Source organism: Mustela lutreola, chromosome 11 (genome assembly GCF_030435805.1).
Source record: "Mustela lutreola isolate mMusLut2 chromosome 11, mMusLut2.pri, whole genome shotgun sequence".
Classification (NCBI taxonomy): domain Eukaryota; kingdom Metazoa; phylum Chordata; class Mammalia; order Carnivora; family Mustelidae; genus Mustela; species Mustela lutreola.
Genome location: NC_081300.1, coordinates 64,293,742 through 64,363,580, shown reverse-complemented (window position 1 = coordinate 64,363,580; position 69,839 = coordinate 64,293,742). Strand labels below are relative to the sequence as shown.

The following is a 69,839-nucleotide window of genomic DNA, read 5'->3' as shown; positions in this document are numbered from 1 at the left end:
TTACAATATCCTTATTTGAATTTATACCAGCTTAATTTCTATGATGTACAGAAACTCTCCTCCTAGTAAGTTCTTTCCCAACCCTCTTTCAAAGTCTTGATTTTGCAAAATTACATCTTTATACACCATCAAAAAATAGACCACTCCTTTTTTTAATGCATTAGTCTCTCTTAAATCACTTAGAAAGCAAAATGTAGAGTTACAAACCAAAGTTGCAATAAACTAGTTTTTATAAAAACTACCCAATTTTTTACTTTTACTGAGACCTTTATTTCTTTATACAGCTTTGACTTAGGGCAGGTCTAGTGGTAACAAAGTCCCTATCCTTTTGTTTATCTGGGATGTCTTAATATCTCTCTCTTTTGAAGGACAGTTTTGCTGGATATAGGATCCTTGGTTGACATTTATTTTTATTCATCACTTTGAATAAATTAACCCACTGCCTCCTGGCCCAGTAAGTAGTCAGCATTTGCCACCCTAAAGGCGTATAATATAGGGCCGAGGAGGATAACTTCTTGCATTAGAAGCCCTTTGTCACCCTAAGGGCATCTTAGGTGGTCTGAAAACTCTAGGAGGGAAGCCTCTACAGTAACAGAGTCCCTGAAGTCCCCAGCAGGATTGCCTGCTGATTCCAGTTTGGACAGATTCCACAGCCTTTAAATTGGAGGGATTGCCATTCCATGTAGGTAGATTTGCAAGTAAGAGCACCAGTAAAATTAAGTAAAATTTGTAAATAGGGAATATGTTGCCTTTCAAGAACCCAAAAGGACTAAAAGATTTTCAACTTCTGTTAACATTATGGATGCTGAGAAGGTTAGTAACTGTTTCCTAATCATGCCAGGGATGGTTTACCAAATAATTGACTTACCAAATAATTTTCAGGATTTATTTTTAAAGATTATTCTTGTGAGGAAGTGGGGAGGGCAGAGGGGGAAGCAGATTCTGCACTGAGCAGAGAGCCCCATGTGGGACTTGATCGCAGGACCCTGGAAACGTGAGCTGAAGGCAAATGCTTAACCAGCTGAGGCACCCAGGAGCCAAATTTTCAGGATTTTTAACTGAAGTGGTGGGACATTGTATTATATGAGGGACATTTGTGACACATCCTCCTTTTGTGAGCTCTAGTATTTGTCTCATTAATGAGTGTGTCAAATGAATCTTTTTGGAGGAGGGATATCATCAATATAATGTCATATTTGTGCTTCTTGAGAAAGTTGGATACAAGTAAGTGCTTGCCCTCAAAGATACCCCATGGGTAACCTGTGAAGGTGTATTATAGTCCTTGGGAGATGAAGACAGACTGTGGCAAAGAGGCATTGAAATAGGCAATGAACAGAACATACTACCCAAATCTATAATAGTAGACTTTTTATTGGTTAATGATTGGATGGAATTAGTAATTTCAATAATATTGGGTATTGGGGACTTGTGGGATGGGTCCACAGAATTGAGGTACCTGCCTTCTTTCCAAGTTTAAGTACAAGCAAAATTGGGCAATAGTGGGTATAGTCACTTTTTCACTCATTAGATCCTCTCTAAGTTTCAATTTTTGAAGTACATCTATTTTTTTTTCCAAATGGGGCTTGAACCCACAACCCTGAGACCAAGACCTGAGCTAAAATCAAGAGTCAGACACTCAACTGACTGAGCCACCCTGGTGCCCGAAAGAAGGCCTATTTTAATTTACATTGGGCTATATTAACTATTTTAGTGGAGGAGGGGTACCTATGGGGGTTCAGTTTTGTCAAGACAATTTGTTATTGTTAAAGTCTTTTCTTTATTGTTCTTTTTCTTTAAGTAAGCTCCATGCTCAGCATGGGGCTCAAACTCAAGACCCTGAGATCCAGAGTCGCTGTACCAAGTGAGCTATCCAGGCATCCATGTAATTGACAAAGTCTTAATTTTAACATATTACTCACTTGGGCAGAGCTTTCTTACCCAGCAGGGGATATTTTGGGGCAACAGGTGCTATGACTGTGAAGATTTTAGGTAAGACAGTAATAGTTCCAGTGGTCAAGATAAGGCCTACCTATTTGTCCTCCACTTTATATTCAGTTACTTCCTTAAAGGATTATAAGGAGTAGGGTGGTTAAATTTATTGGGGTCTCAATACAACTATAATTTGAGACTCAATATTAAGGCCATTTACCACCTAACACATTTAAGCAGAAATTAAAGTTAATTCAGAACCTATGTTACAGAGGCACAAGGCCGATCTGTACCTTTTTGTTACTGTATAAAATTTTTTGATTTTGAATTTCCAGTTGGGTCAAGTTTTGGGCCCTTATTTTAGCCTTTGTTACAGTTGTCACTGCATCCAGGTTTCTTTCTCCTTCCAGTCACTCAGCATATACTTCAGCGGGTTCTCCTATATTTCTCCTCATCTGTATGAATTTCTTCCTCCAAAGGTCCTCCAGTTGGCACCCTCAAGGTTAGGGGCCTCCCTCATGGTATGGTTGCTTTATAGTGCTTAAAGATCCTGGATTTAAGTTTAGTTTTTTTTTTTTAATATTTTATTTATTTATTTGACAGAGATCACAAGTAGGTAGAGAATCAGGCAGAGAGAGAAGAGGAAGCAGGCTCCTTGATGAGCAGAGAGCCTGATGCGGGACTTGATCCCAGGACCCTGGGATCACAACCTGAGTGGAAGGCAGAGGCTTTAACCCACTAAGCCACCCAGGCACCTCTAAGTTATTTTGAATTAACCCCTTCACTGTGCTACAGGGGTGCCACGAGTGTTTTGCCCTGTCACCTTGACAATAGGGATCTTTGTTACAGCAGAGGCACAGGTGACAAAAGGGGGCCGGACTCAAAGGTCAGTGGATCAAAACCATCCTGTGTTACAGTCCTACCTTTTCTGGCATGCCACTCTTTCTTCTCCTTTCTCTTTGTACAAAGAATATATTGAGTCTAGCCACATAAAGTCACAGCTTTAAGTTTCTGTCTCTGTCCAGTCATTCCTACTGCATATCTTCTGGGAAGTTATGGGCAAGTTCAGGAACCCAACGGCCAGGCTCGTGAGTGGCTGTTTCTTCCTCCAGGGAGCGCCAGTCATTCTCCCCCATATGGTGATTCACATCCAGTGTAGTAAGGTCATTTTGTCTATGGCATATTTACAAAGCACTTAATGCTGTTACTTTATTTCTAAGCACTGATCTAGCTGCATCCCATGAATGGCAAAATATGGCACAGCAGACTCTTGAACAACACATTTGAACTGCAAGGGTCCACTTATACCTGGAATTTTAAAACTTTTTTACAAATACAGTACAATACTAATATGTGTTTTTTCTTGTGGTTTTATTTTCTCTAGCTTTATTGTAACAATACATTATGTAATACATATAACCTACAAAATGTGTGTTACTTGAACTGTTTATGTTATCCTAAGACTTCCAATCAATAGTAGGCTATTAATAGTTAAGTTTTGGGGCCGTAGGGGGTGCTCGGGGCACCTGGATGGCTCAGTCATTAAGTGTCTGCCTTTCAGCTCAGGTCATGATCCCGGAGTCCTGGGATCAAGCCCTTCATCAGGCTCCCCGCTCAGCAGGAAGCCTGCTTCTCCCTCTCCCACTCCCCCTGCTTTTGTTCTCTCTCTCACTGTGTCTCTGTCAAATAATTAAATAAAATCTTCAAAAAAGTTTTGGGGGAGTCAAATTTATATGCAGATTTTTGCCTCTGTGAAGGTTTGTTGCCCCTAATCCCTGCACTGTTCAAGGGTTAGCTGTATTTTTACTTTCTCTCTATTCATAATATTTTAAAATTTCTCCTGACTTCCTGTTGACTTTCCTTAATCTTTAATTTGGAGATTTTATAGGTACCTTTGTTTGATTTCTAATTTAATTTTATTTTGTTCAAAAACCTGTGTTGTATGATTTTTAACTTTCTTCAGTTTGTTTTGTAGCCTAGGATATAGTCTCTTGATGCTTAGAAAATGTGAATTCTGCTGTTGGGTAGAGAGTTCTATAGATGTCAAGTTTGTTGATATTATATCACTGTATTTAAAGTAGGTTTCTTGTAGATAGCATATGGCTGGATCTTTTTTAAAATAAAATCTGAGAGTCTCTGCCTCTTAATGTGTTTAAGCCATATGTATTTAATGTAATTACCAGTATGTTGGGATTTATGTCTGTGTGATACAAGAAATAAACATTATCTGGGTCCTTGGCACAGAATTTCTAAAACTCTTGAAGTTTACTGTCTTTTTTATGTTAATGAGATAACTCCGGGGGTGGGGGGTGCCTAGATAGTTTCAGGATGTGGGCTGGTGGCCAGAAAAACCAACCATGCCAAGTGTTATATTCCACTAATGAAGTACTGAACTACATCAAAAACTAATGATGTACTGTATGTTGGCCATTGAATTTAAATTTAAAAAGAAACAAAAGAAAACCAACCACACAATTAGAGGATTAAAATTTTCAGCTTCCTCAACCTTCTGGGAGGGGAGAGGTGTCAGAACTTGAGCCCAGTCACCATGCCCAGTGATTCTATCAGTCATGCCTATGTAATGAAACTTCCATAAAAACTCAAAACAACAAGTTCTAGAGAGCTTCTGGGTTGGTGAACATACGGATGTGTTAGTAGGAGAAGGCATGGAAGTTCTCCTCTACCCTGTGTCCTGTACATCTCTTCCATGTGGCTGTTACTGAGGGGTACTGAACCTTTATACCAGTACTTGTAAGTAAAGTGCATTCCTGAGTTCTGAGTCTAATCAAATCTGAGGGGGTAGAGGGAACCCCCAAATTTGTAGTCACCCAGGCAGAAGTGTGGGTCGCTTGGGCACCCCATTTGGGGCTGGCATCTGAACTGGAGATGGTCTTATGGGACTGAGCCATTTAACTTGTGGAATCTGATACTTGCTAACTCCAGGTAGAATGTGTCATTATTGAATTGAATTTTTAGACACCTGGTTAATGTCAGAATTGGTTGATAGGGAAAACAACACATATTTGGTATCAGAGGAAAAACCCCACACATTCTTCTCCTCTTACTGTTTTTCTTCTGTTTTCCCTTTCCTGCCATCTTTTCCTTTCCTGGGCTCACTGTTATAGGCACCACCTGCCCAGGATGGGGAAGGGGCAGAAGGGGTGAGTTGGCTGAGGTCTTGGGCATCAGAGAAGCTGATTTCCCTGTTCCGGTTCCTCAGATTCTCCCTCTCTCCCCCGCAATCCCGGAACCCTTCTCCCCACAGTGCCGCATCGTAGGCTCTTCTGTGGACTTCCCCAGACCTTCTGACTCCATGAACCTCCTCATTCTGAACAATCCCTGGAGGGTTTTCTTCCCGCCTAACTGATGCTATTAAGTTCAATTCCTAGAAATTACTTCTACCTCTGCCTGGATTAATTTCACATTTTTTGAGGACCTGACCTATAAGTGACCATCTCCCTGTGACACGCTGGGAGTGTTAAGTCTGCAGAGACCTGCTCCCTGCACCACTGAGAACAGACAGCAACACTGCAAGCCCCATTGGTCTTTTTTTTTTTTTTTAAAGCTTTATTTGAGAGAGCATGAGCTGGGGGAGGGACAGAGGGAGAGGGAGAAACAGACTCCCCACTGAGCAGGGAGCTTGACAAGGGGCTCCATCCCAGGACCCTGGATCATAACTGAGCCAGAGGCAGATGCTTAACCGACTGAGACACCCAGGTCCCACGCCCATTGGTCATCGGTAGTGCCACTGGTTCCTCCACCTACTGCGCGTTTATGTATGAGATCTCTATCTTAGGAGGGTCAATAGAAAAACAGAGGAATGCCTGGGAGGGTCAGTTAAGTGTCTGATTCTTTTTTTTTTTTTTTAAGATTTTATTTATTTATTTGACAGAGATCACAAGTTGGGGGGTGGGAAGCAGGCTCCCCACTGAGCAGAGAGCCCGACGCGGGGCTCGATCCCAGGACCCTGAGATCATGACCTGAGCCGAAGGCAGAGGCTTAACCCACTGAGCCACCCAGGCACCCCTAAGTGTCTGATTCTTGATTGCAGCTGAGGTCATGAGACTGAGCCCCATGTGGAGCTCCGAGCTGGGTGTGAAGCCTGTTTAGAATTCTTGGTCTCCCTCTGCCCCTTGCCCATGCTTGCTTACTTGCTCGCTCTCAAAAACAAAAACTGAGGGCAGGGCCATCCTATTTGGATAGATGGAGTTATTTTTAAGTTTTCATTCCAATCTGGTAATGACCCACCTCTGCATTTTTTGGAACATAAGCTGTTTCTGGGGGTCATAAAGTAGGTCACTGTGTAGACAAGCCTCCGCTCCTGTGGCTTCGTGGGATAGCATGGAACTTTGAACCAGGTTTTAGATGCCATTACCACCCTGATGTCAGGAGCATCCTGACGTCAGCACACTCCCCTAAAAGGACTGCAGACAATCAGAGCAGCTGGGAACAACACAGAACAGGATGCAGAAGAAACACGAAGTAGAACTATGAGAGAACGGGATGATCGTGTGAAAACAAGTGTTGGTGAGCTTCATTTCCATACCTCATGTGTTGAAATAAGACTGGAAATAAGACTTCAGGGGAGCCTGGGTGGCTTAGTCCATTAAGCACCTGACTTCAGCTCAGGTTATGATCCCAGTCCTGGGAGGGAGCAACTGTGGGGCTCAGTGCTCAGTGGGGAGTCTGCTTCTCCTTAAAACAAAAACAAAAACTGGAGCACTCTATTTCAGGGTGGTCTTGAGCTAAATTAGCCTTTTGAGTTCTCAAACATATTTAATGGGAAGATAGGAGGGGGAGAGACTAAATGACCATAAGCACAAATTCACTTCCGATTGCTGTTCCCATAAATTAGGATCGTAACAAAGGCTATTCTAACAGCCAAGAAGGATCACAGTACTGAGAATCTGTGAATCCCAGCCTCTCGTTGTTGCAGTGAGGAGACAATTGGGTCAGAACTGGTTAGAGTCAGAAGCAGAGGTCAGGCACCAGCATCTTTAGGTCCAGAACAGCCGCTGGGGACCCAAAGCCTGAGGCTTCCTTGAGTCTGAAGACAGGGCTAAGAGAAATGGAGAGGGCTCCCTGGTTTCTGCTTATACCAGGACATCCTGTAGCCACCAACCCAGAAGCCGTGGCTCAGGGTGCAGGTGGGTGTGGCCGGTTCATGGGGAGATGGAGAGATGATAGCGGACTTAGCACAGGCTGGGAGAGCAGACACACGGATTTCTGGAGTGGGCCAGGGTGCACCTGCTCTGGGCTCTGAGCCAGGGGGGGCTGACTCCTTCTGGAGAGCAGCCCCCAGGTATCTGAGGACCATCCCCACCCACACAAGGAGAGGAGTGCAGGAGGAGACTAGGTAGGCTGTAGGAGATGCAGTGGGGCTGGACTACCCTAGGTCTTCACTGACCTACAGGTTCCTCACATAAGCTGGTCCCACCCAGTGCCTTCTCCAGTCTGTCCCTGAGCACTGCTTCAGGCCTGGGCTGAGATCTATAAAAAGAGGGGGGCTGAGAGGACTGTGTATGCCAGTAGTTACTTCAGAAATTCTACAAGTGCATAAGTAAATGACCACTTATGCCCAAAGAAGGGTGTCGGTGCTTTGGTGGATTATCTGCCATTCTTTTGACTGAGACCATTCTGCAACTGAGAGTAAATTACTTCCCAAACACGACAATAACATACTACAGGGCAAAGGAATGGATGAAGGCCAGACTGGGATCCCATCAGCTCCAAATAGCTAAGGGGGGGCGGGCAGTGAATGAACCATAGGGTTGGAGAGCGCCAGAAGGAAAAACCCAAAACAATTAACGTCTAATCTGCACCTTTTGCTTCTCAGGAGAAGCAGAATCCGGGGGAGACTCTCAGACTGTAACTGCCCGGCTCTGTGGGTTTGGCGGTAGAAGGAAGGGAAGGCGACTTCCCTGAGATCAGACAGCCTCCACTTGCTCAAAGCTCAGCACCAGCCAAGCCTTGGGCGACGGCCCTAGTTCTGGACCAGACTGCGTGTGGTTCAAAGTGTGGGTTTGTGGGTAGTGTCTCTCCGGGCAATGAAACTACAGCAGTTCCCTACCTATCCTGGCCTCTGACCGGCAAGCTGTTGACAATATCAAACTTCACCTGAGCCCTGTGCACCCAGAAAATTGCCATGATGAAGAAATTGTCCCCAATCCTCTGTTTCCTGAAAAGCTGTGTTCTAGGAATCAGCTTACCTTAAAGAATTACCTTTCCCCAAATGACCTCGATAAGATTCACTCCCCACTCTTTCTCAGGACTCCCTTGTTTACCTGAGGCAAGGCCAGACACAGACCCTGAAGCTGGTGAGATTAGAAATGTTTGTCCCCTGCAATGAACCACAAAGAAAAGCTTTTGCTGCTCAGACCTCTGAGGCTTCCCCTACTTGCCGACAATCTCTGCAGCTCGTTTCCCTCTCTCTATATAAGTAGGAAGCTGAGCCTTTGCTGAGACTCTCAGATCTTTGGATCTGGAGTGTTCTCCCTGTTGCAACAGCCTACATAAAACCTCCTTACCTGTCCAGTGGATTTTGTCTTTGACCCTGGGCTACCTCCCTCCAGCTCCAGACCAAAGCCACCATGCCACACATTGCCATTCCAAACCACCTGCTCTTTACCCCATCACCATACTTTTCTCCACTTTCCCTCTCTGACCCTACCAAGTTGATCTTGGAAGTTCACAACTTGATTAGTCTCAGCTCAAACAGAATAAAGAAAAAAAATTAACATCCAGTCATCAGACCAGCTCTTGCTAAGCTGATCACCCTGAATAAATCAGTTTAGAAGAGAATACTCTTTAAAAATAAATGCCATACCTCTCTCTCAGCCTCCTCGTCTCAAAGAGAAAGGTTCTGGAAAATCACTATCGGAAGGGGCCATGGGTCGAGCATGTTTCAGTTTTTGCTCCCAGAAAAGTTTTCCATGCCCTCATGAAGTTTCATTCTAATGATGGGCAGGTGAAGAGACTGTACACCACATACGTAATATGTAACATGACAGATATTAAATATCATGAAGGAAAATGGGAAGGGGGAGGCCACAGTGCTTGTAGGCAGGCTAAGACTAAGTCTCTTCCTTACACTTTTTAAAAGATTAAATCTATAGGGGTGCCTGGGTGCCTCAGTGGGTTGAGCCTCTGCCTTCGGCTCAGGTTGTGATCTCAGGGTCCTGGGATTGAGCCCCACGTCGGGGCTTCCCCCTTCTCTCTGCCTGCCTCTCTGCCTACTTGTGATCTCTCTCTCTGTCAAATAAATAAATAAAATCGTAAAAAAAGATTAAATCTATAGGGGAAAAAAGACTATGGATTTAAAAAGCATGAAACGATGCATCATCCAGTCATCATGTGGACTTTTCTCTGGATCCTGATTTAAGTCAACCACTTATGGGATGATTAGAAATTTGAGTACCGACTAGATACTGAATATCACAAAATTAATTTCTTTCCATGTGCTAAAATGATGTTCTATTTTATACTTTGGAAGTAAATGCTGAACTAGTCACAGAAGGAGTGATGTGATGTTGGGGATTTGCTTCCAGGAAATGCAGAAGGAAAGAGGAGGCTGTCGGTGTGAATGCAGAAGGATTGGCAAAGAGTTGATGATCATTGAAGCTGAGTGATGAGTACATGGGATCCATTGTACCATTTCTTTTTCTACTTTTGTGTTTCCATTGAAAAAGGCTTTAAAAAAAAATACTGTAGTGGGCTAAGTTGTGCCCCCACCTGCTTCCAAAATTCATATGTTGAAGTCCTCATCCCCAGTTCCTCAAAGAGTGACTGTATTTGGAGATGGGGCCTTGAAAGAGGTAATAAAAGTAAAATGAGGTCATAGGGGTGGGCCCTAATCCACTATGACTGATGTGTTTATAAGAAGAGGAGATTATGATGCAGACAGTGGCTCCATCAGTTGAGTGTCTGCCTTTGGCTCTGGTCATGATCCTGGGGTCCTGGGATCGAGTCCCATATCAGCCTCCCTGGTCCATGGAGAGCCTGCTTCTCCCTCTTCCTCTATGTGCTGCTCCCCCGGATTGTGCTCGCTCTCTCTCTCTCTCTCTCTGTCAAATAAAATCTTAATAAATAAATGAATAAACTAGAAAATTTAAAATAATGCCAGGCAAATTTGCGGAGTATAGCTTTCTGACTCTACAGTATTCACTTTAGCAAAGTTGTGAGATTCAAATGATCACATGCTGACAGAAATGTGGAAAATGGCATAAGGGTGCCTGCATGGCTCAGTTGGTTATGTGACTGACTTCAGCTCAGGTCATGATCCTGGAGTTCCAGGATCGAGTCCTGCATTGGGCTCCCTGCTTAGCAGGGAGTCTGCTTCTCCCTCTGACCCTCCCCCTTCTCATGCTCTCTCTCATTCTCTCTCTCAGATAAAAGATTTTTTTAAAAGTTTAAAAAAATATGGAAGATGAAAACTACTCATAATGAACTAGGATCTCTTGAGGTCTCACTACATGCCAGGCACGAGGGTAGAGCTCTCCGTGAGATATTTTATTTGCCACTGCCAATAGTTTCATGATCAAGTTACTACAGCACCCATTTTATAAATGAGGTAATTAAAGATCAGAGAGATTAGGTAGTCAGATAACTTAGTTGGAGAGTGAGGTCTCACCCCAGATCAGCTGACTCCACACAGAACAACCCCCCCAACCTGGGCACTGTTTCTTTGGAAGCGGTGGAGTTTCTTTTTCATCTTTGAGAAATCTCGTTTAGATCTTGCTGCCAATACCAGAGGTAGGACAATTGGAAGATTATCTCAGGAAGTAAGAGCCCTTTGTTCTTCTCTTCCAGGGGCGCCTGGGTGACTCAGTGGATTAAGCCGCTGCCTTCGGCTCGGGTCATGATCTCAGGGTCCTGGGATCGAGTCCCGCATCGGGCTCTCTGCTCAGCAGGGAGCCCGCTTCCCTCTCTCTTTCTCTCTGCCTGCCTCTCCATCTACTTGTGATTTCTGTCAAATAAATAAATAAAATCTTTAAAATGTTCTCCTCTTCCGGCAATGCACCATTGGGAATTTTCATCCTCAAAATCATTGCTGAATGTGGCTGAATTGGCAGAAACCAACTTGAGGCTGACCTTTTATCCAGACACCTCCAGGATCCTCTCTAAGGGAAGCCCTAAAAATCAGTCACTTGAGCATTCCTTCATGCCACATCACGTATGGAACTGAGATGGCACTTCACCTGTATTCTATGGAAAGCTGTCCTCTGTTACCCTACGGGGTAGCTGTAATTTGCCAATTCCACACTGTCTAAAGATTCTTAGTCTAATGCACACATTATAAATACATGAGCAAGAAGGATAATTTGAATGACCACTGTTTAACAGGATTTACAAGGCCATACAAGACAAGGCACTGCTTTCCTCTTAATATATACTTCTCTCCATCCCCTCATTAATATCTCCATTCAAACGAGGCTAACTCCAGTTCCCTAACTCTACCATGCTCCAGCTCATTTCAGGACCTTCTCATGTGCTATTCCACTTGTCTGGAATGTTTATTCATTCGTCTTTTCCTTCCATGGTCTCTTCCTCTGAGAATCCTTTCATGAACCTAAAAACTGTAAACTATGGGTAACAATCAGTGTTCTTTTGCCCTTTTTTTTTTTAAAGATTTTATTTATTTATTTGACAGAACACAAGTAGGCAGAGAGGCAGGCAGAGGGAGAGAGAGAAACAGGCTCTCTGTTGAGTTGGGAGCCCTAAGTGGGGCTTGATTCCAGGACCCTGAGATCATGACCTGAGCCGAAGTCAGACGCTTAACCGACTGAGCACCCGGGTGCCCCACTTTTACCTTTTTTAAAGCAATGTGAACCCACCTCATACTTCCCTTAATTAAACAGTTTTCAACATGTGATCAATCTTTATTTGGGCCTCACTGGTTTTCCCAGAGAGTGCCATAGGCCACTAGGACAAGATGAAGCAAGATAGGCAAACGTTTTCATAATTCACATAGTGTTGAAATAGCAAGTGTAAATTGATATTCACTATGTATAAGGCTGAGTGCTGCGTGATCTATGTAATTTCTCACAGTAACTGTAAAACAAGTATAATTACTTCCCTCTTTTTAGAGATAAAAGTACGAGCTTTAGAGAACCTAAGTTACTTACCAAAATTACACAGGAAGCGAGACATAGCCAGGATTTAAGCACTGATCTGTGTGTCTTTAGATCACAGCCTGTGTTGCTATAACTCTCCTAAGTGGTAAGAAAACCTTATGAGGAAAAGTTGAGACCAATGCCATAGAGATGCTTGGCCCCACAGCCCCCTTCAAGCTTTCTTTAATCATCTTCTTTTGCTTTAACCAAGATTCCAGTTAGTAAGGGGGTTTATGCAAATTTTTTACCTCCAGGGTAGTAAGAGGCTTTTCTCACCCAGCTGCACCACACTGAGATATTCCTTGGCACCCGGGCCTTCTAGACCTTTCAGGACCAACGCAGCCCTACCTACAGAGATCATTCATAGACAACTGGCACAGGGCACAGTGTGGGCCTTAAGAGCCTCAGCTTCAGTTAGTCCCTAGGAACTAAGGAACAATACTCTGCTAGTAGCCCACGGAGTGGAAACAGGAATGGACCTCTGGCTTTACCTCCCATGCCCGGGGCCACTACATGCAAGAGCCACCCGCCATTTTGGGACTCCTCTCACTGAGTTCCTGGAGGGCTCTTCTGTGACCCTCCGTGCTCAGACGTCCCTGGAAGTGGATCCAACCAGTCCCTAAGTGAGGCTCTTCATGGAGGCTCTGAGAAGCCCTTTACTGGTGTGATATTCCTTGAGTTGTTTCAGAGGTTCATCCTTTTCTGGAACCCTAGGTCTGTTGGGATAAGTCCCTACAGCATCACTTCCTTCCCACTTACTCTTAGAAAATGATTTCTCCCTTTCCATGGTGCTTTATATTCTTAATGATGGCCCACTGCCTTCCTAAAACGTCCCTGCAGTAAGCATCTTGAATCCAGAGATGTTAATTGGGTTACTGAAAGTCATCTCTGAATTAGAGATCTAGGAGTTCTCATCCGGAGATACTGAATGATAGACACAACTTTCTCCTCAATGCTGTCTCACCCGTTCTATTTGTATACTCATTTTATGAATGAGGAAACTGAAGCTCAGCTTAAGTAAAATGGCCAGTGTCTATTTTGCAGTAGAGGCAAAATTCCAATGCCAAACTATTCCAAAAGCCTCATCCATTCAATCATATCTGTACTGTAGAACGTAAAACATCAGAGATGATCTGATCCACTTCTTAAGGCATGGCTGTCTATGTTTTGTTCTGAATTTTAAAAATATGGATATATTGGGGCTCCTGGGTGGCTCAGTGGATTAAAGCCTCTGCCTTTGGCTCAGGTCATGATCTCAGGGCCCTGGGATCAAGCCCTGCATCGCTCTCTGCTCAGCGGGGAGCCTACTTTCCTTCCTCTCTCTCTACCCGCCTCTCTGCCTACTTGTGATCTCTGTCAAATAAACAAATAAAATCTTTTTAAAAATATGAATATAATAAGCTTTGTTTGCTTCAAGTAAAAAATAAGGAATATTAAAAATAGAGGAAATTAAAAATAATGTTGTTGTCTGCTTGCTCTGCAGAGCATTCCTGAACTTCCCATACCTGCGTTAGCAGTCTCTGGGCAGAAATCCCCCACCTTATAGGAGTAACTGCTTTGTACCCAAGGTAATCACAACTTTGTGAGCTTTGTGGAATCACAAAGTTGAAGGTATTCTCACTTGTGTAACTCTTGATACAGCAGCTGTATGGAGCAGTTTTCATTGAAGGGCATTTTCCTTTGGCTAGAAAGACGATTAAAATTTTGCTTTTTGATTTTTTGTTACTGAGTAATGAGACAACAGGACCCCCCCCCAACACTCCCTTATCCAACATCTAACAAGATGCTGACAGTGATAGGAGTTTAAGAAATTTATGTGTTGGGCGCCTGGGTGGCTCAGTGGGTTAAGCCGCTGCCTTCAGCTCAGGTCATGATCTCAGGGTCCTGGGATCGAGTCCCGCATCAGGCTCTCTGCTCAGCAGGGAGCCTGCTTCCTCCTCTCTCTCTCTCTCTCTGCCTCTCTTCCTACTTGTGATCTCTCTCTGTCAAATAAATAATTAAAAAAAAAAAAAGAAAAAAAAAAAGAAATTTATGTGTTGGCATGCCAGGGTGGCTCAGCGGGTTAAGCCTCTGCCTTTGGCTCAGGTCATGATCTCAGGGTCCTGGGATCTAAGCCCTGCATCAGGCTTTCTGCTCGGCAGGGAGCCTGGTTCTTCCCTCTCTCTCTGCCTGCCTCTTTGCCTCCTTGTGATCTCTCTCTCTCTCTCTCTCTGTCAAAAAAATAAAAATCTTTTAAAAAAATTATGCATTAAAAGGATAAGGAAATATTAATGCATATTAATTAATGAAATATCAATGCATATTAATTAATGCATTAAATATGCAGAAATCAAGTTATTCTGTTACTCCAATGAAACCTAATAAATTGTATTTTAAGGACTCCTGAGAGCAGAACTGACTCAGCTGAGTTACAAGGGAGTTACTCTTTAAGGGAAAGAAGTTTGAGTTGACTTTCATGTAACTTGAATTTACAACCTCCAGATTACATTCATTCATTCAAATATATATTGAGTTCCTAGTGTGTGTCAAGCTCTGTTCTACAAGTCAGGGATTTGGTGATGAACAAACATCCAAGAACCTGCCATTCTAGCAGAGGAAGGCAGCCAATCTCGGAGATAAGATAATTTAGGTAGTGATAAATGCTACAGAAAAATAAAACACCTACTAGGCTTTGGTAGGATTTGGAGAGAAAGAGCTCTGGTTATGGAAGAGATTTCCCATGGACAACCTGGGAGCAAGAATTTGTTCTCATTTCCAGAGCAATAAGGTGTTAGAATGGCCCATTCTAGGAAAGGTATATCTCTAATTATACACACATAATTGACAATGTGATTTAAAGATTCGTTATTTGGTTAGTTTGGTTCATTTTAATAATTTCCAAGAGCTTGAATAATTCTCCGGATACCTTCTAAATCTAATTTCCGGACTGCAAGTGCTGAGAGCCACGCTCTAGAATGTGGTGCCCAACCCACAGTCCTGCCATCGTGAGTCCAGCAACTAGGATGGCCCCATTAGCCCATTACTCTCTTACCACATCATCCTGACCCACCATTTCACTAACTGGGGAGTTAAAATTTTTCAGCTGTGAGTGCTTCTCTATTTTCCTAGTCTGTTAAGACTAGGGTTTAGTGGAATCACAAAGCTGAAGGTATTCTCACTTGTGTGCCATGTGATACTGAAGTACATGGATTGAACACAATGGTTGGAAAGCCATTCCCTCCATGGAACCCCCGATATGCACAAGTAAACACTATTATTAATAATTTAATAATAATAGCTATAATTTAATTACTACTTAATACATGGCAGGCACGGGGCTAAGGAAACAAATGTGACTTAGCCCACCAAATCCTCAGAACTGCCCTCTGAGTTAAGGCCCTTGCAAGGGAGAGAAGAGTGTGCAATGTTAGGAACACCTAGCTCCAGTTACTAGCTGCGTGACCTCAAGTAAAGCATTCCTCAGCTGTAAAATGGAATAAGGTGCTACCTACCTCATAGAGTGTGTGTACGTGTGTGTGAAGATTAAATGAGTTAATAGTTACAAACTGATACTAAATGTGCTTCCTGTGAGCTTTTAGAGCTACTGTTGTAAGTCTCAAATGTGCTATACTGGGTAGAAATTTGATGTCATTCGGTTCCATTTTCTTTTTGCTCTCCATTTAAAAAAAAATTTATTTATTCATTTATTTATTTGACAGAGAGGAGCACAGCAAGAGAGGGAACACAAGCAGGGGAAGTGGGAGAGGAGGAAGCAGGCTCCCCTTTGAGCAGGGAGCCCGATGCAGGGCTTCATCCCAGGACCCCGGGATCATGACCTGAGCCAAAGGCAGATGCTTAATGCCTGAGCCACCCAGGCACTCCTCTTTTCATGTCTTTATATCACTTTCTCACCAGTCTGGCAGGCTTCTGGCTGGATGTATGCCTGCTTACAGTTTATCACAAAAAGAGCTTCATGTACACTTCCTTCCAACCATTGCCCCAATCCCTGAGCCAAAGGGAAGTACGGACAAGCCATTTGAAAGGAATGTTTGCAGCACTATGTGAAGAGAGTGAAAACCAGCCACCATAACATGTTGTTGTTATGCCTTTAAGGCTTGTTTAGAGCATATGTATCTTAATAGAATCAAACAGACTACATAATAAAAAAAAAATTATTACATGTAACTTTATTTTTCTTTTGGAGTAAGAGGCTTTATACACATTTGACTTCATGAACAAAACAAACCACACATCAATAATTACCAGAAAGCTTTATGGATCCAAAAGTATTCGCCATCAAAAATAAGCCACTGTAGGGGCGCCTGGGTGGCTCAGTGGGTTGAGCCTTTTCTTAAAGAACCCTCCAAATAAGCGTTTTGCCAAAGGATCATAGTTGTCAGCAGCAGTCAGGAAATAAGTGACTCCAAGTCCAACACAGCTGATCCTTCCTTACTCAACTGCTGGCCTATTCCATAGTGAAGGATTTGGTGAGCTTATAAACACCTGCTCTGGCAGCCCCACTATGCACAAATCCTGGAAATTCATTTTTAGTAAGGATAATAATCATGACAATGGATCCTCCATGCTCTTTTACCCAGGAGCTGTAAACTGCTTTGCACCTGTAGGAGGTGCCCGTCAAGTCGGTTTCAATGCCAGCATGCTGTCCCTTTGCACTAAGGTGTTTTGCAGGAGTCATGAACCTCCACTGTTAACCAAAAAATTGGGTCTCACCATAAATATCCAATGGATTTGATCAAATTGTTTGCCTCCGCTTCTTTACAGATGTTGTGTTTTATGGGATTGACCTGAGCCTGGTTGGCGGGGGACAGGCTAGCCTTCAGTTCATCTGCAATAGATTTTAATTCATCAAGAGAAAGTGATATAAAGTGAGATGAAGTGACCACATTACACCCCAGCTGCAGGAGCTCAGTCACGATGGCCTTTCTTGTACCCGTGTCCCCATTGATGATGGGGTGATGATGGCCAGTAGGTCTTGCAGCAAGCTAGCCACCTGGCAGCTCTTGTCCTTGCCCCAAGTGCCCATCTCCTCCAAACAGCAGAGTCTCGGGAGCATCAAGGTCACTCACATAGTAACATTCTTTGTATTTGAAAAAAAAAATTGGCTGTCTAAATTATCTTATTTTATTTTTAAAAGATTCATTATCATCTTAAATACTGATATTCCATCATAACTCTCTTATTGACGGTTATTTTCAATTTCAAACTATAAATAACCCAGAAATAAATGTTAACACACCTTTATCCAAATGTCAGATTATTGAGTGTATGAGTCCTTTACATTTTTTCTCCTTTATGGAGATGATTATGGATTATGGGATGATTATGGGATTTTTCCCCCTCTTTTGTGTCATTAATATGGTAGATTTTGTTAAAAGATGTCTTATTGGACTGTCTTTGCATTTCTAGTATTTCTCACGTAATCAAATGCTATCCTTTTTTTTTTTTTTTAAGATTTTATTTGTTTATTTGACAGAGAGAGAGCAAGATCACAAGTAAGCAGAGAGGTAGGCAGACAGAAGAGGGGAGCAGGCTCCCCACCGAGCAGAGAGCTCGACACAGGGTTCAATCACAGGACCCCGAGATCATGACCTGAGCCGAAGGCAGAGGCTTAACCCACTGAGCCAACCCAAGTGCCCTAGTCAAACAAACACTATTCTTATTTTCATGTGCTGCACAGTGCCATTGCATTGATATTTATCAGTGAGATTTGTCTCTAATTTTCTTTTTAGAGGCCATCTTGTCAACTTGTGTTTGGGGATTTTTTTTAGTGAAATAGCTCTGTCAGTTTGGATCTGTGCTGGACTCCAAACTTGAATCTAGTGTGGCTTGGGATGAATGAGCTAGCTGAAGGACAGACCCCATCCTGTAATTGATGGAAAAAATGTACTTCAGTGAAAAACTGCATTGCTCAGATCTTACCTGTCCAGTCTTCATTGTTTTCTAGTCTTTCATTGTTGTTGTTTTTGTTTAAGATTTTATTTATTTATTTGACAGAGAGAGTCACAGTGAAAGAGGGAACACAAGCAGGGGTAGTGGGAGAGGAAGAAGCAGGCTTCTGCGGAGCAGGACCCTGGGATCATGACCTGAGCCGAAGGCAGACACTTAAGGACTGAGCCACCCAGGCACCCCTCTTTCGTTGTTCTCGAGCTACTTTGAAAGACAACTAATAGCAACGCAAAATCGTTCTTGTCTCTAGACCCGTACATTCTGTCCTACTCCAGTGACTTCCCTCCCCCCAGGGTCCAGTTTTACCTTCCTTTGCACATTTGTTTCTCCTTAGAACTGACTGTAACACCTCCCCATCTGCTCACTAACCAGTTAAATAAAATCTTTAACACTTGTTCATTTTTATATCTGCATGAGTCGTGATTTTCTCGTCTTTTTGAAAATCATCTCTTCTTAATTGTAAAATATACATAAAATTTGCCATCTTAACAGGTTTTGTTTTGTTTTTTTTACTTAAAACTCCCAGGAACCTGTGAATGTTAACCTTATATGGGAAAAGGGTCATGGCAGATTAATTAGGTTGAGAAACTTGAAATGAGGATATCATCTTGAATTATCCAGATGGGCCTGAAATTAACAGGTTGTTTTTTTGTTTTGTTTTGTTTTGTTTTGTTTTGTTTTTTTAAGCTATTCAGGTCAGTGGCATTACTCACATTCACTTTATTCTGCAACCATCATCACCATCCACCTTCCAGAACTTTTTCGCCTTACTAAACCGAAACTGTTCCCATTAAGTAATAAGCCTGCCTTCGTCTATCACCTAAGCTCCTGGCAACCACCATTTTATTTTCTGTCTCTATGAATTAGACTACTCTAGACATCTTATGTAAGTGTGCTGGGAGGAAGAACTTCCTACCAATTCAGATAGCCTGCCAATTAACTGACAGATTCACAGGAGAAAAGACGAGATCCACTGGCACATTCAGGCAGGGCATTCAGATGGGGGAGGCTGCCTGAAGAGCTGGAGCTAGAGATTTATATACCAATCTAACAAGGGAAAGAGATGGAGAAGAAAGAGATTCTCTGGGCAGGACTAGTGGGCTTATAGGAAAACAAATGCAAGGTAGGATACTGTGATCATGTTTGTTTATGCAGTTTCTCAGATGCAAGTGGTCTAAGCCGGGAGTGAACCTCCCCCAAAGGAATTTATGGCAGCTTCACTCTCTGAAGGATCTGCCTTTAATCAGGTAAAGGAAAACTCCAGAAAGGCTTCTGCGTCTGCCTCTGCTATATGTCAAATGTCTTCAGTTTAAAATAATTGTCACTCCAACTCAGGGGGTACAAGTGGGTCCCTACAAGTGGAATCTTACAGTATTTGTCCTTTTGTGACTGGCTTATTTCATTTAATCTAGTGTCCTCAAGATTCACCCATGCTTTAGCATGCATTAGAATTACCTCCCCTGCTTTTTTTTAGAATTCCCTTTCTTTTTAAGACTGAAATAAGTGTTTACCATTCATCCACTGATGGACACTTGAGCTTCTTCTGCCTTTTGACTATTGTTAATAAATGTTCTTATGGCTATGGCTGTACAAATATTCTTCAAGATCCTCCTTTCAAATCTTTGGGGTATATACCCAGAAATAAAATTCTAATTTTAATTTTTGAGGAATCACCATACTGTTGTCCATAATAGCTATACCATTTTACATTCCCACTAATTTCCACTGATTTCACATTCCCATGAGTAGTACACAAGTGTTCCAATTTATCCGTATCCTCTCCAACACTTGTTAGTTGCTGGCTTTTTTGATATTAGCCATCCTAATGCATGTGATGTAGTATCTCATTATCATTTCGATTAGCATGTCCCCATAATGATTAGTGATGCTCAGCATCTTTTTCATGTGCTTATTGGCCAGAAAATTATCTTTTAACACTATACTCACCTTTTAACACTGTACATCCAGCCTCCAAGGAGTCCTGCTCACTATACATCAAAGCATAATACATCAGAGATTGAAAGCTCAGAATCATTATGAGCCTTACCTTCACTGGGTGTCAGTTTTATTGGTGGTGGTCTTTTTCTTTCCTGTGTGATGTATCTTACAAATTCATCTTTCTCAAAGCCATTTGACATTTGGAAAAGAGACTTTTCAAGGCTTCAGCACCAAAAAGTAATGGTCAGTGGTGCCTCGCTGAGAGGCTTGGTGGGAAAACTCATTAAGAGGATCCATGGAAACCCTTTGGAAGAGTGGTGGCCAGGTAGGTCCTTTTCAGTAAGTGCCAGTGTTTCCTTTCCTGTCTTGGTTCAGAGTGGCAAGTGCATCCCTGGAGGATCCCTAGGAGGAAGAAGCAGGTGCACAGAGCACATAAGCCTCATGTCAGGCTTCAGTCACAAGAGAAAAAGGAGGAGAGAGAGAGTAGAAAAAGAAGGTGGGGAAGGAGAAATCCAAAGGTTTCAGTTGGCAAGGAGGGGAAGAATGGATGCCCACTGCTGCCCTAGAGAAGGGACATTGCTGTGGTGGTGAGCTCACCCAAGGCCAGATGGTCATCTCACCAAGATATTCCTTGCTTCCAAATGGCCATCGAGACTCTCTAAGTATCCTCACTGCTGCAGCCAGCACCTGCCCACAGCCACTGCCAAACATGAATGGTCCCCAGAGATGCCAGCTCCATAGAAACTCCTAATTGTGGAAGCAGGGGCTCCCAGCACTTCGTGCACCCCAGAACACCACACATACCACAGCTGTAGAGACACCCGGTGCCCTGCATCATTAGCAGTTGGGAAGAAAAAATTCTTGTGTTTCTCCTCTCCTCCTCACACAGAACCTTCTGCGAGCAGATGTGTGGGTCTTCTCCCAGAGTAACCAATGCTCCAACACCAGCTGGGTGTGCTACAATTCAACTCAGTTCTGGCTCACTACCCACATTTAATGGTACGTCCCACAGATGAAGAGCTCAGTCCCATAATCTGCTCTCACTTCAGATCCCAATTGCAAGTTCCAGGTGGTTGCCAGTATGTCTGACCTGTTGGCTATAAATCGAGATTCCTACAGTGCCTTCTTCAGTTCATCGATTTTCTAGAATGGCTCACAGAAATCAGGGAAACACATTTCCCTGGGCATTCCATAATTGAGGATATGAAAAAGGATACAGTGGAAGAACTAGATGAAGAAATACAGAGGGTGAGGTCTGGATGGATCCTGGACCAACCTGGGTTCACCAACCTGGAAGCTCTCTGACCCCATACTTTTTTTTTTTTTTTTAAGATTTTATTTATTTATTTGACAGAGAGAGACCACAAGTAGGCAGAGAGGCAGGCAGAGAGAGAGGAGGAAGCAGGCTCCCTGCAGAGCAGAGAGCCCGATGTGGGGCTCGATCCCAGGACCTTGAGATCATGACCTGAGCTGAAGGCAGAGGCTTTAACCCACTGAGCCACCCAGGCGCCCCTCTGACCCCATACTTTACGTTTTTTTCTGGAGGCTTTGTCATATCAACATGATCATTAGCTTGATCTCCAGCCCCTGTCTTCTCCTCCGAAGATGGGGGTAGAAGTGAAAGTTCCAAACATCTAGTCACATGAGGTCGTTCTTTTTTCTTTTTTTTTCCCAAGAGATTTCAAGAGATTTAGTTCTGTATGAAGAACCAGGGTCAAAAAATAAATAACAGCAGGAACCGGGGGGGGGGGCAGAGACCAGTATTATTTCACAGGGGTGTTGCCCACATTCTTTGGGCATGTGATTAGCATTTGGCAAAGTCAGCCTGGGACATATAGGGAACTATTGAGTAATGAACTAGTGGATGGGTCTTTCATTCAAGCCCTGATTCTTGATTGTTGGAGACCTAAAACCAACAGGATGATAGAAATTGTGGTGGCCCTGGATTGTTCACTGTGCTATGTATTCTCTGTATTTTTCTCCAAGGTAAATACCACAGATCACTAGAATATAAGCCACAAGAGTGTAGATGGGTTTGTCTGTTCTATTCACTGCTGTATCTACAATGCCTGGCAATTAATAGGTCATCACATAAATACTGGATGAATGTGAGAACAAGAGAAGATGTGAATGGATAGACGTTGGCAGATGTAATTAATACGGTGAGCTCTTAGAGGTCAGTCTTCCTACTGTCATTTCCAGTGATCTATGTACTGCTGCCTTAGCCTTTTGTAGCTTCATATTAGACAGTAACATTTTCTCTCTCTTTTTTTTAAAGATTTTGTTTATTTATTTGACAGACAGAGATCACAAGTAGGCAGTGTGGCAGGCAGAGAGAGAGGAGGAAGCAGGCTCCCCGCTGAGCAGAGAGCCTGATGCGGGGCTCGATCCCAAGACCCTGGGATCATGACCTGAGCCAAAGGCAGAGGCTTAATCCACTGTGCCACCCAGGTGCCCCAACATTTTCTCTTTTTTAAAATAAGTTTCTCTTTTCTCTTTATTTATTTGAGAGAGAGCACAAGCAGGGGGAGCAGCAGGCAGAGGGAGAGGGAGAAGCATGCTCCCTGCTGAGCCAGGAGCCCGATGTGGGGCCAGATCCCAGGACCCTGAGGTCATGACCTAAGCCAAAGGCAGAGCTTAACCCACTGAGCTACCCAAGCACCCCTAGACAGTAACATTTCATCTCCCCATTCTCTTCTCATTTTCCCAGGCATCATTTTTGTTTGTTATTCTTAGGCATGAAAGCACAAGTATTTAGCCATGCTCCAAAATTAATACTACAAGTATTATGGGGCACCTAGATGGCACTGTCAGTTAAACCTCCAACTCTGGGTTTCAGCTCAGGTCATGATCTCGGGGTTGCGAGATTGAGCTCTGAGTCAGGCTCTGCACTCAGTGTGGAGTCTGCTTGAGATTCTCACCCTCTGCCCCTTTCCCCAATTGTGCATACTCTCTCTCTCGCTCTAAAATAAATGAAATATTTTTTTTTAAGATTTATTTATTTATTTGACAGACATCGCAAGTAGGCAGAGAGGCAGGCAGAGAGAGAGGAGGAAGCAGGCTCCCCGCCAAGCAGAGAGCCCTATGCGGGACTCTATCTCAGGACCCTGGGATCATGACCTGAGCCAAAGGCAGAGGCTTTAACCCACTGAGCCACCCAGGTGCCCCATAAATGAAATCTTTTAAAAAATACCATAAGTAGGGGTGCCTGGGTGGCTCAATTGTATTTATTGGGGCGCTGCTTCAGATTCTCTCTCCCTCTCCCTCCTGCTTGCACACTCTGTCTCTAAGATAAATAAATAAATAAAAATTTAAAAAAGTTTTTTATTTATTTTAAGTAATCTCTACACCCAGTGTGGGGCTGGAACTATGATGCACACCTGAAGTTTCATGTTAATTATACTTCTTTTTTTTAAAGATTTTATTTATTTATTTGATAGAGATCACAAGTAGTCAGAGAGACAGGCAGAGAGAGAGGAGGAAGCAGGCTCCCCGCTGAGCAGAGAGTCCTACGTGGGGCTCAATCCCAGGACTCTGAGACCATGACCTGAGCCGAAGGCAGAGGCTTTAACCCACTGAGCCACCAAGACACCCCTGTTAATTATACTTCAATAAAAAAGAAAAGAAAAATGCAGTGAAGAATTTAAATCCGCAGTATTCATCATTCCATATAGTACTGTGCTCTGCTTTTCTTTTTATTTCACTAGATTAAAATAATTACTATTTAGGGGCACCTGGGCAGCTCAACCCATTAAGCATCTGCCTTTGGCTCAGGTCATGATCCCAGGGTCTTGGGATTGAGCCCCACATAGGACCTCCCACTAGGCGGAGTGTCTGCTTATCCCTCTCCCTCTGCCCCTCCCCCTGCTTGTGCTCCCTCTGTCTGTCTCTCTCAAATAAATAAAATCTTAAAAAGGAAAAAAAAAGAATTAGTATTTATATTGCCCCCAACTTTATCATTAGGCTATCCTTAGATATTTTAGGGGAGACAGGAAGGCAGCTTCTCTTGTGCAGGAAATTCATGTTTGCACCATTTATTTACATGGGTGTTTTGGTGGTGTTCACAGAATATACCTGCTCATTCTGGTGATTCTTCAATTACTTGTTTTGTGCAGAAAGGAATGTGAGGATGTGCTCAGTCCAGGTCACAGGAGAGGGTCCCAAGACCTCTTTCTCCTGAAATCCTGAGAAACATTTGGGCTTCTGAGACTCTTTAAGCTCTGCCCACTGCTGGGGGTGGCGCTGTGAAATGTGACGGGAGTCTCCAGTCCGGACCCAGGAGAAGGAAAGCTTCAGTGCAGTCAATCAATGTTACGTTCTTCAATGCAGTTTTGTATTCTGCAATTTTAGCTTGTTTTTCCAAATTAATAGTCTACAACAAATACCATTTTATCCAAATTTCAAAAAGTAATTTTGAGGTCAGTATAATTATCCATCATATTTGGGGCATTTATACCCAAATTTATTTAAGAATTCCCCTAATTCTGTTTATTTCAACCCTGACGTCTAATCTGGCAGCCGCTAGTCCCATGTTGCTGCTGAGCACTGGAAATGTAGCCAATCCGAATTGAGATATGCTGGGCACTTGAAATACACACTAGACTTTGAAGGTTTAGTTTGAAAAAAAAAACTGTTAAATGTTCAATTTTATATTTACCTTAAATAAATATTTAATTGTTTAAATTTAATATTTTTACAGGGATTAGATGTTTAAATTATACTATGCTGGATATACAGGGTTAAATAAAATGTAAAAATTACTTTTACCTGTTTCTTTATAGCTCTTTTTAAAAAAGATTTTATTTATTAATTTGAGAGAGAAAAGAGAGTGACAGAGAGAGCATGAGGGGGGTTAGGGTAGGCAGAGGGAGAGGGAGAGGAAGAAGCCGGCTCCTCACTCAGGAGTCTGATGCAGGGCTCAATCCCAGGCCTGGGGCTTGATCCCAGGACCCAGGGATCATGACCTGAGCTGAAGGCAGAGGTTTAACCAAATGAGCCACCCATACACCCCTATAGCTCTTTTAATGTAGGTAAAATTATAGATGTGGCTCTCATTTGTGGCTCACATTCTATTTCTATTGGACAGCACTGATTTAAACCATTTCCAGCTTTAATAAACCATAACCAACCAAGATTCATCCTTGCTGTCATTTCTGATCTTTAAAATGTATTTTCCCCTCCATAATGAGCTTATGGGTTTTCTCCTTTGAGCTACTAATGTGGAATTAATTATAAATTCCTAACACTGAACTCCTTTTCAATTTGTGGAATGAAACTCACTTGTTGGTGATGGGTTGTTCTTTTCTTCTTTCTTTCTTTCTTTTTTTTTTAGATTTTATTTTTAAGTAATCTCTACACCCAACATGGGGCTCAAACTTACAACCCTGAGATCAAGAGTTGGATGCTCTACTAATAGAGCCAGCCAGTGCCCTTGGGTTGCTGCTGTCTTCTTTTCTCATTATGTTTAGGACTGATAATGAAAGGGTTCTTTTCCTTTTCTCCTCTTTTATTTATTTGTATGTTAGACTACAGTGAGGGCTTGGGGTGTCTGAGTGGTGCAGTCGGTTAACCACTGAACTCTTGATTTCAGTGGAGGTCATGATCTCAGGGTCATGAGATTGAGCCCCAAATTGGGCTCCGTGCTCAGCATGGAGTGTGCTTGTCCCTCTCACTCTGCTCCTTCTCTGCTCTTTCACTCTCTCTCTCTCATAAATAAACAATAAATAAATAATTAAAAGAACACAGTGAAGCCCTGTGAGCCCACCGTCTAACCCGAGAACTGGAATTGCTTACGTCTTCTTCTGTGTCCCTCCCTATTCCAGACCCCTACCCATCCCGCCACATTTCTGAATTTTATGTTTATCATTTTCTTCTTTATCACAAATAATATAACAGATATGTATCTTCATCTGTTCAGGCTGCTATAACAAAATGCCAGAGGCTGGGTAGCTTTTAACAACAGAAATGTATTGCTCACAGTTCTGGAGGCTGGGAAGTCCAAGATCAAGGCACCAGCAGGGTCATGTTTCACGACGTCTCTTCCTGGTTCATAGCTCACAGCTTCTTACTGTGTCCTCACGTGGTGGAAGGGGATAGGGATATATAAGACACTAATTCCCTTTGTGAGGGCTCTACCCTTACAACCCAGACATCTCCCAAAGGCTCACCTCCTAATCATCATCTCTGGAGGTTAGAATGTCAACATAGGGAATGAGCAGGGAAGAGGGGAGGCACAAACCTCCAGAGAACAGCAGTGTGTTTACCTAAACAGCATAATTTACTGTGTAGTTTTAATTGTATCTGAACTTATACAAAAAGGATATCAGGCTGTATTAATGTTCTTAGAGTGTGTGTGTGTGTGTGTTTAAAAGATTTTGCTTATGTATTAGAGAGAGAGAAAGACACAAAGAAAGCATGAGCAGGGGGAGGAGCAGAGGGAGAAGCAGACTCCCCAGTGACCAGGGAGCCCGATGTGGGGCTCCATCCTAGGACCTGCAAGATCATGACCCAAGCCAAAAGCAGACACTTAGCCATCTGAGCCACCCAGAAGCCCCTGGAGTGTGCTTTTTCATTCAACATTGTATGACTAAAATTTATCTCTGTTCTTGCTTGTACATCACTCATTTTCACTGCTATGTAACATTCATCATGGGAATCATTCATTCAGTCTCACCTATGTGCCTTTGAGTTGTTTCTAGGTTTTGGCTATTTCTTGCATCTGCTAAAGAAATAGAATCTCTTAACTTAAAATTTTCCCACAAAGAAAATTCTATGTCTAGATGGCTTTGCTACTGAATTTTTCTAAGCATTTAAAGACCTAATACTAATCCCACCTATGAGGCCCCACAGCTGGAGATGAGTAGCCTCCAGTCTCTCCTATCACCCCAGTGAGACAGGGAGGTTCTCTTTGTGCAAATCAGCTCCCCTCCTCCGTGCTGTGCCTGCCCTCCCTGCATTCTGCCTGGGAGATGGTCCTGTGAAGGATGGCCTAGGGAGGGGCTGGAAGACAGCTCTGGACCCCTGGGAGCACAGAGCTTCCAAGGAGCCTGGAGTTGGTATCTTGTTGCCAAGGCCCTAAGCATCTATCAGGGATATACCCACAGCACCTCCTGCTGCTTTCAAGAAGAAATTACAGGTGCTGCTTCCTGTGTGGAGCCTGAATCCACACTAAACACACATGTAGACCCACCCATACACACACACACACACACACACACAGAGCACAGGGCAAATTCAACCCCTAACAGCAGAGTATGAGGGCAGGTGCTAAGAGCGCCTTCTGGAGTGTTGGACATTTTTGTGTCCTCATCTGGAAGGTGGTAACACAGGTGTTTGAAGATTTTATTTATTTATTTGACAGAGAGAGACCACAAGTAGGCAGAGGCAGGCAGAGAGAGAGGAAGGGAAGCAGGTTGCCCAGTGAGCAGAGCCCAATGTGGAGCTTGATCCCAGGAGCCTGGGATCATGACCCAAGCCGAAGGCAGAGGCTTTAACCCACTGAGCCATCCAGGCGGCCCAACATAGGTGTTTGTATGTGAATGGAGTCATCAGGGATGCCTGGGTAGCTCAGTTAAGCATCTGCCTTTGGCTCAGGTCATGATTCCAGGATTGTGGGATCAAGTCCTGCATCCAGCTTCTTGCTTGGCAGTGAGCCTGCTTCCCCCTCTGCCTTTCCCCCATGCTTGTGCGTGCTCTCTCTCTCTCTCTCTGACAAATAAATAAATAAAAATCTTTTATAAAAAAATGAATGGAGGGGCACCTGGGTGGCTCAGTGGGTTAAAGCCTCTGTCTTCGGCTCAGGTCATGATCTCAGGGTCCTGGGATAGAGCCCCGTATCTGGCTCTCTGCTCAGTGGAGAGCCTGCTTCCTCCCCCCACCTCTCTGCCTACTTATGATCTGTCAAATAAGTAAATAAAATCTTTTTAAAAATTAATGGAATCATCATGTGTACATTTATGATGACTGCCCTTTGCTGTCTATCCATTTTACATTAACTTTTTTTAGTCTCTGGGAGTTGAAGTTTGTTTCAAGCACCACTTATGGAAAAGAGTTTGCTTTCTCTTATTAATTGCTCTGGTGCTTTTGTGAAAAATGAATTGATATTATATATGTTTGTCCTTGATTGGAAGCTCTATTACATTTCTTTGATCTGTCTTTCTCCTTACACCAGCACCTTGATTTTTGATGACTGCTGTGTAGGAAGTGTTGAGAACAGGTCATGTAAGTCTCCCACCTGTATTCTTGTCTCTCAAGTATATAAAATAGACTAACAAAACACATTTGAGAAAAAAGTTACAAGTTTAGAAGATAGGTGCGCACATACACACACACACACACACACACACACACACACACACACACACATATTAAAAGGATCCAACACCTGTATAATAGGAGACCCTTAAAAGGAAAACCAAGACAAGAGAATAGGACAAAGTCAAGTACAAAAAGTACAGATTCAAGAAAACTTGTCTTAAATTTGAAAAAAAAAATCTTTGAAACCATATATTCCAAGGGAAACAGTGAATGTGAGAAAACATCCCAGTTACAAACACGAAGATGTATTCTGATAAAATCAATAAACGTAAAAGAAAAAGAAATAGACTTGGGGCATTGAGGCAAAAAAAAAAAAAAAAAAAAACACAAGAGAAAGAAAAATCAGATGATTAGACTTATTGAGAGCAACATTTGATACCAGAAGAAACTAGAATGACATATTTAAGATATTCAAGGAAGGAAAACATGAGTGAAGGAGTTTCAGTCCAGCCAAACTGACTTGCAAGTATAAAGGCCACAGTTATCAATATGCCACCATCCCCCATGAAGACAGAGATGTACGTGGAGCGGGCATACATATGGTATAAATACTAAAAACACAAAAATGCCAGAATTGACTTACAAACCATCTCAGTGACAAGAAAGTAAAATTTACCCAGCAGATGTCATGATGTGCTATAAGAGCCAAAAGTTTTGTGTCCCACTTACTTTAGGGTCTGGATCTCTGAGCCATGCAGGCTTAAATGTGATATTATAGGAGTGACGGTAATAACTAGCTTTGTCGGGGCACCTGGGTGGCTTAGTCAGTTAAGCGTCTGCCTTCACATCAGGTCATGATCCTGGGGTCCTGGGATCCAGTCCCGCATAGGGATCCTTGCTTCGTGGGAAGCCTGCTTCTCCCTCTGTCTCTGCTTGCTTGCTTGCTCCCCCTGCTTGTGCTCTCTCTGTGTCAAATAAAGAAATAAAATCTTTAAAAAACAAACAAACAAACAAAACTATGGTGCGCCTGGGTGGCTCAGTGGGTTAAAGCCTCTGCCTTCAGCTCAGGTCATCATCCCAGAGTCCTGGGAACAAGCCTCTCGTCGGACTCCCTAATCAGCAGGGAACCTGCTTCCTTCTCTCTCTCTGCCTGCTTCTCTGCCTACTTGTGATCTTTGTCTGTCAAATAAATAAATAAAATCTTTAAAAAACCAAAATTAAATTTAAAAAATAAAAAAAAAAAAAAACTAGCTTTGTCCTCAGCTTGGAGTCCAGTGATAGGAGGGCCATGATGCCAAACTTGGAACCAGAGAACCAGTCCAGACTCCTAAGGGCTGATTGTTGTTCTTGTAGGTGAGGACTTTGGAGACCTGGAAGTTGCTGGTACAGTTTAAGGTACATCCCACAATGTTGCTGCTGTTTCCTGTGCAGGATATGGTTACCATGTCTCTCAGAGACCCCGACATTGAGGCAGCTGACTTAGCACAGACTGAGCCCTGAAGCCTGAAAAGATAAAGAGAATGAAAGCAGTGAGAAGCCCCGCAGCCAGTGGTTGAGAACTTGGCTTCTGGAACCTGGCCACCTCACCTTGAAGGCCTGGCTCTGCCATTTATAAGGGTATTAATCATTGTTGTAATGAGATTTAAGTGCACTAATATTAGAAAATTGCCTAGAGCGAGTAAGTACTGGGTGGATGTTAACTGTTAACAGTATGATCAGGGGGTGCCTGGGTGGCTCAGTGGGTTAAAGCCTCTGCCTTCAGCTCAGGTCATGTTCCCAGGATCCTGGATCGAGCCCTGCATCGGGCGCTCTGCTCAGCGGGGAGCTTACTTCCCCCATCTCTATCTGCCTGCCTCTCTGCCTACTTGTGATCTCTGTCAAATTAAAAACAAAAAAAAAAGCAAAACAAACAAACAAACAGTATGATCAGGACCATGGCCCAGCCTACACCCAACAAGAGGAGAGACCCAGAAACGCTCACGTTTCCCACCCACCACTACAGGTTACTACAGGTACCCGTGTAGTAACTAAGGAAGGTCGGTGGGTTCCTTTGAATCTGGGTCATTTGTCATCCTAAGGGTCCACAGGAAGTCCTGACCCACAGTTCCCTGGGAGGTCTGAGCAGAGGATTTTCCAGGCAGAGCTTGCAGAGCTTTCCAAGCAGAGAGCAGAGGGCAGGGGCAGTTTCTCAGCTCTGACCAGAACACACTTGCGAGCTCCCAGAGCAGACCACTCAGTGGCCCTGCTGGGTCCAGGCTGCAGGTGCTATCTCCCAGTGGGCAGAATGAACCCAAACTGGATTAGAAGAGCAGAGGGGCTCTGGTGTTGCCTCTCTGCCGACTGGTTCGCACCCCTTAGATCCAACCTTAGACCTCAGTGCTAGCAGGGTGGGAAAACAGACTGTAGGGCGCAGGGTGGAGTCCAGGAGACCAGGAGGGAGACGGGGCTTGGATCAGGATGGTGGCAGTGGAAATAGGGAGGACTGATTGGATCTCAAACATATTTTGAAGACAGGGATGGTAGGATTTTCAGATGGGCCACAATCGAGAAAAAGAGAGGAATCCAGGGTGTTTTAAAGGCACTGGGCGTGGGCAACCAGAAACATGAACCTGTCATTTTGGAGCAGACCTTGCTGAGGATTGGGTGTGGAACCAGGAGTTCTGTTTTTGTTTTTGGTTTTTTTTAATTTTTATTTATTTATTTGACACAGAGAGAGATCACAAGTAGGCAGAGAGAGAGAGAGAGGAGGAAGCAGGCTTCCTGCTGAGCAGAGAGCCCGATGCGGGACTCGATCCCAGGACCCTGAGATCATGACCTGAGCCGAAGGCAGAGGCTCAACCCACTGAGCCACCCAGGTGCCCCAGGAGTTCTGTTTTTAAAATGAATCTCACTGTGACTTTTGATTTTTGGCATTTTCCAATCTTAATTTGACCATAAAACATTTCTTTTTCCAGAGCATCTATAGGGGCTCCTATTCCAAAAAAGGCAGGTTGGGGAAAGTGTCTACAGGGAGCAAGGAAAATGTGCGTATACTATTATTTAAGAAATATTTAACTAGGGTCATGAAAATTATTTTAAGCTTTCCATAACCCTAATGCTTTAACACACACACACACAAAATTGCTTTTATTGCCCAATTTGTTTTCCAGATATATTTTACACAGTTCATTCATTCATTCCACAAACGTTCATAGCATTGAAAGAAGCCTGATATACACATTCATATACACATGCGCAGTTTCATGTTAATTATTGACAGCATATATATTTTTTTTCCTATCATCCAGTTTTTATAATCATTATAAAATGTCATTCTTACTTCCGCGGTGGCAGAGAAGAATAAGGCGGAGAATTTGGGGAGGCCGCGGAGAGGGGTCAGGATGGAGGTTTGGGACCCCCGCCTCCCCCACCCCAGGGCCGCTGCGAGGAGGGATCTGGGTGGAGGGTTGGGGATCCCAGACAACCGCGCGAGCAAGGGCCGTCTGGAGGCTGTGCCCCCGGTACGCACCAGCCACGGAACCCGCGGACACGGACGAGCACGCGTCGGAGGGCAGATGGGGGGACACCAGCCGCGGCCGGACCCGGAAGTAGAGGTTGCCGAGTTCCTCGCCCCCACCCCCGCCACGCCCCGAGCGAAAGCTGAAGCGGGAGTCCAGGCGGGAGCCGCGGTGGGGCTGCGGGTGAGAGGCGAGTGGCGGGCGCCAGGCGACCCCGGGAAGTGGGAAGCGCCGGCCTTTTAGGGGCACGTTGTCCGAATGCTGGCCGGGCGCCGGGTGGGGGGTTTGGTAGCCCTGGGGCATGAGAAAAGATCTGGTCTTGCATATTCTCGCCGCCTCTTTCCCGGCAGGGTGGACCCCCACCCCAGGGTTTGCAGTGGGGGTTCAGGAGGTGATGGGCCAGCGCTTAGTCCGGTGCCTGGAAGGAATAGGCACTAGAGTTAGTAACTCTCCTTCATGGAACCGCCCTGTAGTTCTTTGAGGTGCGGTCTGTTGTTAGACTCTGTTGTAACAGGTAGGGAAACTGAGGTTCGGGGAGGTGGTGCAGCTGTCGCGGCCACTGGACGCCTCCTGGGCCCTGCCTCAGTCTTGAGGGCACCCTGGTGTGTTTCTCTGACTTGTTCTTGACGGAGAGAAAGGAGGGTCCTTTGTGAACAAATTAGCTGGAATCCAGGGGTAGTAATTTCTCCGCAGGTGAAAAGAAAAGGAAGACGGGGGGGGGGGGGGGGGGGCTTCTCTTGCCTTTCTATTACTCAGGCTTTGGGAACAGGACGTGGGGAAGTCAGCCCAACGTGGGCTTGATGGCCTTTAGCCCTGGGGTCCCTAGAGCTTTGGCAAAGGTCACTTGACACCAGTCGGAATTGTTCTGAACCTCGGTTACTCGTAGTTCAAAAACAAAAATTACAAATCCAGCCTTGTAGAGTGGTTGGCAGGATCAAACAAAGTAGCAGTTTATAGAGATTGCTTGCCTGCAGAGGAGGAGCTTTTGTTCCCTCTTTTCCTGACTCCATGGGGTTTGGGTTAAGTTCCTAAGGTAGGAGATCCTAGGGCTCTAAATGCTCTTTGAACCACTGCTAGGCCTCCACTCCCACTTTAAGTTCCGTCGTTCCTAGGACTGACAGGAAAGGACCTTATCGACTATGTCTCCCAAAGGCCACATACTGCTGGTGGTACTGCTGGTGAGAGTTGACTAGGTAGTTAGTAACAGGCCAAACTGCTACTCTCTTTCACTTTGGGCCCTCCTAACTACAGTTCCAGTTTGGGGTGCTAACTCCATAGCACTTGCCGATCTTCCCTTTTGAAGTAAGAAGACAAACTTCAGACCCAGCTTTAGCAGGCCATAAGATCAAATGTGATTAACCATGCAGGTTACAGAAAGAAGCTGGTTCTGCCATTGACTACAGGATTTCAGGTCCTACAAAGCTATAAAATTTCTTTTTTAAAAGAATATACATTGAAGCATTTGTTAAGAAGCAAAAACTTAAGTGAATAATAACGTTGGTAGAGCAAAAGGGTTTTAAGATGGTATGTGGTATGATCAGAGTTTGCAAACCATTGCTTTCAGCTTTTATTCTCCTCATTGACTTCCTTTGAAATTGGAGTGTGCCTTCATGGAAAAATGGAGAGGCCCAAGATAATCACAGAAAATTAGCCACAGTAAAGACTGCAGAATTCTTTTAAGAGGTAGAACCTGATGCAGTTTAAAAAATATATATACCTGGTAAGCAAGCAGGAGTTTCAAAAGCAACTCAGCTAACTTCCCCGGTAACTTTTGGAATATCTCTTTCTGAGTCTTAGTTTTTCCTTGAGATGGCTGTATCAGACCATCACCAGCGTTCCCTTCCCGGGATTCCGTGATTCTGAATCCTTAAAGGAAGTCCTATCTCTTTCCTAGTAAATCAGTGATACTGAGATCATTACAAAGTACTCATGCAGAACTGAAATATAAACTGTTGGACCAAGCCAGAGCTGCGAAAGACCTACACGTATTGGGGTGGAAATGGCAACTAGTCTGATGTGTGGACAGGTGATGTGAACTCAGGAGGGATGCTGGTGTGCTTTTGTCCAGTTGTATCCCTAGCCCGGGATAAATGAGGTACTCCCTTTGAAGATGAGTTAGGGGAAAACATTTTTCTCTAAAGAGATCTTTAGAAAAGACTGTTAATTTTTACTGAAAAGGTGTTTAGGATCCTTAGGTATAAAGAAGAGTACTAGAAATATAAAACTTCTAGAAACTTTGACACCATTGGAAAAAAGGACATTGAGAAATGTTGGCAGTACTCAGATGTAAAGTCCATTTTTAAAATTTAGATATCTAAAAGTATTATTTTCAGGTAAAATTATTATTATTTGAGAGAGAGAGAACGCACACACTTGGAAGCAGGGGGAGGAACAGAGGAAGGGGGAGAGAATCTCAAGTGGACTCCCTGCTGAGCACAGAGCCCAATGTAGGCCTCCCTCTCACTGTCCTGAGATCACGACCTGAGCCAAAGTCAGACACTTAACTAACCAGGCGCCCCTTGTCTGTACTTTTAAATCTTAGTTCTCTTTGACCAGTCATTGACCACTAAATGTAACAGGTACATAAGGGAGTTTGGTTACCAGAAGCTGCCCCCAGCCCCAGCTTCCAGATCCTAACCCCAGGCCTGTCCCCGGGTAGTTCATTGCCATTTCTTGAGCGTGTGTATGTATACACATGCACCCACAGAGGGCAGTGCTTTGTACAGTCATACACCAGACTTTCTTCATGTAATTTCTCTGAAACCTGATGCATGTTAGTATTTGCCGAGCAGATGCACTCCTTTCTAATTGCTGCTTGGTGTTCCATGGTACACCATACTTGGATTTAATGATTCCCTGTTGACATCTGCTACATTGTTTCTAATCTTTGATTATGAATGGTAATACTGCAGGGAATTTCCCAGCGGTTTGTCTCATCACAGGTGCCCCTGTATCCTCCCTCTTGAGAACCCAGTGTCCACGTCCACTGCTTGCTTCGCAGCCTCCTCTCCCTCTGTGGCCTCATCCCCCACCCCGTTCAGGCCCCACACCACTGCCCCTTGCCCTCTGACCTCTATTTTCTTTGACTACTGCTCCCTACTCTAGCACTTACAGTTTTTAGGGCCTCCCATGGCCTCCCTTCCTCCTTACCCATCTTAAAGAATCATTCCCCTCAACCCCGGCCCCTCTCTCTCCCTCATACTGACCGGGCAGATCCCATCCTTGCTAAATTTAGCTCTCCTGCAGCTGTCAGCCTGCCCCAAGCACCGCCTCCTGTCCTAACTGGTGACACTTGCCCTAAGAGAAGAGTGGCCCTCCTTCTGGCCAGGGACAGCCACGGCTTCCCACCCCTCACCCACCCGGAGACATCACTCCAGCAGGTCCCTCCTTGCCTCCTGCATCTTCTCTTTTCCCTCCTTACTCGAGCTTTTCTATCAAAAACCTGGTCGATACTGATTTTTCTATTGAAAAAACTGGTTGGGAACTCGATGAGTTCTAGTCTCAGACAAACATGCCAGCATGTTCCATTTCTTCCATCTTAAAATGAAAAAGCCCACTGTGCCCTCTCCCCTCCTTCCAGGCCTTCTTGAGCTCCCCCACTCGGGCTTTTACCTCTGGCACTCACTGCAAGAAACAGCACCCAGCAGGGTCACCTGGCACCCACAAGTTTCCAGACTCCAAGGTCAGGTCTCTGCTGTCCCTTCACCCGGCCTGCAGGTATCTGTAGCCTTCTACATGGTGGGGGCTCCCCCTCTGAAGGGCCTTTTCTCTGGGCTTCCAGGATCCCACCTTTCCTGAGTCAGCTCATCTCCCCGGCTCACAGCCTGGGCTCCTTTGCCTGCTCCACACCTGCCACGTGCCACTGCCTCCTCCATAGTCCAGCTGGCTGGCCAGCAGGCAGCTTGCTTTGAAGACACCTGCACCTTCGTCCCGAGAGCTGCTGCTTCTTCCTAGTTCCCATCTCAACAAATGGGGAATCCCATCCTGTAGCTGCTGAAGCCAAAGGCCCTGGAGTCTCTTCTCCATTCGCCTCACTTCCCATTCCCAGTCTTGCTGGCTCTGCCTTTGGAATCTGCCCAGACCCCAAGTTTCACTCAGCACCCCCACCCCGCTGCTTCCCAGGGACCCAGATGCTCCCTTCTTGGAGCAGCCAGAGAGGTCCTTTGAATGCTTGAAGTCAGGTTATCCTGCCCCTGCACTACCTCCCAGTTCCCTCAGAGCAAACCCAAAGTCTGAAGGCACACTCCCTGCTGTCCCCCAACCCTCCCTGGACCTCCCCCCCAGATGCTACAGGACTCACCCCTGCCAATCCCTCCCTTCCCTGGCTCTGCTTCGCCCCATGTGGCCATGGCGACACGTATTGGGCACGTAGTAATAAATTGCTCAGTAAATAATTGTGGGACGATTGAATTCATTCCCAGCGGTGGGATTGCTGGGGATATGCACCTGGAGTTTTGAGAGACCTCTTCAGTTGCTCTAGGTAGAGGTCGTTCCAGCTGAACTTCCACCACCTACTAACGAGTTTGTCACCAGCCCCTCACCTACGTGTGTGCTTACCCTGTGATCATTGCTGGTGAGACAAGCACAAGCTCTTTTTATTTCTGATATTCTGTGCTAGGTGTTATTGGCTATCCTATCACAAAGGGCTGGTTTCCTCATTACATAAACAACTGCTAAAAATAAGAAAACAGCAGTCCAGCTGGGGAGAAAAAGCTTTAATAAAATTTTTTTATTCACATAAAAAATGTGAATAGACCATTTACAGAAAAGGAAGGCAAATGCTTTTAAACACAAAGAAGTGTATTTCTGCACTTCTGAAATCCTTAGGTGTCTTCTTTTCATACCAAAGTTTATGTTTTCTTCTAGTATTTTCCTAGTTTGGGCTTTTGGCTTAAACTTCTGCTAGATCTGGAATCTGTTTTGGTGGAAATTATAAAGTAGGAGTCTAGCTTTACCCCCCACCCCGCCCCGCCCCACCGCCGAAGTTTGCCCAGTTGTCCCAGTAGAAGTTGTGTGGTTGTTGTTTGGTAATACAGTGTCATATTTGTCAACGTCCAGGCCATATGTATAATGATCAAAAAGACAGACAGGGCTCGTGTTTCTTTTATTTAGCCAGCAGGAACTCATTGTCCGAAAGCAGTCTTGGAACCAGCTGTCACCATCACCAGCAGTGATGTAGACCTCAGGCTGCTCCTGCGCTGCTGGGAATATGAAACAGTAACTAACCACGGGGTTGGGGGGGCGGTCTGTTGTAAAGGGCTGGGGGCCAGCAGGAGGCATGGAGAGCTTTTTAAACAACAGTTAGCACTTGAACTGGGCCTTTGAACAGTTGAGCTGCATTCTCTGGGCTTGGCAGTATGTTCCAAGCAAGGGAACGCAGGCCTGAGAATATGTTTTTCTTTAGACAGTTGTGTCCAGTTTCACTGGCCAAAACATGGTCTGCAATGTGAGAGGTTGCTTGGGGCAGGCAGGAAGGTAGATCAGAGTCCATTGGAAAAGGGTTGTCAAGTTCTGCTGGGATCCGGATTCCCTGGCCAGTGGGTCTCAGGTCTAGTTTTGGATCAGAAGGATCTGGAGAACATGGCCTGGCATCGGCATTTTATAAAACATCCCAGGGCCAGGTGCCTGAGTGGCCCATTCAGTTGAGCATCTGATGACTCTTCATTTTGGCTCTGGTCCTGAGCTCAGGGTCCTGAGATTATGAGCCCTAAGTTGGGATCTCTCAGCAGGGAGTCTGCTTCTCTTTCTTCCTCTGCCCCTCCCCTGCTTGTGTGTGCATGCTCTATCTGTCTCTCTCTCTCTCTCTCTCTCTCAAATAAAACTAAATCTTAAAAACAAAAAAAGTCCCAGGGCATCCCGATTCTCAGCTGAGGTGGAGGTGAGCCTCTGCCCTGGGGAGCAAACGGAACTCTGCCCTGGGAGGAGGGCCAGCCATCTGCCTACCCCAGCCTATCAGTCCAGATCCAAAGGCCCCAAAGTCTTCCCGGCATGGATTTGATGACAAGGCTGACCTGAGGTCATGGAGCCACATCTGCTTCTCCCAAAGGAACCCAGTCCCCCAGGTGTCCATCTCTAAGCCAGTTCCGTTGCTCTGGTTTGTCCAATGTCTTCAAGTTTCCCTAACTTCTTTTTCTCACCTCAGGTTTGGTGTTTGCTTGTTTGTTTTTTAAGTAAAGTCTACATCCAGTCTGGTGGGGCTTGAACTCACAACCCTCAGATCAAGAGTTGCATGCTTTACAGACTGAGCCAGCCAGGCACCCCTATTTTGGGGGTTTGGTTTTGTTTGTTTTACTTTGTTTTGTTTTGTTTTAAAGATTTTATTTATTTATTTGAGAGAGATAGAAAGAGCACAAGCAGGACAAAGGGAGAGGGAGAAGCAGACTCCCCACTGAGCAGGGAGCCGGACATGGGGCTTGACCCTGTGACCTCCAGATCATGACCTGAGCCAAAGGCAGCTGCTCAACTGACTGAGCCACCCAGGTGCCCCCTTTTTTTGTTTTGTTTTGTTTTGTTTCGAAGTAGGCTCCATGCCCACCATAGAGCCCAACACAGGACTTGAACTCAGGACCCTGAGATCAAGACCTCAGCTAAGATCAAGAGCTGGACACTTAACTGACTGGGCCACCCAGACACCCTAAAGAAATTGTGTTTGCTTGTTTTCTTTTTGTTTTTTTTTTCTTAAAGATTTGTTTATTTATTCTACAGAGAGAGAGCACGTGCACATGTGAGGCAGGGCGGAAAGAGGAAGAAACCCAAGCTGACTCCTCAAGCGTGGAGACCAACGAGGGGCTTGATCTCACGGCCCTCAGATCAGACCCAAGCTGAAACCAAAAGTCTGACGCTAAAGAACTGCTTTACACCCAGGTGCCCCCTTTTTTCCTTTTTTTAAAGTGAGTTTCCTTCTTAGTGGTAGAGGTTCCATTAGAAGCATTTCTGTTTTCAGGGTCTTGTCTTCTCATCAGGAGTCAGCATTGACAGTAGCGTTGAGTCACAGAAGAGCAGTTTCTGAACCTCATTGCCATCACTCTGAAACCGGCGTGTGAAGGGCCGAAGCCCCCAGCTGCCTTAAGACAAGATGAGGACCGTGCTCATGGTTGCAGAAAAGCCATCCTTGGCCCAGTCCATTGCTAAAATCCTCTCTCGAGGTAGGGAGGACAGCCCTTGGGGTGGGGCACGGTCCTTTCCTTCTTTTCCCCAAGTGTACCCAGCTCCCTGGAGTTGATGTGCTGCAGGACAGCAGGCGTCAATGCAGCATCTCAGTATTATCACTGTAGGATGCGTTTATGGCCACAGCCAGTGTGGGCCAGGACTGGGACTCCCAAAACCTACGTGCCCAGGTCACAGCCTGGTCACAGCTTGGCACCAGGTAAGCCACTGTAAGAGGGGTGCGCTTGTCCAGTTGTTGGTCATAAGCAGCAAGCAGCCCTGGTGACTTACACAGAGAGAGAATTCACTGGAAGGAAGAAAACAGAGCCAGGCGCCCACCCTGGTCTAAGTCTGACACCCATCTTAGACCCTAGTCTAATTCTGTGGCCATGCCACACACACTGCCCTTACCCCAGGACCCTTGTCCCTTCCCTCAAGTGCTGCAGCTGCAACCTCTGTGCCTCATGTCACTCAAGAGGAGCCACCAGACTGACCCTCGTCTAGGCCCTCCTGGGACACCAGGGCACTAGCCCTGCTCTGGCCACTGGGGCAGTGGGTGGGGTGCTGCTTCCCTTCCTATCTCTGGATTCTGTCCAGGTAGGAAGGGTGCCCGGGTGCTGGGTACCTAGAAGTGGTACCCACATACCATGACCACGGTAGGACAGTGCGTTGGCATCTCTCTGAAGGGAAGGGGAGAGCTGAGAAGTGCCAGGTCCCCAGATGCCGAGGGGCTTTCAATAGGGAGCATGAAAAGACACCGTGGGACTTGATAATGAGGAGGCCCCCCAGAGGCCCTCAAGTAAAGTTGGAAAGAAGTGAGGCAGAAATGCAGGGAAGGTCCCAAGAGTGTCAATCTCGAGAGCATTCAGAGAGGGTGCTCCTTGCCTTCAGCCTGCCCAGAGCTCGGCAGGGGAGCACACTGTGTTGGTTGGTGAGCTGCAAACTGCGTTTCCCTTGAGAAGCCATGACATCACCCAGCACTCAGTTACGTGCAGTGGCTGGGGACCATAATCACTAACTGCCCTGGGGAAGGGCATGGGGCCGCCTCAGTGGCTGTGGCTTGTCAGAGTGGCCGTCACCGTGCTCCTCCCCTGCAGGAAACATGTCCTCACACAAAGGCCTGAACGGAACGTGCTCGGTGCATGAGTACAGCGGGACCTTCGCTGGCCAGCCCGTCCGCTTCAAGATGACGTCTGTCTGCGGTCACGTGATGACTTTGGACTTCCTAGGTGAGCCCCCAAGGCCGTGCTCATCTCCTGTCCTGCGGAGGGAGGCCCTGCAGAGTGCCTAGTTGGAGCCAGGGGAGGGCTCCAGGCAGAGGGGTTTGTGCAGAACCCATGAGTCCTGAGGCCAGGGAGAGATGACCCAGGGTCCCTGGGTGAGGTGCCCAGAACCCACATTTTGGAGCTCAGCACCCCCTGGATCCCCATCCCAGAGAGAGTCCTTAGTCACTGCATGCCCTGTGCTCCTTCCTGTGCTTCCTGGAGACAGTGAGTGCCCACCTCGGGGGCGCCTGGCGCACACAGGCTTTTGGAACATGGTTCCTGCTGAGTGTGACTGTTGTCCAGTGGCCAATCGGTGGCCGTCACTGTCATCCTTCTATCTTTGCTATCTGTCACCTTGGAAGAGCCCGCTTCAGTGACCCAACAGGCAGGTGCAGGGTCCTATGCTTGACAAGAGTCCAGCCAGGCTCTGACCCTTGCTCCAGAGGCTCATGGGCTGGGACCAGGGCCCCTAGGAGTTTCTGTTCCACACGGGTAAAGTGAGTCTTCTGAAGGTGCCATCTACTTCCTGGGATTGTTTGAGGACTCAGTGTTACAGTGAAGATAGAGAGCCTAGCACACAGCAAAGTCTCAACATTTCTTGCTGCTCAGTAACAACAATGACATTGATTCAGTTGTGTGGCCAAGCATTTGGATTCCTGAGTTTTATCACCAACCAGGAGGCTGGGAGCTGGGATTTGAACTTGATTCTGTCTGACCCGGTTCTCCCAGGCTGTACGAAATGGGGATGCTCAGCATGCAGGCATGAGCCCTGCATGGAGAAGTGGTTGGAGGTACCAGTCATGAGGCTCCAAAGATTGATCCCCGACAGGGATCCCCTGAGCACCTGTCCTGTGTGCCGTCACGTGCTGGGTGGGGGGAGACTTGCAGAAATCCAGGCTGGGAGAGAAGGCCGAAGTATGAGTGGTATGGTCAGTGCTCTGGCAAAGTGAGCCAGCCCAGGAATGGTGCTGCCAGCCACAGGGCATGTCCTGAAGTGAGGCTGGGGCAGCAGTGGCCCTGCCCAGGGGTGGCTCCTGTGGGTGGCGACGGTGTGGTTTCCCCTCTGTGGCCTGGGGGAACGAAGGCCCAGGTCTGCCCCTAGTTGTTTTCCAAACCTCGCTCTCCTGGGGTTATGACCATTGCAGAGGTCAAGCTCTGTGAGCCAGGAAGTGTGATTCAGATGTCACCGTGGCTATGTTTGTAGGAAAGTACAACAAATGGGACAAGGTGGACCCTGCAGAGCTGTTCAGCCAAGCCCCGACAGAGAAGAAGGAAGCTAACCCCAAGCTGAACATGGTGAAGTTCCTGCAGGTGTGTGCGGCGCACTGGGGCAGTGGGGCCTGGGAAGTCTCGGTCCTGGCCTCTCGGCAGTGCAGGCAAGCACCTGAGTCCTTCCCCCTTTCAGGAACCAGGAGGCCTTTGCTGGATACCGGCCTCCCAGCGATTTCTATCAGCGCCCCCTGCTGGCTCACGAGGCACCTTTCAGGCCTGTTCCTGGCCTTAGAACCACCCACAGGCCCACCTGGGCAGGCCTCTCACTGGGCCCTGGAAAGCAGAAATTCTGTTTTTTAAATTGTTTGGTGGTGCTGGTGATTTTCCTAGTTTTAAAACAAATGCATACATATTGTGGAAAATATTAGAAAGTAGAGGAAAGAAAAATTTATCTAGAATCACGCTGCCTAAGACAATCCCCATTAACCTTTAGGCTTATTTCATTTCACCCCTCTCCCCGAGCACTTTTTGGGGTTAAGATCATATTGCATTTATAACCTTTTTGTGTCCAAAACACTAAGTTCTGAGCGAAGTTCTCTGAGTGGCAAAGGCAGCCTAACCATGGCTAGTACATCTGCTCAGCCCAGGCCTTGTTCTGGGCACCTGTCCTGCTCCACAGGGCTCACGTGCCAGGAAGGAGCACATGGACAGTGTGGGCCAGGCCATGGAGGTGCCAGTGGCTGTGTGCTCTGTGGCAGGTGGAGGGCAAAGGCTGCGACTACATCGTGCTGTGGCTGGACTGCGACAAGGAGGGGGAGAACATCTGCTTTGAGGTGAGAGGGGGACCCACTGCGGTCCTCACTTCTGGTCTTCCCGCTGACTGTATTTGCAGTCACCCCATTCTGGGGGCTGTGGCCAGGAATCCATGATGTTGCCTTCAAAATGCCTTTTTCCCCCCTCCTTTATTTTGGAAATTGCATAGACACTTCCAAATTTACAGACTCTACCAAGGGCAAAGGTGTGTTACTTCCCCTGCTGGGACCACTGTGTGAACAGACAGAAAGGGCAGAATTTTCTAGGTGGATGGGAGGGGGGTCGCTTTCAGAATCGCAGCCTACTGGGCACCTCTCAGGGACCTTCGGCCGAGGCTGGTTGCCACTTGGCTACGTTCCTCACTCCTTTTCTCACCCCTTGCCTTCACCGTCCACTCCCCACCCAAGATGCCCTCCAGCCTTCTGTCTCCAACCTCCCTGTATGCCTTGGCTGCATGTGTGGCGCCCTCACACGGGTCCTAACTTAACTGCAGGTGTCCTCTGATGCCACTCACCCTCCTGCCTCTGCACCCCAGCTCTCACCTGGGGCCTGGCACACCTTGGGGCTCAGGAAACGCTTCCTGTGTGACAGAGGGAGCTCAGGGCACCCCGTGTTCCAGCACAGCATCCTCAATAAACATGATCATGCTTTGTCCCTTCCCAGACACTCCACTCCCAGCGCCTCCCCTACAGGGCTGCTCCTCCCCTGGGGGGGCCTTTGCTTCTGGAGATGGAAACTCATGGGGCTTTCTCCACCTCAGAAACGAAGGCACCTCTTTCTCGTAATGAAGCAGCGTGGCCAGGCTCCCTCACTGCACAGCTTTCTTGGTGAATCAGGCTCCAGGTCTCATGCTATACTTCAGCCCTGAGGCCTCCCCAACAAGCTCCCACCTTGGGAGTCCCCTGTGCCCTCCCCAATCCTGCCCTCTGCCTTTTCCTCCTCATTCTATTTTCCTTCCCTGGCTTTTCTTCAGTCTCTTAAAAGTTCCATCTACCCCTCCTAGCCCTCTGCCCTCTAAAAGGAAGGGAAATGGGTCAAGCACGGAGGATTTTGTGACTGAGCTCCCTTGCATCCAGGACATTAGCATTTCCTGGTTTGGCTGGGATGAAAGAAGGTGAGAGAGGATGGTAGTAAGGGGCAGGTGTTTGAACAGGTTTGTCAGTGGAAGAAGAAGAAGCCATGTAGCAGGAATGCTGGGGAGAGACTGAAACTTCTGGATGGGGAAGGGGATGGTGGAGGGGCTGGCAGGAGGGAGAGGAAGTCCCACGCGGTGAGGTTCGGCTGGGAGAAGAATCGTGCCTCGCAGGTGGGATGCAGAGCAGAAGGCAGAGACCTCCGAGGTAGGTGACCACTGGGCCGCCTCCCCCAGGTCCTAGATGCCGTGCTCCCCGTCATGAATCCAGCCCACGGTGGCGAAAAGACGGTGTTCCGGGCCAGGTTCAGCTCCATCACGGACACGGACATCTGCGCCGCCATGGCCCGCCTAGGGGAGCCCGACCACAATGAGGCGCTGTCGGTGGACGCCAGGCAAGAGCTGGACCTGCGTATCGGCTGTGCATTCACCAGGTGCTGGCTGCCCACCCCATGGCCAGAGCCCCTGCCTCACCGTTCCCCCTGGTCACCCTGCACTTGGTTAGCACTAGGCCAGTGCCAATATTCTACAAACCCTGAAGGAAGCCATCTGTCTGGCTGATTTAGACCACACAGGGCACCATGTGACAAGCAGGGTGTAGGTCTTGAGGAGAGGGTGGAGGGAATGGAATAGACTAGAAGGGTTTCCCAGCCCCAGGATCGGTGCAGCGTCTGCTCTTCTCTCTTGCCTTCCACGCCATGTGTGCCACACACACGTGATTCCTCTCAGCCCACACACAGCCTCCTCAGGTTCGCTGCTGAGTATGTCCTCACCTTGTCCCCTGTCTTCTGAGCAGGGCGCCGCGACCAGCTGGCCCCAGGCTGGACTCACATGGCTGGTTAATAATGGTGTCTTGAGCGAATCCATGACCAGAATATCTTTCTCTGTCCCATGCCTCCCTGTAGGTTTCAAACTAAGTACTTCCAGGGAAAATATGGCAATCTGGACAGCTCCCTCATCTCTTTTGGGCCATGTCAGACCCCTACCCTGGGCTTCTGTGTGGAGAGACATGATAAAATCCAGTCGTTCAAACCGGAGACCTACTGGGTGCTGCAGGCCAAGGTTTGCTTTCCCTTCCTTCTGCATGCTGGGTCTTTCCGGGTTCAGGCTGTGGACTCTGAGGGTTTTCCATCATCATCCTAGCCCTGCAAGCCCTGAAGGCCAAGGGCACAGAGGAGAGAGGCCAGAGTGTTCTTCAGGGTACCCAGAGAAGGGACCCTAGCCTTCATTGGCTTGGATGCATTGAACTTACAGAAGCAGAAATGAAGTCAGCTTTGGCAGCGTGGAGGGGAGAGGTCCTACCTCGGGGCCATCAGCTGTGATGGTCGGATCCAAGATCTGAACTGAGGGCCATAGCCCCCTGACTTCAAATGTTTTGAAGTCTTAGAATCCTCTTTCCAAATAAAATCTTCCATGTAAGCTGCCTGTAACATTTAAAACATAATACAGAGCTGGTCTGGTTGACATAGGGCAGGGGGGCACCCCAAAGGGCCACACCTAGTGTTGTCCAGGCATTAGATGGTGGGCGGGGATGGCCTTAATGTGTAGGTTCCCATGTTCCTTAAAGACACAGCAGCCTCAGCTTTGGGCTCGCATCATTAGACCACCAGCCTAATCTCAAGGGAGAGGCCTGAATCAGAACAGCCCTCCCTCGGTACCGGGCTGGGTCTCAGCCTACCTGTCTATGCACCTAGGCACACCTGTACAGGTATGGCTGTGAGACTCAGAGATGGGACCGCTGCCCCCCCAGACAAGGAGCAGCTTCATCTGCCTCAATTCCCTTCCCTGGCAGTGTGCTCAGCTGGATATTTCTTTCCCGTCTTCTTTTTTTATCCTTTTTCCTACAGGTTAATGTGGATAAAGACAGATCTCTTCTTTTGGACTGGGACCGAGTGCGAGTATTCGACAGGGAGATCGCTCAGATGTTCTTAAACATGACAAAGTTGGAGAAGGAAGCCCAGGTGGGCCTTCCCTGCCCACATCTGTCATGTTTGCTCTGGGGGGGAGGAGGTCTTTAGACGCCTCTGGCTGGAAAAGCAGCTTGTGACCTAGGGTGCCATCTTGGTCTCCTTTTCAGAAACAGACATGTTTTGGAAAGAAAAATGGTTCCTGATGCTCGCAGTCACTGTGGTGTGCCCCTGCTCTGTACTGGGCACTGCCCCACGTCCACCGACTGCCAGGCCCTTTCCACAGGAGCCCAGGGGCATTCTCTCCTTTTGGCAGGACTCCCATTTCACACAAATGTCCCTTTTCTGTGATGCTGAATGCTAACAACTCCACCGGGACCTGTGTGACCTGCCCAGGGTCACACAGCTAGCGCGGGGTAGCCCAACCTCGGTCAGCTTTCATGGCCTCTGTGGTGCTGTGGTTCTTTCTCAGGGTTTTATTGAATTTGAGGGTCATGTGCTTGGCTGTTAGGAAGAGGATGATGCCACCTGGCAAGGGGCTGGCTGCCTGGGGTGGAGACAGGTCCACCATCATCACGGCAGCCCGCAGCCTTACCAGCTACTGGAGTCGTGAAGGTGCGGCCTGGCCTCCTTCAGCAGCCTTCTCTTGTCCTTTTCAAGCTTTCCTTGGGTGCGCTCTACTCAGCCTATTGCGGTTGACTCAGGTTTTCAGAGCTTTCTCCAAAGCTGCTTCATTCTTTATCCACAATCACGTTCCTCAGGAGACCCTTGCCACCTTCTCCAGATCTCACCCATAGTGGTCCCAGCCTCCCCTGATGCATATACCCATTTTGGCCTAAATTTGCCTCCACTTTTGTTGGTCTAGAATTCAGAAGGCACAGTCCTGACCTGTGGCTGGGTCTCCATGGGATTGGGAGGGGCAGGGCACTGGACTTGAGTTGTTTGGATTGTTTTTGCCTCAGGCAAGACAGAGCCCTCTCTTCTGACAGCAGCTCAGCCCAGACTTTGAAGCTGACCAGTATTTTCTTTAAACTGCTTGGTGTTTACAAGTATTTCAAAATAGTTACCAAAATTGGAAAATTACAAGATTTCACATAAAAGTCCTGATTTGCAGCTTTTGTTGACGAACTGGAAGATGAGGCAATGCCAGTAGGCCCTTGTGGGATGTTCGGGGGCAGCGAGGGGTGAGCGGCTGCCCCTGGGGTGGGCCGGAGCTCCGTGGCCTGGCCCAGGCCTCACCTGCCATCCCCATGGCCGGGCCGCCTGGCTGCCACTAGCTCCTGGAGGATTTTGATTTTGCAACCCCTTCTCTTGGCTCTTTGCCATTCTTCTAAGTTTTCTCTTTCCCTAGAAATTCTCTAGAAAAGAGTTTTTTTTTCTTTTTCCCTTTCTGGGCCTAAATAAATATTCAAGTCTTGAGACCACTGTAAAGAGTGAAATTGAGAGGCAGAAAGACCAAGTGAATGAAACCAGACCTTCGGCCACACAGCCGGATTCTCTATTACGGCATCCTTCCCCCGCCACCAGAATCCCTGACTGTGCTGTCTTCTAGGTGGAGGCCACAAGCAGGAAAGAGAAGGCCAAGCAGCGGCCCCTCGCCCTAAACACTGTGGAGATGCTGCGAGTAGCAAGCTCTTCTCTGGGTATGTAGGAGTGTTCCTCAAAGCTCACAAAAGACTTCTTGGGACGGTTCCGTGGCTCACCGTTCAGCCCTGGTGCAGCGCCTGGGGATGGGGGCCAGTGCTGATGCTCTCGCCACTACTAGCGGCACTCTCCCTCCACGCTCACCTGTGCTGCATGCCCCCCCAGTCCCCCACTGTCCTTACCCCTGCAGAGGCCCCTCACTCTGCTCACCTGTGCCGAGTAGCCCCCTCCATGCTCACCTGTGCCAAGTGCCCCCCCGAACCCCTCTCTGTGTGCTCACCTATACTGAGGCCCCTCGCTCTGTGCTGTCCTGTGCCAAGTAGCCCCCTCCATGCTCACCTATGCCAACTGCCCTCCAGTCCCCGCTCTGTATGCTCACCCATGCTGAGGCCCCTTGCTCTGTGCTCACCCATGCCAAGTGCCTCCCCCACCTCCCGCTCTGCTCCCCCATGCTGAGGCCCCTCACTCTGTGCTCACCTGTGCTGAGGCCCCTCGCTCCGTGTTCACCTGTGCTGAATGCCCCCCCGCTCCATGCTCACTTGGTGTCAAGGAGCAGCCCACCTGCAGTATCCTGTGAGGCTTAGTGGGAATCTGAGCTTCGTGCAGAATTCATTTTTCTTAAATTGCAGAGTGAAAATAACTAATAACAAACTAACATGCAAGAGGATCCCTTCTCAGAGGATTGTTGGTTAATATTCAACAGCTTCTTTGAATTTATGTGGGGAAAATGCGACCATTTTGTATGACTAAACATCTCCTCAGCTGCTGCCTTGGTTGAACGCATGGAAGCCCATGGTTAGGGATCCCCTGCAGGGCAAGCCCTCATGTGTCAGTAGCTCAGTGGAGTCCTCTCAGAGGCGTTAGACGATGGAGTTCCAGCTCTGGACCCAAACTCTGGTACCATCTCAGCTTGGCTACTTTTGTTTCTTGTCCCAGAGCCTCGATTTCCTCACAGGAACCCAGGGCGGCTGTCATGGCCATCGCAGGGTCTTGCTTGTTCTGAGGATGACATGACTGAGATGGTGCACCCTCACAAGAGTGGAGGCAGTGAGTGCCACCACCCAACAGGGGGCATCCTGGCATTAGCAACCCAGAACAGCTTCTCTGGTATAGGGGGAGAGGCCACGAGTGGGAGGCTAGCGCTCTGGACCCACCTCCTGCATGGACAAATGCGACCAGTGTTGACGTAATCTCTCTGGGCCTCGTTTCCATGGCAGTGAGAAGGGGTTGGGACTGGAGAGTCAGCCTTCTCTGACAGCTTTTGGCCTCAAGGCATTGGTAGCCGCTGCAGCCTGGGGAACCTGGACAGTGTCCTTGGAGAGTGGCACCTTCAGGGATCCTCAGGGCAGTGATGACACCAAGTGACCAACAGCTGAGGGCCAGCATCTGCTGGTCAGGGAGAAGCAGGAGGATAAGCCATCCCTCAGTGGTCCCGGAGTGCCATAAGGACAGAAATACCCAGGTGGCTCAGAATGGGGGGCGATTGCTAATTCTGCTGTCATAGTGGGACATCAGCCAACCCCGAAGCAGACCCCAAGTGCTCCATGGAGTGTGCGAGATCAACACTCTGGAGCCCACATTGAATCGGCAAAACCATGTCATGAGGGTGGGACTGTGGAGCGTTCCTATCCTAGGTCCACTTCACAAGTTCAGGACTTGGCCTTGGAGAATGCTGCCCAGGCACAGATGCCTGGCCAGTAGCTCCATGTGCTTGCGGTGCCCACTCGGAGCTATCCTGATCTACCAGGAGGCCCTGGCCACCTTTGGTGGGGAGCCCGAGTGCCCAGACCCATAGGCAGGGACCTGGCCATCCCCGGCACTTTGGTCCAGCTAAGCCTGCCCTCTCTTGCAGGCATGGGGCCTCAGCATGCCATGCAGACCGCCGAGCGGCTCTACACACAAGGCTACATCAGCTACCCGCGGACCGAGACCACCCACTATCCCGAGAACTTCGACCTGAAGGGCCCTCTGCGACAGCAGGCCAACCACCCCTACTGGGCTGACACAGTGAGCAGAGCCACTGGGCACGCTTGTTGCCAGGGTCTGGGGACCCAGCCCAGGCGCTTTGGCCAAACCTGGGACTGGTGCTGGCTCCCTCCCTGTGGGAATATGGCTATGTCCAGACTCACACACCACCTTGTCTTCTCTACCTCAGGTAAAGCGCTTGTTAGCAGAAGGTATCAACCGGCCACGGAAGGGCCACGACGCTGGTGACCATCCCCCAATTACCCCCATGAGGTCTGCCACTGAGGCCGAATTAGGTATTGGACACTCCCCCAACACATACGCACACATACCCACTCCAGGCTTCTGGGTGGGAAGTACTGTCACATGGCACCTTTGGACAGTGTCAGGTCCCGTTGGCAATGTGGGGGCTCCCTCCCTTCCCCACCTGCTCCTGGCTATGGCAGAGGAGGTCCCCTGAGAGTTGTGTTCTGTGGCTGTGAGACAGGACAGAACTGCAGTGGCCGCTGGCAAGAGGCAGGAGCAGGAGGAGCATACAGATGGGCCAGGACAGAACAGGCCAGGACCAAGACAGGGAGTGCTAGGGCCCCACCTACCAAGGCGGTGCTGGTGGCCTGTGTCCTGGGAGGAGGCAGGGAAGGGGAGAACTGTACCTGTAGAGACTGGCCACTGTACACAGCCTGAGTTTGAAGTGATGGTTGCAAGTCCCTTGCTGCGGACCGGCCAGGCCCTGAAGAGCAGTCCCACGTCAGTGCGGGGGTAGAATGTGGGAGCCCGAGCTGTGAAGAAACCGCCTCAGCCAGGGAGAGTCACTTTCTCTTCCTGTGTTTCCTCCTCCTCTCTTGAGCGTCAGTGCAGGCCAGCCCTGCCATCCTGTGCCAACAGCCAAGGCTCTGCAGCCTAAGGGAGAGCTGTGAGGGGGGGGGGGGGTCCTAGAACCAGTCCCTGGCCAGTGACAAGCTTCTGTGCGTGTTGCAGGGGGCGAGGCATGGCGGCTGTATGAGTACATCACCAGACACTTCATCGCCACGGTGAGCTACGACTGCAAGTACCTCCAGAGCACCATCGCCTTCAGAATTGGGTCCGAGCACTTCACCTGCACGGGCAAAACCGTCATCTCTCCAGGTACAGCTGGGCATCCCACTGTGGCTCATCCCACACCTCCAAAGACTAACAGAATGTTCTCCATCATTCCGGGAGAGGGAGGCCCAGTGTCTCAGGCCTGAACTGCCTGGGCAGGACCCTGAGTGGTCGCATCTTGTGTCCCCAGGCTTCACAGAGATCATGCCCTGGCAGAGCGTGCCTCTGGAGGAGAGCCTGCCCACCTGCCAGAGGGGCGACACCTTTCCTGTGAGCGAGATAAAGATGCTGGAGAAACAGACGAGCCCGCCCGACTACCTGACTGAGGCTGAGCTCATCACACTCATGGAGAAGCATGGCATTGGTGGGTGCACCTGTCTGCCCGGGCCCTGGGCCCGAGGGTCCCCATCCTGGGACCATGGGCCAGGAGATGGTGCTTCCAGAGCTGCTCTGTGACCCCTCCGTGCCCAGCACCTGGTAATTAGGGCCCAGGGTGTGGCCAGCTCCTCAGGCAGTGTTCACTCCGATGGGAGCTGCCTGGTCCCTGATGTTCCCTGATGTGCCCCACAGCTGACCAGGCTCTGGAGGGCCTCGAGCATCCCAGTTGTTGTACCTGGCTTCTGCTCTGTCACCAACAATTATGACGGGTGATGTCCCACCTGAGCCTGGGGCTCTGGGGACAATGGAGGCCTCAGCTGGAGAGCTGCACCTGCTTCTTCCCAGGGGCCTGGTGCCTGCTATGGGTTCTGCCCTGGGTCCTCAGGTACAGAGGCTGTGGGGTGTGGGTGCTGCTCCCCCAGCATCCTCTGTGTTTCTCCATTGACAAATCCATGGCTCCTTAGACCCCATGACCAAAAGTGAGTTTGTGTCCACAGAGAGGGCTCTTGTGACCTTCTGAAGGGCTCTTGTGACCTTCTAGCCAAAAGCAGCCCTGTTGACTTGGGGCCCCCAGAGCTGTTTGAAGAGGCTCTCCCCTCTAGCAGTGGCAACAATGCAAGGGATTCAGACTCCAGTCCCAGCATTATCCTTTAAGTGTGATCCCGTTAGCCTCTGAGCACCATCTAAGGAGATTCCTCAGCACAGTGGAGCCGTAAGGGCAGCATCTGACAGTGCCAGGTGACTTTGAAGTCTCCAGGGGAGGTCCCACCCTGGAAACTGATCACGAGGCACCTGGGAGCCAGAAAGTGGGTGATCCTGAGCAGGTTTCAGAGGGCACAATCTGGCAGCAAGCCTGGGAGTTCCTCTGTGTTCAGGGGTCTTGAGCCTTGGTTCCAGAAGGCTCAGGTATCTTAGAATCAAGGCAGGAGAGCCCGAGGCGGTCACCTTTTCCAGATGTGAGGGGCAGGTGGAATGAGCTCCCGCGACATTGGCAGAGTTCCTTAACCTCTGTGAGCCTCTGTTGTCTGTAGACAGGGATTAAGCCCCCAGCACTGGCACTGGGAGAACCATCTTTGGATTCACAAGACCATTCTTGAAACACACACTTGGTGTCCCACACAGTGCTGGCCGGAAATAGGGGAAGGGGCTGAGAACCGGGGGCCCCGTGGGAGGTGGGTGCAGATGTGGAGCCTACAGCGTGATGGGGGCAAGCTGAGGAACCCCAGAGCCTTGCTGTGTATTGCAGGGACAGACGCCAGCATCCCTGTGCACATCAACAACATCTGTCAACGCAACTATGTCACTGTGGAGAGTGGGCGCCGGCTCAAGCCCACCAACCTGGGCATCGTCCTGGTGCATGGCTACTACAAGATTGGTGAGTCTGGCCGGCTATGGCTTCCTGGCTGCCGCCTGGGCTGTGGCACTGCATTTTTTGGCCCGTGGTCTCTGATGGGCAATGGCCCTGTGGGAGGGCCCTACCTCCCACTGCAAGGGTACTATACCAGCACCCCCCAGAGGATGTTTCCCAGCAGGGTGCTCCATGTTGTTGATGGATGGATGGACAAGTGCAAAGGTTCCAAAAGAGGAGGTGCAAGGGGTGCTTCCCCACAGATCAGCTAGGCCCTGGGTCCTCCTTGCAGAGCTGTCGGCTCTGTCCCCGAGAGATTCCAAGGAGATCAGGGGAGATGGTGGGGCATAGGCCTGGTCCCAGGACTCCCAGAAACTGTGACACTGTCCCAGGGACAGGATGCCCCCGGCCACTCCACACAGGATTTTCTGGGTAGGAAATGAGGAAGGGCCTGGGATCATGGGACTCCAGGCTGAACTGTTGGGGGCTGGCCACAACCCCTCGATGTGAGTGCTCCCAGTGGCACCTGACCCCTCCCCACCGCCACACCTTGCAGACGCAGAGCTGGTGCTCCCCACCATCCGCAGTGCAGTCGAGAAGCAGCTAAACCTGATCGCCCAGGGCAAGGCTGACTACCGCCAGGTCCTGGGCCACACACTGGATGTCTTCAAGAGGAAGTTTCACTACTTCGTGGACTCTATCGCTGGTGAGGCCCCCCTCTTCCCTACCCCTGGGTCAGGGCCACCATGGCTGTATGCGACTGGTATCCAGATCTGGAGTCCAGACTCTGGGGCTCCGTTGGGAGGACAAGGCAGTGGCACCTCACTGCCAGGCCGTCATCATCATCAGGGTTAAAGCACGGGCATCTCACCACCGCACACAAGCCACCGGCTCAGGTGACCAGTGAGGCGGCAGCTCTGCCCTTCTGTGACCCCACACCCTCGGGGATTGAGAGGCACGCACTCAGGTCCTGGTCCACTTATGGGGACCTCCCCTCCGCCTGTCCATCTGAGGTGAAGGTGGGCTGCCGGGCCCAGAGGATGTGACTCTTCTCTGCACTGCTTGCCCCCAGGCATGGATGAGCTGATGGAGGTGTCTTTTTCGCCCCTGGCGGCCACGGGCAAGCCCCTGTCCCGCTGTGGGAAGTGCCACCGGTTTATGAAGTACATCCAGGTAAGCAGGGTGAAGGGCTATAGCCTCCCCTCTAACCTCCGGCCCTGGCGGGCATAGACTCAGTCAAGTCTTGCCACCTGTGGAAGCCTCTGCTTTATCTTCAGTCCTGCAGGAATAACGGTCTTGGTCCTGGTTGTCACACAAGCATGAGAGGCCTACCCGGCCTTACCCACAGACACCCATAGTGTCCCCTGACTCCAGGGACATGTACACTGTGAGGCCACTTAAACACATTGTCTGGTTTTTCCTAACAAAACATTATTTGCTGTGCTGGGTACTTGTGTACACACAGGGGATTTAGAACTGCCTTTCTTCATGCGTGCAGCAAGTGTGCTGAGACTCGTGGCCAGGGGTCCTTGCCTGAGAGGTTGTTGCCTGGCAACACATTCCACGTTTTGTGTTATATGTGACCTATTACCTGTTACATATGACACGTATTATGTGTCTGCATTCTGTTACGTACAGAGGTATACTATCGTGTTACACGTTACATGTTGGTGCTATGTACTACACAGTACCTACATATTCTCTACACAACATATGTATGATATATATATGACATATATATGACACAGCGTATGTATGATACATATCATATATATGACATATCATGTATTATGTATTGCATGTTATATTTTCTGTATCACATATTACATTGTGCATGACTTGTTACATGTTGCATATTCTGTGTTGTGTGTCCTATGTTATAGATTACATGTTACATGCATTGTGGATTACATGTTACCAGCTACTTCAGTACCATGAGAATGAGGGTAGGCAGGAAAGTTGGGTGGCCTCAGTGACCCTGAACCCCCTCACTGGTGTTACCTCAGGCCAAGCCGAGCCGCCTGCACTGCTCACACTGTGACGAGACCTACACGCTCCCCCAGAACGGCACCATCAAGCTCTACAAGGAGCTCCGGTGCCCGCTGGATGACTTCGAGCTGGTCCTGTGGTCATCGGGCTCTCGGGGCAAGAGCTATCCACTGTGCCCCTATTGCTCAAACCACCCGCCCTTCCGAGACATGAAGAAAGGTGAGTGCCATGTCTCTGGGCCTAGGCCGCTCCCTCCGGAGACAGGCTGGCCTGTCCCCCTGGGTGTCCATAGTGCCTCTTTGGGCCCCGCCCCGGCCCCACACCATGCTGGTCTCTGAGGGGCTCTGCCCCAGCCCCAGCCCCGACACCAGGTGGGAGTGGGAGTCCTGGGGTGGATTTGGGCCCTGCTGAGTTGGCCCAGCTGTCTGCCTTTCTCCATGCCAATCAGAGTCGACTAGGCAACTATAGTCAGCTCATTCAGGATCTGGGCAGCAGGCGTGCTGTCCCCCCTCCCAAGTGAGAGGATGCAGCCGGCTGGGGGACCCCTCCTGGCAAGGGGGTATGCTCTCAGTCAGTGTCTACCACTGTTCTGTCTCCTCACGGTGATTACTGGAGAAAGGAAAGCATGTGTCCAGGTGGGGCCGAGAGTCTAGAGGGGGCCCAGGGCCTAGCATGCTCGCCCTTGGCTATGCTGTCCTTTACACCACACCCAGCCCCTTGTGTCATCACCCCATGCCATGGACGGGAATGAGGCACAGTGAGAGGCATCTACCCACCTTCACCTGGAGGCCTGGGGAGTCCTCAGGAGTCTCAATTCACCCCTCCTGACTTGGGCCTCACCTGTGTGACAGGGACAGTCTGATTTAAGCTGCTGGCATCCCTGAGGCCCTGCCCTGCCCTCCAGCAGCTTCCAGGGAGGCCAATGGCCCTGTGTAATCTGATGGCATAAGAGCCACTTGGCTGGAGCTTGGAATGAGCTGTGGAAGCAAAACAAAGGGGGGCGATGAACCTGGCTGGAGGCCACCAGGAAGACCTAGAAATGATGGAGGGTTGGCTCTCGAAGGTTGAGGAGGTTTTAGAGAAGCAGGGGCAGTGGCAGCAGGGGTACCGAGACCCAGCATAAACAAGGCCAAGAGGAACGCTTCTTGCTGGGATGCGTGTTCCAGACCTTGAGACCCTGGGAGGAAGCCCCTGGGAGGGAAGGGGGAGGAGCTGGGGGTGTGCATCATGGGCTGCCCTCCCCCCACCAGGCATGGGCTGCAATGAGTGCACACACCCCACATGTCAGCACTCGCTGAGCATGCTGGGCATCGGCCAGTGCGTGGGCTGTGAGGGTGGCGTGCTGGTGCTGGACCCTACCTCGGGCCCCAAGTGGAAGGTGGCATGCAACAAGTGCAACGTGGTGGCACACTGCTTCGAGAACGCCTACCGCGTGCGTGTGTCCGCCGATACCTGCAGTACCTGCGAGGCCGCCCTGCTCGCCGTGGACTTCAACAAGGCCAAGTCCCCACTCCCAGGCGACGAGACACAGCACACGGGCTGTGTCTTCTGCGACCCCATCTTCCAGGAGCTCGTGGAACTGAAGCATGCGGCCTCCTGCCACCCCATGCACCGCGGCGGCCCAGGGAGGAGGCAGGGCAGAGGGCGGGCTCGGGGCCGGCGGCCGCCTGGCAAGCCCAATGCCAGGCGGCCCAAGGACAAGATGTCAGCCCTGGCCGCCTACTTTGTGTGATGGCCTTGCCATTCCTCACCAGGCCCCACATGGGTGTCCTGTGGGCTGCAGAAATCATTAAAATGCATTTTGTTCTTCTCCAGAGCAAGCGGCTCAGGACCTTTCACTAGCGCCCAAGGATTATGGGGTCCCCCCTGCCCATCTTCTCCTTGCCCTTCCCAGCATCCTTGCCCCAGCTCTCCCTCCATTCTGCACACACCTCCTGAGTACCCTTGCTCTGCCCACAGCCCGGTGCTGCCCATAGGGAGGCCATCGAGTGTGGAAAGGGGGATCGAGCCCAGTTCAAGGCTCACATCTTACTTCAGAACGTGTGGGAATGCATGGTAGCTTTGTGCACAAGTAGGAGGTGTCCCCTCCTTGCAGGAGGCATTCCCTGCAAGGCAAGGAAGAAAGAAGGGCCTCAACTGCCTGTCTTCCCAGGCGGATGTCATAGGAGGGCCACCTGTGGAAGGAGGCAAGGCTGAAAGAAGTCCTCACCAGACCTTGGCCATCTCCACAGCCTACTGTTTGGGGTCAGAGGGTGGCTCTGAGCAGGCTTGTGTGTGGTGCATGCAACCCTTGTGGCCTCCCAGGGCCGGTCCTAATTCCTGCTCTCCCATGAGCCCTTATTGTCCCAGACAGAGGCAGGCCAGCCACTTCTTAGGAGGAGCTGGGTGTTGGTGCTGTGCTGAACCAGAGGGACCCTGCAGAAGCTATCTACGATTTGTCGGATAGAAGCCATCTGTCCGATTTAGGAAAGAACCCATCAGCCAAACCACCCTGTGAGCTGTGCTCCACCTGCCATCCTTCCCACGCCCCTTTACTGCTCCAGCCCCGAGGTGGTAGATAGAACAGCTTTCCAAGCAGTACAGTACTACACCTCTGTGAGGGACAGGTCAGGGACATTTTGCATGTGGACTCCCTATCTGGGCAGCAAGCTCACAGTCCACACTGGAACGTACAAGGCTCTGGGAAGAGCTTCCATCAATAAACTTGTGACGGCCCAGCATTCCAAGCCAGTGCTGCACCCTCCAGGCTCCCTCTTTTGGGAGGCCCCAGCAAACAACCCAGGTGTCCCAGGAACACCGCGAAAGAACTCCAGAAGCTCAAAGAAAATATGCAGTGAGCCGGGGAGATGACGACATGACCTGAGGGCAGACTCCCCAGAAGCTGCTGAGTGGGATGGTATCCCAGAGGAAGGGGGGGCACTCGGAATGCTTGTGTTCCTCCCCACCTCCCCTCTTGCTAGGAGCAGACTCGGGGGGCACTGGCAAGGTGCTCAGTCGAGTGCGGCACACCTTCCAGGGCTGCTAGACGGAGAAGCCACCGCAGATCTGCCGTTACCAGCGGCCAAGATGCTCCGCGGGCCCCCTTGGAGAAAGCGGCACTGCTGGCAATGGGAAGCTGAGCGAGAGTCCCGAAAGTCAGGGGTGAGGGTTTGTCCCTTCTTTCCAAGGTCACAGCATGGCTGATGGTTCGAAAACCCAAGAGCAATGTCACCACCCCATGTAGACCTGTGTAGACCCATGTCTACAATGGGTCTGGCAAAATGAGAAGGGGCGGGGCAGGAAGATAGGAGGAGGTAGGTGTGACCACCCACAGACGCCTGAGGTCGCGTCAGGGAGGTAGAGGGTTTGGGATGGGGTTTCAGAATAATGGACATGTGGGGACAAGGAAGGGGTTGTCAAAGGGGGCAGAGACAGTAGCAAAACCTAGGCTGAACACTTTGGGAGCTCCGGGTGGTCTGCTCACCTCCGCCAGGGGCACAGCCCAGTAAGAGAGGCAGAGCTCAGAGCTTGAAGGCAGTAGCTGGGTGGGGTGGGAGACATGGAAAGATTCCTTTCACAAAGGTGAAAGCCAAGAGCCAGAAGCTGAGGTGTGATGGAATTCATAAGGGGAGGGATTGCCAGAAGCCACAGGGCACAAGTCATTTCACAGGCAACGCCTTGGCCTAGTTCCCCTAAAGGGCCAGCTCCAGGCCAAGTGGCAGTGCCTCACTTTGCTATTATCTCTAAGCCACTAACATTGAATGCAATCAGTGCTTCAAAGAATCTAATGTAGGCCCTCGCAAAGGAGGCCCGCAGGGACCCCAGCTTTCACAGGCACCCCATTTTACCGTGCAGGAGGGCCTGTGCCAAGCACGACTTCCCCTGTGCCCTGGTTCTCAAACTTCACCCCATGGTAGGACAAGTCATAAGAAGTAACCTCAAGGGGCACCTGGGTGGCTCAGTGGGTTAAAGCCTCTTTCTGCTCAGGTCATGGTCCCAGGGTCCTGGGATGGAGCCCCGCATCGGGCTCTCTGCTTGGTGGGGAGCCTGCTTCCCCCTCTCTCTCTGCCTGCCTCTCTGCCCACTTGTGATCTCTGTCTGTCAAATAAATGAATAAATCTTTAAAAAAAAAAAAAAAAAGTAACCTCAAGCCTTGCTTGGGGTCATCACACTGACAGGGGTTATGGGATCTAAGAAGGTGTAAGTAGGAGAATGACATGAGCCAGCGCCTCTCTCCCACCCTGCTTTCTCTGCCTAAATACTCCCTGCCTTCCAGCTTGCCTCTACCCGAAACGGTTTCCTTTCACATCAGCCAACTGCTAGTTCTCTAAGGTTCCTTGCTTCCCTAAACCCCTCCTGTTAGTGAAGCATCCCAGAGACTGAGATTCCTGGGAAGGACAGAGCCCCATATGTGGGCCTGAAAGTCAAGGAGGTGGGGCTGCAGTACGGCTTTAGAGGGCCCTCCTTCCATAAAAATGTTTTTAATTTTTTTAATTATACCATACAACTGCATTAATATAAAAATAACTATATTAATACTGTATGTTAAAACATGTCCTTTGATCTCAAAATTCATTTATTTCTTCTAGCTCGAAGACAAAATGTTTTCATGAGCATCTATGATGGCAGAAATATGCCCCCTCCAAAGATGTCCAGGTCTTCATACCTGGAATGTGTGTTAGATGGCAAAGGAGAACCAGGGTTGCAGACAGAATGTAGGTGTCACATCTACACATCTAACTTTTTTTTTAAAGATTGATTTATCTATTGGGCGCCTGGGTGGCTCAGTGGGTTAAGCCGCTGCCTTCGGCTCGGGTCATGATCTCAGGGTCCTGGGATCGAGTCCCGCATCGGGCTCTCTGCTTGGCGGGGAGCCTGCTTCCTCCTCTCTCTCTCTCTCTGCCTGCCTCTCTGCCTACTTGTGATCTCTCTCTGTCAAATAAATAAAATCTTTAAAAAAAAAAAAAGATTGATTTATCTATCTTATTTATCTATATTATTTTATTTATCTATCTATGGGGCACCTGGGTGGCTCATTCGTTAAGCGGCTGCCTTCAGCTCAGATCATGATCCCAGGGTCCTGGGACAGAGCCCCACATCGGGCTCCCTGCTCAGCAGGAAGCCTGGTTCTCCCTCTCCCACTCTCCCTGCTTGTGCTCCCTCTCTCGCTGTGTCTCTCTCTGTCAAATAATAAATAAAATCTTAAAAAAAAAAAAAAAAAAGATTTATCCATCAGAGAGAGAGTGCCCATGGGCAGAAGGAGAGGCAAGAATCTCCAACAGACTCCCAGCGGGGCTAGATCCCAGGACCCCTGGATCACGACCTGAGCCAAAACCAAGGATTCTCCGGCTCAACCCACTCCCGCACCCCATCATCTAACTTTACAATACTGAGATTATCCTATCTCATCTGGGCAGCCCAGTGGCATCATAAGGGTCTTTAAAAATGGAACAGGGAATCCAAAGAGAAGACTAGAGAGGCGGCAGCAGGGGGATTTGTCCAGATGTTCCTGGCTTTGAACATGGAAGAGGCTGCAAGCCAAGGAATGGGCAGTCTATAGGAACCAGTAAAGCAAGGGAACAATTCCTGGCTAGAGGCTCCAGAAAGGAACGCATCCTACCAACACTTCAAACTTAACAGCTCATCATCTCTTGCAGGCTTCTGACCTTCAGAATTGTAAATAATTTATGTAAGTTTGTGGTAATTGTCATAGCAGCAATAAGCAACGAACACAACGCCAAAAGTATGCTGGGCCCCCAGGGACTGTGCCTCCTCGCCTGATGGCCCACCGGCCCTGGGGCAGTCTGGGTCTGTTTGTGCCTGCTCTGCCGTTCACCAGCTGCCCACAGCACATGTTGCTTAATATCTGGGCGCTGGGGTCACCTGGGTGGTTCAGTGGGTTAAAGCCTCTGCCTTCAGCTCCGGTCCTGATCCCTGGGATCGAGCCCCGCATCGGGCTCTCTGCTCAGCGGGGAGTCGGCTTCCTCCTCTCTCTTTCTCTGCCTACTTGTGATCTCTGCCTGTCAAATAAATAAATAAAATCTTAAAAAAAAAAAAAAAATCTGGGCGCTGTGAAATAGGGATTGCTTTCCCCATCTACCCAACCACCCGAGGCTTGAGAAGGGAAGCAGTTCGCCAGTGATCACACATTTTGCTCCAGAACCCAGGATGGGCACCATGTCGCCGCGCGACCCTTTTTGGGTGGAGCGCAGCTCTTCTCCACCGGTAACGAAAGGGCTGCGAGGCCGCCAGGGGGCAGCAGAGGCCCGACCCCGCCCGTCCTCGGCCAGACTGCGCCTGCGCGGAGCCCGAGGCGGCGGGGGACGGGAAGTGGGCGGGGCCGGCCAGGAGCGGCTCGCTGGGCAGGGAGCGGCGGAGTAGCAGGTGAGGCCATGGGGGTCCCCAGAGTGAGGGGGCCCGGGGCTTGGGACGGGGGGCTGACCTCGCAGGAGTGAGGCTCAGGTGGGGAAACGGGGCGCTGAGAAACCGGAGGGTGCGGAATAGGGGGACTGGAGAGGCAGGGAGGCCGAGACGGGGAGACCCAAGGGGTTCAGGGGCAGAGTGGGGGACTGAAGAACGGAGGGAGTAACCAAAGACCTGAGGAACCCGAGGCAGAGGATTGGAGGGCCAGGGAGGCAAGGGTGCAGACCTGGGGGGCCAGGGGCCGGCGGGGGTGTGGCCAAACCGAAGACCAGGTGGGAACCCAAGGCGGTGTTGCAGAATGGATGTTGAGGGGTGACGTGCCCCCCTTTGCCCGTGTCCGATCCCCTGTTCTTAGGAGCATCTGGGTTGGGCCCACTGCCCTGACCCCTACCCCACCAGCCCCTGCACCTTTGCGGGTCCACATCTCTGCCCACGTGCCCTCACCCCGCGGCCTGCCCCCGCCTGTGGCCCCCGTCCAAGTGATTTAAAGCAAGTGTTTTAGTGAAAGCGAATGCTTGGGCTGCTGCCCTTTCAGCCCTAGGTGTGTGAGATAGGAATATCAGGCAGGGAGGTGATAGACTTCACCACTGGTTGCTCTGTGACCTCATGCAATCCTCTTAACGTCTATACAGTAGGGAGAAATGGCACCCCGTTTTAGAGATTTTAATGCAGGGCTTAACACATAGCCAGGGCTAGTTGATAGTGATGGACTCCTCCCGCACAGCCTTCCACCCAGCAGGACACATGGCCTGACTGACACATGTCCTCATGGTATTTCCTGGGGCAAGGCCTGTGGGCAGGGCTATACTCCCACCATGGGAGATGGACTGTAAGGCCAGCTCTGTGAGGTCATCTTTAGCACACTTCTGGCCTTTTTTCTTCTTCTTCTTCTTCTTCTTTTTTTTTTAAGATTTATTTATTTCAGAGAGAGAGAGAAAGCCGGAGTGAGAAGCAGGGGAAAGGGAGAGAGAAACCCCAGCAGACTCCTGGGTGAGCACGGAGCCCAGTGCCTGGCTCCACACTAGGTTCGATCTCACAACCCTGAGATCACAACCCCAGCTGAAGCCAAGAGCCGGTCGTTCAACCGACTGCACCACCGAGGTGCCCCTTACTTCTGGCTTTCATGGCCATATATGTCCTATTATCAGATCTCACTCTTTCCCTCCTGTAACCAAGCCCAAAGCGACAAAAGGTATCAGGAGACCTTCTGTGAGTCTGGCTTTGCCATTTCCTACCTGTGTGACCTTAGGCAGACAGCTTACCCTTCCGGAGACTATTTCTTCATCTGCAGTGTGGCCTAACAGCTTATTCTCAGGAGAATTGTGCAAGAGGTAACAAAACAAATACCACTCCAAATACCACTTTGAAAGCTGTAAACCTCTTTACCAGTCAGTCCATTCGTAGAATTCCTTTGAGATACTGCCGGAGGCCATCCCTGCCTTTAAAACCTTTCTCCTCTGATCACGGTCATGGTCGGGGTTCTCCCCAGAATATCCTAACTTCCTCTTTGAAGGTGTTAGGCCTCAGGGTGCTTATCTCAGCCCACACCACCCACTGGCAGTGGCAGAAGGCAGCCTGCGTCTTCCCTCTGCCGTCACACTTGCCAGCTGCCATGCACAGAGGGCCAGGCTCATGCCTCGGAGGGCAGGGGTGGGCTTCCTGACTCAGGAAGCAGAGCGTCTAGTTGAGAAAGTCAAGCCTCTAAGAAAGTGGTGGGTCCCCAAAAATGTGAGTGGACCTAATGCCCCAAAACTGGAGAGGGGAAAATGGGCAGAACAATGAATTGTATGTCACGTGTATTTTACTGTACATTTTTTAAGAAAAAAAAGATACATGTGTAGGAAAAGATCTAGAAAATTGACAAAATATTCTTCGCAGTGGTTACTTAGGAATAAACAAGATTCTCCATTTACAGAAAAGCTTTTAATAAAGAAGGCAATACTGTTATAACGATGACACAGTTTCCTTTCTTAAGGATTGCTGTTTTTTGCTTTACTCCTGGGTTCTGAAGTTGTGCAGGACTCTCAACAAGTATTTTGTCTGTACCATCTAGAAAAAAGTAGTTGAGGCGACTGGGTGCCTCGGTTAAGCGGCCAACTCTGGATTTCAGCTCAGGTCATGAGCTCAGACCTGGGATCGAGCCCTGGGTTGGACTCCGCCCTTAGCTGGGAGGCTGCTTGAGGATTCTCTCCCTCTGCCCTTCTACCTGCTTATGCTCCCTCTCTCTCTTAAATAAATAAAATTTTTTTTAATCAAGAAAAAGCCAGGGCGTCTGGGTGGCTCAGTGGGTTAAGCCGCTGCCTTCGGCTGGGGTCATGATCTCAGGGTCCTGGGATCGAGGCCAGGCTCTCTGCTCGGCGGGGAGCCTGCTTCCCTCTCTCTCTCTCTGCCTGCTTCTCTGTCTACTTGTGATCTCTCTCTGTCAAATAAATAAATAAAATCTTTAAAAAAAAAAAAAAAGAAAAAGAAAAAGCCAGTTGTACAAATATGCGTTAGTTGAGTTTATGAGTCAAAACCGATAAACTAGAGGAAAATAAATATTTTTTTCTTTGGGATTGAGCACATGGAAGGCACTTTGGACCCCAAAGGTGTTGCAGTTCAGCAGAGCTTGGCTCAAAGAGGTCTGGGGTAGGGGTGGGGCTAAAGTGGGATTGGACAAGGCAAATCACAGAAGCAGGGAGATGAGGGGCTGGAACAGAGTGATGGGCACAGAGATGGAAGAAGAGGCCATGAGTGACTGAATTCCCAGGCTGGTGACCCAGTGGGGGGAGGGGGCGGGTGAGCCCCCAGGGTGAACCCCATCGAGGGACTTTGAACAAGTCACTTGATTCTTTTGCTCTCTCCCCCCACTGGCAGCCCCCACCTGTCATGACCCCTACCTGGAGAGAATGACAGCAGGTTGCTGGGAGTGGGGAAGAGGAGCAGCAGGGAGAGTGCCATGGGCGCGGGCAGCTGGGGGCTGCTGGTGGGTGTTAGCTGGGATGGCCGTTATTCCCGCTGCTGTGGCTGCCAACTGATGGGCTGTGCAGGGCAGCAGCATTCCGGGAGCCAGAAGGCCATGGGCCATGTTTGGCCAGTCTGGTGGAGGCAAGTGACAAGGGGTTGGCAGCCCAGTGTACCTCCCTTGGCCCCTCCTTGTCTTGATGACTAACCCGGACTCACAAGCAAGTCCCCCTCCCCAGCCCTATTCAGCACTGCATCCAGCTGGACAGCCTGGAGCCCCAGCTATTGCTTGGGACCAGGCCTGCATTATTCACATTTCTCCCTTAAGCAATAGGCCAGAGCTGTTAGCAAGCAGAGGAGGTAGGTGGCTTGGCCTCTCTCTCTGCTGGAGGGTGTGGGAGCCTGCTGGGAAATTCTCACCATCTTCTTGTTTTTCCCTGGCTTGGTTCTCCCTCAGCAGCTCGGCCCGCTCGCTCCCCAGGCGACCCTCACCACCACCCCACGAGGCTCCCCGCCTTTTCTGATCTCCCCATTTTACAAAGTCTTCCCCTCATTGTCTAACTTGCTCTTGTCCTGACTCCTCTTTGCCTTTTGTGACCCGGGTCGGCATTGTGTTTAATTCTACTGATAAGTAAAGTGGGGGTGAGAGCGATGATTTTAAATCCGTCCCCATAACCTTCCATCATAAGTGCCCTAATTTCTGTATTATTTCTGTGTCTGCTTTTAAAAGTCAACTTTGACAAGTCTCTGAAGGAGAGAGGTTTCGTGGGTTTGGGTTAGTTTTGTTTTATTTTGTTTTGTTTCACTTACTCCCCCCTCCCTTGTCCTTGCAAGTCCTTTCCAGATTAGGCACTTAACTAACTCCCTTTCCCGTTCACCCCATGCTCTTCTTGTGGGTTTTTTTTTTTTTTTTTCCTCTTTATTCTGCCACAGACTTGTGCTGAGTTAGTGGCTCTAGACAAGTGCAGCTGTGCCCACGGGTGTGGGTCCTGAGCGGGCTCTCACCCCTCCTCTCGGTGGCAGGCCCCTCCAGCTTCCAATTTCCAACCCCTGTCACCACTGCCCTCTGGTAACGTTTGTAAGCATGAGGAATTCCAGAAGAGTCTGCCATGCCTTCTTTCTCCCTGCTTGTACTCGTCAGAACCCGGAAGGCCTCAGGGAGGGGATGGGCCGTGAAATTGCTCCCCGAATTCTCTGCCTGCAACTTGGGATTGGACCCTCGAGTTCAATCTGGTTCTGCTCCCAAAGCAAGCTTCCCACCTGGGTGTTGTGGAGGCGCTGGGGGTGCCCCAGCCCTGGGAAGGCTCAGAGGGAACAGGCTGGAGGGGAATGGGCTAGACAAGGGCCTGTGCTTGGCGTTGGTGGCCCAGGCGTTGCACACGTGGGTGTAGGGTAGGAAGTAGGGCCTATAGAGCAAATGGGGGAGGGTGTATGCCAGAAGAGGGATGCTCTGGGACCATTTGGGTCTGGAGGGTTGAACATAAGAGGCGGTAGTGCAGGTGGGCCATGTAGGAGTCTGACACACAGGCCTTCACTGGCCCCTGAACCCTGGGAGGCAGGGTGAAGGAGGAGGGTACATGGAGGCCCTGAGCTGGGGGGAGGAGCTGGAGGCCCACCTTGGGGAGGTGGATGTGGCGAGAGCCCGCCGTGAGTAAGGCCCTTGTGGGAGAAGAGCTGGGTGGGATGGTGATGAGTATGGGCTCCAGAATCCCTCCTGGACCCCATCATCTCCCAGCCTCAGTGTTTCTGTCTGTGAAATGGGGACTCACCCTGGCTCCCAGGGTTGTCAATGGGCAGTGCACAGGTCCTAGCAGCTAGTAAGCACTTGGCCTTCCTGAGGACAGGGCATGAAGAGCCTGAGAGGGGGAAGCCAGTGCCCACAGCAGTGGGGTCAGTGGCCTGGGCTGTCCCTGGTGCCTCTCCTTCAGCTGGGTTTCAGGAGGCCCAGGGCTCTTTCTGTTAGAGAGGACACATCACAGGTGTCCCCCTTTCCTCGCTTCTCTCCTGCTCACACGCCGAGGTGCCCTGCAGCCTCTGTGGCCTCTTCCTACTCCCCCTCTGGTCCACATCCAAAACATCCCAGGACCAGCCCCAGCACCATCCAGGCCCTTCTTTTTCTTCTCTTGACAGGCATTCCTTCTCTCCACTAGGCTCACAGACGTGATGGCATCACCTCCTCACCTTCCGTCTGTCGAGCTCGCAGGGTCAAATTGAATCCATTTACCTGCTGTGTTTTCCTGCCTCAATGGGCTGGCCCCGGTGTCCCTCTCCTGCCTGCCTTTGTCCATGCCAGCCATCTCCTACCAGGAACATCCTTGCCTTCTCTGTCACTTGCCACTTGCACTCTGTCACAAGGCATCCATGTGGCTTCTTATCCCAGCTCTGTCTCCTGAAGCCACTTCTCTTGGGCTTCCGAGTGCCTCTCTTGGAACTGTGTCAGGAAACCAACTAGGCTTGTTGCTCCCCCTTACTTGGGTCCCCTGAACTCTCTGTGAGGCCAGTAGCCCTGCCCTTCCGCTTTGAGGCCCCAGGCTTGGTGTGACACTTGCTGCGTGATGCCTCCAGGTGAAGGAGAAAAAGCAAGGCACCACGCACTCCGCACTGTGGGGTGAGGGCACTGATCCCCCCTGTGTCTTCTGACCCTCACGTCTCTCCTCAGAGAGAAGACCATCGGGATCCCAGCAGAGACACAACCCCCCGCCCCGGGATGCTCTGGGAATGGCCTCTGAAGCCCCCCAGCAGAGCAGCCAGCCGGCAGAGGAGATCCCAGGCTTCCTGGACGCCTTCCTCTGCGACTTCCCAGCTCCACTGAGCCCAGAGAACCCTGCACCATGGAAGCTCCCGGGGACCGTGCTGAGCCAGGAGGAGGTGGAGGGCGAGCTGGCTGACCTGGCGCTGGGCTTCCTGAGCAGCAGGTAGGTGACAGGCCTGCCAGGTGAGGACAGCATGGGGGCCAGAAGCAAGGGTCTTGGCATGGGCCACCTGCCAAACTGGACTACAGCTGCCGCTCACCCCGCACGCCCTGCCCTGTGCCAGTTGTGCTGCCTAATGACACCCCCGTGATGGGGCTGCATTGCTTCCCCAGGGCTGCTGTCACAAAGTAGCCCGGTCTGGGTGGCTTGGAACAACTCTTTTGGGGGAACACAGTCCAACCCATGACAGGTGCAGTCAGTCCTGTTTCTCATTTCACAGATGGGGAGCCAGAGACCGGGGGGTTAAGAGCCCGGCCGAGGCCTCAGGGTGGGGCAGGGCCAGGCCATGTGCCCCTAGTCACAATGACCCAAGAGGTGATGGTGCTGTCCACTGTTCACAGGCCAGCAGCCAGGGCACGGAGATGAGACACAACAGGCTGAGCAGATTAGAAGGGAAAAACAAATAGACAGTAAAGGCTAGCAGCCCATACCAAGTCTACATGAGCCTCATCCCTCCCTAGGGGCCAGGCCCACACCCCTGAGTCAGACCACGCCCCCAGCCTCAGCATCCTGGCATTTGAGTGTCCCCAAGCATGCTGGGGACTGGTCAGCTCAACCCTGGAGCACCATCCCCCTCCATACCCCTCAAGGGCCTGCTTGCTAGAGTCAAGCAGAATTAGTGACTCTTACTCACCCCTGCAGTGTGGGGACCCGGGTCCCTGAGCATGAAGGTCAGAGTAAGCTGGCTTGGTCCTTCCTGACAGCCCCACGCCCCACTGAGCTCAGACGTACATGCCCAGTGACCGTACCCCTTTAGGGTGTGGCATTGTGTGGAGAGTGTCACTGGCCTGTTTTGTTCTGCTTTGAAGAAATATTTTGGAGGGGACATAAGGCAAGTAGATGCAACAGAATAGGCCTGGGTTGCTCCATGCGGGGGAGGGGAGGGCTCCCAGGGCTCTGCCTTCCTCAGCGCCCTGGGTCCCACAGGGTCTGTCCCACCAGCAGCCACCAGGCCCCCTGTGGGGTCTTTAGGGGTTGTGGGAAGAAACGCAGGCCCAGCAGGATTGGTGCTCGTGCTAGCTCTGCATGCATGCGAACCCAGAGACAGGAGAGCCACAGGCTGCTGGCTCAGAGTCAGAAGAGGGACAAGCTATAGGGCCAGGCCTGGGAGGGGCACCGGGGTGAGCCATCAGTCCGCTAGTGGGGGGAAGAGAGGGCACAGAGGAGGGATGGGGCCAGAGGGGCAGGATCCCAGAAGGCTGCGCTTGTTTTGCTTCACGGCAGTGGAGATGGAAGCTGGTGAAAAAGAGGAGGGTAGCCGGTGACCAGCTCTCCTGCCCAGGGAGGGGCCTGAGCTGGAGAAGTCAGGGGTCTGTCTGTTGGGGTTCGAAGGGTGCAGGGCCTTGGGGGCGAGCAGGTTTTAGATATGTTGGAGGGCAGCTATCTCAGGCTACGGGTAGGAGAAAAGCAGGATTTGCCTGACATGACTTGGGGCCCCTTGAGGCCCTGTGGCAGGCCCAGGTTCAGGTGTCGAGCAGGTACCCCATTAATTAGCAGGATGCCAGAGCAGGCCTGAGACGATTACCCATGAGGGCAAGAGAGGCCAAGGGTCATAGCCCCCATCAGCCTCCTAATGAATCCATTTTATTTATTTATTTATTTATTTATTTATTTAAAAGATTTTATTTATTTATTTGACAAGGAGAGATCACAAGTAGACAGAGAGGCAGGCAGAGAGAGAGAGAGAAGCAGGCTCCCTGCTGAGCAGAGAGCCCAATGTGGGGCTCGATCCCAGGACCCTGAGATCATAACCTGAGCCGAAGGCAGCGGCTTAACCCACTGAGCCACCCAGGTTCCCCTAATGAATCCATTTTAAAACACCTTTAAAACATTATATTTTAAAGTCATGTATATCCTACTCACCTTAATGGATTTATTTTTGGTTCCTCTTGTTCTTTTCTAGTATTTCTTCCCCATGTAGACACAGTGTTCATGTGTGCGAGCGCACGTTGTCTGCTGAGTCTGCCTGTCAGGAGCACCCCCACGGATGTTCCTGGCAGCTTCCTGGGGGCTCCTGTCCCTCTCCTTCCCCTCCCTGTGGCTGACGTGTCGGGGGCCCCAGGCAGAGTGGTGCCTGGTGTTTTTTCAGATTATAGATCGTGTCCTTCATGAGACTGTTGGGAAGTCAGATCACCAAGTTCAAGGGTGCAGTGATTTACGTCCTATCTTCCCCTCATTGTCAGCGTTTCTGTGTCCTGTCTCAGGTCCCTGATCAGTGCACACCTCAGGCTGTAAATTATTCCTCTCCATTTTTTTTTTTTTTTTAAGATTTTATTTATTTATTTATTGACAGACAGAGATCACAAGTAGGAAGAGAGGCAGGCAGAGAGAGAGGAGGAAGCAGGCTCCCCGCTCAGCAGAGAACCCGATGCGGGACTCAATCCCAGGACCCTGGGACCATGACCCGAGCCGAAGGCAGAGGCTTAACCCACTGAGCCACCCAGGTGCCCCTCCTCTCCATTTTCAACTCAGCTGCTAGGCTGCAAACTTGAAAACCCCAAAGCAGGTGGAAATGGAATGTTTCTTGGGTACCTGGCCTTGCATACACCTTCTGTTTACCGGGCATCATCTGGAGTCTTTAGGAGCCCTGACCCCGGGAGGATGTTGCAGGGCGGGAGGGCAGGCTAGTGGGGAACCCCTGGGCGGGCACATCCAGGAAACAAGGCCTATGGCCTGAGGCCAGGCATTGTCTTTGTCTTCAGGCCGGAAGCTGCTTCCCTGCCCTGGTGGCCTTTCAGGCCTGCAGGAAGCCATGGCACCACCCCCCAGAAGCAAAGAAAACAGCACCGCTTCTCCCCGCTGTGAGAAAGGAAAACCCAGTCGTTAGCAGGAAATCCCCAAATGGCAGGGGAACTCATTTCTCATGTCTTGGCTGGTTGTTTCTCAAAGGTAGTTCCAGAGGCCTCTCCCCTGAGTCACCCTCTCATTTTAAAAAAAACATAGATTCATCCCTGTAGGTTCCTAAGGCTATCTATAGACACACTGTGGACGCCCAGCCCCCAAAGAGAAGTGACCCATTTGCATGGCTGTTGGGAGGTCCTTGTACTCAGGGAAAAACCAGGTGTATCTGCCCCGCAGAGAGGCACTGGCTGCCCTGGGTGTGGACCCCCAGCCCTCGAGGACAGACACACAAAGGCGAACACACATTGTCTGGCCTGTGACGGGTTCCCACTGGTGGGGAGGCAGATTCCGAGGTCAGGATGCATCTAGCGGTACGGGGGCAGCAGAGGAATGGACCCCTTCTGCGCAGGGGAGCCAGGAAAGGCTTTCTGGGCTGCGGTGTGGGAAGCACTGCAGGCCAAACAGTTCAAACACAAAAATGTATCATGTCAGTGCTTGGGAGTCTGGAAGGCCAAGATCAGGGTGTTGGTAGGACTGGTTCCTTCTGGTACTTTCTGGCTCATCACCTCAGCGCTGCCTTCGTCTTCACACACAGTTCTCCCTGTATGCATCTGTGTCTGGGGGATGTCAGCTCTGTGGTCAGCTCAACCCTGGTGCACCATTCCCCTCCGCCCCCTCCCCAAGGGCCTGCTTGCTAGAGTCAAGCAGAATTAGTGACTCTTACCCCTGCAGTGTGGAGACCCGGGTCCGGGAACATGAAGGTCAGAGTGAGCTGGCTTGGTCCATCCTGACAGCCCACGGCCCCACTGAGCTCAGGCTTTTTTCATAAAGACACCAGGGTTCCTGGATTAGGGACCCACCCTTCTATATGCATCTATTTCCAAATAGGTCACATTCTGAGGCCCTGGCAGCTAGAACTTCAACATAAGAACTTTGAGGGACATAATTCAACCCCTAAGACTCCTGAAGTGCTAGAGGGCCCCAACTGGGGTTGGTGACCGGGAGCCGTCATCAGCCTGAACACCAGGCAGTTTGTGCAGCCCCCCACAGCCCCAACCCGTGCTTGCTGTAGCCCAGGACCTGGTAAACGGCATCGAGCTAGTGTCCCATCCAGCTCCCTGAGG

The 69,839-nt window shown here is 49.4% G+C and overlaps 2 protein-coding genes, 1 long non-coding RNA gene and 1 pseudogene across 6 annotated transcripts in view; 2 read left to right on the top strand and 2 right to left on the bottom strand.

The window, feature by feature from the left end:
* Positions 1 to 16,316: 16,316 nt before the first annotated feature.
* Positions 16,317 to 17,064, bottom strand: LOC131810973 (peroxisomal trans-2-enoyl-CoA reductase-like; annotated as a pseudogene).
* Positions 17,065 to 20,021: 2,957 nt separating this feature from the next.
* Positions 20,022 to 21,612, bottom strand: LOC131811925 (uncharacterized). The gene is made up of 2 exons (XR_009346173.1): positions 21,457 to 21,612; positions 20,022 to 20,327 (listed from the first exon to the last, which is right to left on the bottom strand). It is a non-coding gene; the product is annotated as an uncharacterized LOC131811925 (long non-coding RNA).
* Positions 21,613 to 31,729: 10,117 nt separating this feature from the next.
* On the top strand, positions 31,730 to 55,373 carry TOP3B (DNA topoisomerase III beta). Of its 4 annotated transcripts, XM_059139768.1 has the most exons (20): positions 31,784 to 31,861; positions 36,791 to 36,895; positions 38,384 to 38,542; positions 38,622 to 38,823; positions 39,922 to 40,053; positions 41,294 to 41,400; positions 42,060 to 42,134; positions 43,484 to 43,680; positions 44,152 to 44,308; positions 45,094 to 45,207; positions 46,706 to 46,796; positions 48,650 to 48,804; positions 48,953 to 49,058; positions 49,741 to 49,887; positions 50,033 to 50,206; positions 51,467 to 51,595; positions 52,125 to 52,274; positions 52,641 to 52,741; positions 53,575 to 53,776; positions 54,808 to 55,373. In XM_059139768.1, exons 4-20 carry the CDS (start codon positions 38,754 to 38,756, stop codon positions 55,287 to 55,289), a joined length of 2,589 nt encoding a protein of 862 aa, XP_058995751.1. In that variant the 5' UTR covers positions 31,784 to 31,861; positions 36,791 to 36,895; positions 38,384 to 38,542; positions 38,622 to 38,753; the 3' UTR covers positions 55,290 to 55,373. The 4 variants fall into 4 exon arrangements, with proteins under 4 accessions (XP_058995752.1, XP_058995750.1, XP_058995753.1 ...); XM_059139769.1 differs by lacking the exon at positions 36,791 to 36,895 and having other exon boundaries at positions 31,730 to 31,861; positions 38,641 to 38,823; XM_059139767.1 differs by lacking the exon at positions 36,791 to 36,895 and having other exon boundaries at positions 31,730 to 31,861.
* A 4,475-nt stretch (positions 55,374 to 59,848) lies between these two features.
* Positions 59,849 to 69,839, top strand: part of PPM1F (protein phosphatase, Mg2+/Mn2+ dependent 1F) — a 26,695-nt gene continuing 16,704 nt past the window's right edge. Inside the window, exons 1-2 of the mRNA XM_059139389.1 lie at positions 59,849 to 59,920; positions 65,562 to 65,817. Coding sequence (XP_058995372.1) covers positions 65,621 to 65,817 — 197 coding nt within the window. The 5' untranslated portion in view covers positions 59,849 to 59,920; positions 65,562 to 65,620. The remainder of the gene's footprint in view (positions 59,921 to 65,561; positions 65,818 to 69,839) is intronic.

Coding starts and splice junctions, on each gene's coding strand:
- TOP3B (XM_059139769.1), top strand. CDS start 38,754: ATGAGGACCGTGCTCATGGTTGCAGAAAAGCCATCCTTGGCCCAGTCC. Junction 38,824..39,921: donor TGCTAAAATCCTCTCTCGAG/GTAGGGAGGACA, acceptor CCTCCCCTGCAG/GAAACATGTCCTCACACAAA. Junction 44,309..45,093: donor ACTGGGTGCTGCAGGCCAAG/GTTTGCTTTCCC, acceptor TTTTTCCTACAG/GTTAATGTGGATAAAGACAG.